At 43.4% G+C, this 72,089-nt stretch overlaps 1 long non-coding RNA gene and 5 other non-coding genes across 14 annotated transcripts; 2 read left to right on the top strand and 4 right to left on the bottom strand.

Moving 5' to 3' along the window:
• Positions 1 to 6,506: 6,506 nt before the first annotated feature.
• On the bottom strand, positions 6,507 to 6,578 carry trnad-guc (transfer RNA aspartic acid (anticodon GUC)). Its single transcript has one exon. It is a non-coding gene; the product is annotated as a tRNA-Asp (tRNA).
• Positions 6,550 to 31,780, top strand: LOC144496968 (uncharacterized). 9 transcript variants are annotated; one of them, XR_013498480.1, is made up of 7 exons: positions 6,550 to 6,793; positions 10,989 to 11,116; positions 12,288 to 12,398; positions 20,054 to 20,142; positions 23,902 to 24,069; positions 25,891 to 26,006; positions 31,105 to 31,774. It is a non-coding gene; the product is annotated as an uncharacterized LOC144496968 (long non-coding RNA). The 9 variants fall into 9 exon arrangements; XR_013498485.1 differs by lacking the exon at positions 23,902 to 24,069 and having other exon boundaries at positions 6,750 to 6,793; positions 31,362 to 31,780; XR_013498481.1 differs by lacking the exons at positions 6,550 to 6,793; positions 23,902 to 24,069 and adding an exon at positions 10,526 to 10,763 and having other exon boundaries at positions 31,105 to 31,780.
• Positions 7,730 to 7,801, bottom strand: trnae-cuc (transfer RNA glutamic acid (anticodon CUC)). Its single transcript has one exon. It is a non-coding gene; the product is annotated as a tRNA-Glu (tRNA).
• Positions 31,781 to 35,746: 3,966 nt separating the features above from the next.
• On the bottom strand, positions 35,747 to 35,818 carry trnae-cuc (transfer RNA glutamic acid (anticodon CUC)). Its single transcript has one exon. It is a non-coding gene; the product is annotated as a tRNA-Glu (tRNA).
• Positions 35,819 to 38,763: 2,945 nt separating this feature from the next.
• On the bottom strand, positions 38,764 to 38,837 carry trnan-guu (transfer RNA asparagine (anticodon GUU)). Its single transcript has one exon. It is a non-coding gene; the product is annotated as a tRNA-Asn (tRNA).
• Positions 38,838 to 50,425: 11,588 nt separating this feature from the next.
• Positions 50,426 to 50,497, top strand: trnad-guc (transfer RNA aspartic acid (anticodon GUC)). The gene has a single exon. It is a non-coding gene; the product is annotated as a tRNA-Asp (tRNA).
• Positions 50,498 to 72,089: the final 21,592 nt, after the last annotated feature.

A 72,089-nucleotide genomic window follows, 5' to 3' on the forward strand; every position in this document is an offset into this window, starting at 1 on the left:
GAGAGCCACACTCTTTATTGAATTCTCCCCCTTCTCTCTCCCCGCGTTCCATATTGAATTCTCCGCCCCCCCCCCTCACCCCCCCCCTTTACTGATTTTTCCCTTTTCTCTCTCCACGCCCTCTTTATTGAATTTTCCCCCTGAGCCCGCGCTCCTTATTGAATTCTCGCTCTTCTCTCTTCAGGATATTGATAGGCCGAGAGATCTGGGGCGTACATGTCCACTGATCACTAAAAGTGGCCACGCAAGTGGATAAGGTAGTCAAGAAGGCATATGGCATGCTTGCCTTCCTCGGTCGGGGCATTGAGTATGAAAATTCGCAGGTCATGCTGCAGCTATACAGAACCTTATTTAGGCCTGGTTTAGAATATTGTGTGCAATTCAAGTCGTCACACTACCAGAACGATGTGGATGCTTTAGAGAGGGTGCAAAAGAGGTTTACCAGGATGTTGCCTAGTCTGGAAGGTAGAGCTATGAGGAGAGGTTGGATAAGCTCGTATTGTTCTCTCTGGAACGTTGGGGGTTGAGGGGTGACCTGATAGAGGCTTACCAGATTATGAGTGGCATGGACAGAGTGGATAGGTAGCTGCTCTTTCCTAGGGCAGAAAAATAAACTACATGGGGACATAGGTTTAAGGTACGTGGGAAAACGTTTAGAGGAGATGGCGAGGCAAGTCTCCCAGCCTAGAGGAGAGTGCGAGGCAAGTTCTTTACACAGAGAATGGTGACTGTCTGGAACACGCTGCCCGCGGAGGCGGTGGGAGCAAGGACGATAGCGACTTTTCAGGGGCAACTAGACAAATACATGTATAGGATGTGAATAGAAGGATCCGGACCCGGTAAGTGCATACGATTTTAGTTTAGGCAGGCATTGTGATGGCGCAGGCTTGGAGGGACGAAGGGCTTGTTCCTGTGCTTTCATTTCCTTTGTTATTTGTTTTTTGTTAGTGAGGCCACAGTTAGAGTATTGTCCTGTTCTGATAACCTCTTTATAGGAAGGATGTGATTGCACTGGAGAGGGTGCAGAGGATTTTCACCAGGATGCAGTCCGGCGATGGGACACTTAAGTTATAATCCTGTTTCCCTTAGTTGAAGGGTCAGTCATGAGGGGATAGATGTTCAAGATGAGGGGCAGGGGGTTCCCGAGGATGTGATGGAAAACTTTTTTACCCTGCGGGTGATGACGGTCTGGAATGCGCTGCCTGGGAGGGTCGTAGAAGCGGATTGCCTCACATCGTTTAAACAAAAATACTTGGATGAGCAATAGGACGTCATAACATTCAAGGCTATGGGCCAAATGTTGGTTAATTGGATGGGAGTTCAGGTGTTTCTCGCGTGCCGAAGGACTTCTACTGCACTGTATGATTCTAGGATATTATGGATATTGATAATAAGAGTTCATTCACTGGTATAGCAGCTGACCTGTGAGGGAGTAGCGGCGCGGCAGAGCACTCGCTACACTCCCATCGTTATAGATCATAGAATCCTACAGCGCAGAAGAAGGCCATTCGGCCCATCGAGTCTGCACCGACCACGAACCCACTCAGGCTCTATCCCCATAATCCCATACATTTACCCTACCTAGTCCACTTGACCTTAAGGGCAATTTATCATGGCCAATCCACCTAACCCACACATCTTTGGACTGTGTGAGGAAACCAGAGCACCCGGAGGAAACCCATGCATCACGGGGAGAACCTCCAAACTCCACACAGACAATGACCCAAGCCACAAATTGAACTCGGGTCCCTGGCGCTGTGAGGCAGCAGTGCTAACCACTGTGCCATCGTGCCGCCCATGTTTATGTCGTGGGCAAATTATTTTATCCACTTTGAAACTCCATTAAGTAGGAAATAAAAGACCCTTAAATTAGTATCTACTGTGCATCAATTTAACGTAAGGGTCTTTAAACTAAATTTTTGGCGGGAGAGCTCAATCATGTGTGTTGGCGGCCTGTAGCATGTGGGAATTCGTGGACGCTCCCTGAATTTGTAGCAGAAAGTGGGAAGGTTGGGATGTCAACTGCACATGATTGGCGAGGTTGCGAGAGTTTGTACATGATTGAGTATTTCGAGCTTTCAGGGATGAATTCGTACTGGAGAGTGTGTAAAAAAGTGAAGGGCACTTACACAAATTGCTCAGAGCTGTTGCGACCTGGAACAGTCCGCCAGAAAACAGGCGGGAGGTAATTCAATAAATTTGGAAGGACGTATACAGGAACATGCAGGAAACAAAGATATGAAATGTCGATTACATTCAGCAGTGTGAGGTAACTTCGACGCAGAGAGAAAATGACACAACGGTTCAGTCTTGGAGCTGTTACCAGTGACATAGACATAGAGAAAGAGATGGAGGGAGGAAGAAAGAGCGAAAAGAAAAGGGGGAAAATGGAAAAAAATGTTTTCTCTGACTTGTTTCATTTGAGTGGATATCACAGAAACACAGAATACTACAATGCAGAAGAGGCCCTTCGGCTCATCGAATCCGCATTGACGCTTGACTTGCCTACCTAATCCCATTGCCAGAACTTGGCCAACAGTCTTGAATGTTACAGAACATTACAGCGCTGTACAGGCCCTTCGGCCCTCGATGTTGTGCCGACCAGTGGAACCAATCTAAAGCCCCTCTAATCTACACTATTCCAATATCATCCATATGTTTATCCAATAACCATTTGAATGCTCTTAATGTTGACGAGTCCACTACTGCTGCAGGCAGGGCATTCCACGCCCTTACTACTCTCTGAGTAAAAAACCTACCTCTAACATCTGTCCGATATCTCTCACCCCTCAATTTAAAACTATGTCCCCTCGTGCTAGCCATCACCATCCGAGGAAAAAGGCTCTCACTATCACCCTATCTAATCCTCTGATCATCTTGTATGTCTCTATTAAGTCACCTCTTAACCTTCTTCTCTCTAACGAAAACAACCTCAAGCCCCTCAGCCTTTCCTCATACGATTTTCCCAACATACCAGGCAACATCCTGGTAAATCTCCTCTGCACCCTTTCCAACACTTCCACATTTTTCCTATAATGCGGCGACCAGAACTGTACGCAATACTCCAAGTGCGGCCGCACCAGAGTTTTGTACAGTTGCAGCATGACCTCCTGGCTCCGAAACTCAATCCCTCTACCAATAAAAGCTAACACACCGTACGCCTTCTTAACAACCCTATCAACCTGGGTTGATTAAATTAAAGTTTAAATTGAACTTGGCGTGCCAAGTATTCATCCAGGTACTTTTTAAAGGATGTCTTGCCTCCACCACCTTCCCAGGCAGTGCATTCCAGACCTTCACCACCCTCTGGATAAAAAGGTTTTGCCTCAAATCCCCCGCTAAACCTTCCACCCCTCACTGAGCCTTCAACTAAGGGGAACTGCTATTCATCTATCCACCTCGTCCATGCCCCTCATAATCTTGAACACCTAAATCAGGTCGCCCCCTGTCTTCTCTGCTCCAGGAAAAACACTATTGTGCACTGTTTGAGAGCACATTTCCACTCCATCTGACGAAGGAGCAGCGCTCCGAAAGCTTATGGTATTTGCTACCAAATAAACCTGTTGGACTTTAACCCGGTGTTGTTAAAACTCTTACCAGGGAAAACAACCCATGCCTATCCAACCTTTCCTTATAAATTAAATGTTTCCTCCCAGGCAACATCCTGGTGAATCTCCTCTGTACCTCTTTCAGTACGATCAAGTCCGTCGTGTCATGTGGCGACCAGAACTGCACACCGTACTCCGGCTGTGACCTCAACAAAGTTCTATACAACTCCATCATCACCTCTCTGCTTTTGTAATCTGTACCCCAATTGATAAAGGCGAGTATGCCATATGCCTTTTTCATCACCTTTCTCACCTGCCTTTCTGCCGTCAGGGATCTATGGACAAACGCACCAAGGTCCCTTCATTCTTTGGAACTTCCCAGTGTCAGACCTTTCATAGTATTGTTCCTTGTCAAATTACTCTTTCCAAAATGTGTCACCTCACACTTCTCAGGGTTTATTTCCATGTGCCACTCATCCGCCCATGTGACCATCTCGTCTATATCTTCCTGCAACTCAAGACACTTAACTTCACTGTTAACCACCCGGCCAATCTTTGTGTCATTGGCAAAGTTCCTATCCTACCCCCCACATGGTCATCTATGTCATTTATATAAATGACGAACAATAGGGGGCCCAGCACTGATCCCTGTGGTATGCCACTGGCGTTTGGCCTCCAGTCACGAAAGCAACCGTCTGTCATCATCCTCTGTCTCCTACCGCTAAGCCAATTATGAATCCATCGTATCCTATCATCCTGTAACCATGTGCATTTGCCTTCTTAATAAATCTCTCACGTGGGACTTTGTCAAAGGCTTTGCCTTTCGTATATTTCATAAACACATAGAGGTGAATACTATTAAGAAATCACATTTCATCGCATGGACAGAGAGATTTTTCCCTCTATTGAATGGTAATTTCCAAAGGAATTAGGATACGGAGCAAAAAAGCGATATGACAAATATTATTTTACACAGTGAGTGGCTGCGGTGTGGTTAGTTTCTATAGTTTCATCGAACATGGTAAACGTTGGATTGACCAGCACTTTTATGACACATACATTATTATACAAAATGCTAATTAGGAACTCGAGTAAGCCAATTGGTCCAGCGAGCCTGCCCCACCAGTCAATATGACGGATCTTCTCGTTACTTCTAACACATTCCTAACTATCGATAACCTATTTTAGCTCTGTCTTAAAAACATTTAAATACTCTTTCCTCCTGCCTTTTGTGGAATAGAACTCCAGAGTTTTACCAACACCTGAGAGAGAGATTCTCTTCACATCTGCGTTAAATCAGTGGCCACTTATTTTAAAACAGTTCCCCTTAGTTCTAGATTATCGGACAAGAGAAAAGATTCTCTCTACATCCACGCTGTCAATTCGCCTTAGGTTATTTAATGTTTCGCTCAGGTTGCCTGTTACTCTTCTAAACTCTAATCATAGAATCATAGAATCCCTACAGTGCAGAAGGAGGCCATTCAGCCCATCGAGTCTACACCGAGAACAATCCCACACAGGCCCTATTCCCGTAACCCCATGCATTCATCGTAGCGAGTCCCTCTAACACTAAGGGGCAATTTAGCATGGCCAATCCACCTCACCTGCACACCTTTGGCGTGTTAGGTGGATTGGTAAACAAAACATAATCTCTGCAACGTTTCTTCAGAAGACAGTTGCCCATTCCTGGTATTCCTCCAGCAAAACTTCATGGAACTACTTCTGACACACTTACATTCCGCCTTCAGTAAGTAGACTACAGCTGTACACAATACCACAGATGTGGTGTCGCAACTGAACTGAATTCTAAACTACTTTCTTTTGTAACCGATACTCCTCACAATGAACGATAGCATTCTATTAGCTTTCCTAATAGGTTTAACTGTGCACCAGCCTTTTATGATTCATGCACTCGGACATCCAACCCCACTGTACCTCTGACAACTCTCAGCATTTAGAAAATAAGCCTCTTTTTTTTATTCTACCTGGCAAAAAAAGGATTACAGATTTGGCTACGTAACATGCCATTTGCCGAATTTTTGCCCTCTCACTGAACTATTCATGTCCTTTTGTAGACTACTTACATCCCCTTCACAATGTACTTTCCTACCTATCTCTAGGTGATCATCTTACTTATTCGTAAATATTTTTTCAGTCCCTTCATCCAAGCTATTGGTATGAATTGTAAAAGATTGAGTCTCCGAGGCGCACCACTGGTCACATCTGCCAACTAGAAAAGGCCCATTTATGCCAATTGTCTGTTTCCTTTAATGTAGCTAATCTTACTTCTCATGGAAAGGATGTCATCAGCAGTCGCCTTGAACCAATGCAGACCACGTAGTGTACGTACGCCCATAGTGCTGTTAGCAAGGAACTTCCTCGATGTTGACCCAAAACAGTGAGTCATCGGCGATAGAGTTCCAAATCAGGAGAGACTTGTGGCTTTCAGGGAATCTCGGAGGTGGTGGTATTCCCATTTATCCGTGTCCTTGTTCTTGGAATGCACTGCCTGAGAGTGTGCTGAGATTGCTTCAAATGAAGCTTTGAAAGAGGAATTGAAAAAGAAAGTTAGGGCAGCATTATATGGAGAAGGCAGCGGAATCAAATTTTGTGCTTGCTTATTCTGAGAGCTGGTGCTCATGGACAACCAGCATTCTTCTGCGCAGTAACAGTTCTGTAATTCAAGGTACGTAATCTTTTTTCAAATTTTGGAAAGAGAGCACGCAGCACGTTTTCTGGAATCGCATAGGGCGAAGCGCATCGGAGAATTGTAAGACCGCTTCATTATTAACCTAGGTTAGCTACAATGTTGATCCATTGAAATAATATTGATTTGCGCCCATGAAGACGTTCAAAAGTAGTGTCACATTTTTAAAAAACGCTTCTGTCTTGGTAAGTTTTTTGTCTGAAATTACAGAAACGCAGCAGTAAAATTTGACATATTAAAATTGCGTTGAACTCCCCGTCGGGGAATTGAACCCCGGTCTCCCGCGTGACAGGCGGGGATACTAACCACTATACTAACGAGGAAGTCATGCTTTGAACCGACGCGCGCATTGTACACATGCTGCAAACAATTTCAGAGCAACAACTGAGCTGTGACGGGCTCTTTTTTATATCTCCAATACGAAGAGTCATTTAATGGAGCAAAGGGCGGCATTATCAAACGAATAAACTTCTGGATTACCAGTAGCGCGAGTGACAGGGAAGCATGACATCAACGGGAATCATGTCGAGACTGAAAGGTGCGTTTGCCGTTCATTTTCAAGTGCATGTTATTGATGGTTCTGGAAGAAAGACGGCGTGTCTTGAAATTGGAAAATCTCAGCAGGTCTTTCTTCTCAGATGCGGTGAGGCCTGATGAGATCTTCCAGCATTTGCTTTATTTTTGTTTCAGATTCCAGCATCGGCAGTATTTTGCTTTTATCTCATGTCTCGAAATTTGTTTTTTTTCTGGAAACCGCTGGAAATCCCAAAGTGCTTCTCATCTGAATTTTTTTTCATATTTTCTTTTGAATTACCAGAGATAAAGTTGAAAATTTAGAAAAAAAACAAAATATCATACCCAATCAGACGTAAATATGGATGTTTATTTCTCCAGTTATTACTATTTCATTGGTAGTTTAATACAGATTCAGCAGTTGTCAATCTGTTACTTTTAATAAAAGCTGCCTCAGTTAAAATCTTATTCGGGCAGAGCTCTGTCACCCACTGGAAAATGAACCAAGCTTCCAAACCGCTTCCAAACTCTGGAAGTTGAAGCTTTTCTATTCTGTGTCGCCGATAATCATTTTAAGAATCTCAATAAAAACTGTATTGTCCATGGTTCTGTCACGGAGTCGAAAAAAATCAGGCTTCTAAGCCGTTTTTGAAACATCGAACGACATTTTCACATTTTGCAGCGCAAAATGAAGCCTTTCACCCCACCGAGAAGGGGCAGAATTTTCACCATTTCGCCATGTGCTTTTACACTGCCTCTGACCTGAGGTCAATAACATAGACGCTGGCAGCACTGAACGGTGATCAGCTTGACCTGACATCCCAAATACCTTTGGTAACTCAGCAAACATTTGAATTAGTGTGTAATGGACGGCTGGTTGTTAAATAAATAAGTGATAACTAAGTTATCCCGCCAGAGTTCGATGTCATTCTGATCGCTTGTTTGGAGAATAAAATATGCTTTCCCTGACCGGGAATCGAACCCGGGCCGCGGCGGTGAGAGCGCCGAATCCTAACCACTAGACCACCAGGGAATATAGGTTACAAGAACATAGAGTAAGAGTTTTAACAACACCAGGTTGTTAAATCTCTTACTGTATTTACCCCAGTCCAACAAGTTTCTGCTCCTGACAGATCTAGTTTCATGAATCTATTTATCTGCTCAACTGAATCTTCTTTAAATCGTAAACTTTGTTTTTTTATTTGTCAATAATTTCTCAATGCATTTATGCACACTACAAGCGCACACAACTGCATTGAAACATAAATGATGTGGAGATGCTGACGTTGGACTGGGGTAAACACAGTAAGAAGTCTCACAACACCAGGTTAAAGTCCAACAGGTTTACTTGCTAGCACAAGCCACTAGCTTGCAGAGCGCTGCCCCTTCATCAGTCAGAGTTTTAACAACGCCAGGTTAAAGTCCAACAGGTTTATTTGGTAGCAAATACCATTAGCTTTTGGAGCGCTGCTCCTTCGTCAGATGGAGTGGAAATGTGCTCTCAAACAGGGCACAGAGACACAAAATCAAGTTACAGAATACTGATTAGAATGCAAATCCCTACAGCGAACCAGACCTTAAAGATACAGACAATGTGGGTGGAGGGAGCATTAAGCACAGGTGAAAGAGATGTGTGTTGTCTCCAGACAGGACAGCCCACAAGTCCAGGAGGCAAGCTGTGGGGGTTACTGATAATGTGACATAAATGCAACATCCCGGTTTAGGCCATCCTCATGTGTGCGGAACCTGGCTATCAGTTTCTGCTCAGCGACTCTGCGCTGTCGTGTGTCATGAAGGCCGCCTTGGAGAACGATCAGAGGCTGAATGCCCGTGACTGCTGAAGTGCTCCCCCACAGGAAGAGAACAGTCTTGCCTGGTGATTGTCGAGCGGTGTTCATTCACCCGTTGTCGTAGCGTCTGCATGGTTTCCCCAATGTACGGTTGTTTGAAGGCAAGAAGTGGGTTGTGGGGATGGCCTTGGCGAGATGTTCGTCTTCATCAATGACATGTTGAAGGCTCCGGAGGAGATGCCGTAGCTTCTCCGCTCCGGGGAAGTACTGGACGACGAAGGGTACTCTGTCCACCGTGTCCCGTGTTTGTCTTCTGAGGAGGTCGGTGCGGTTTTTCGCTGTGGTGCATCGGAACTGTTGATCGATGAGTCGAGTGCCATATCTTGTTCTTATGAGGGCATCTTTCAGCGTCTGGAGGTGCCTGTTGCGATCCTCCTCATCTGAGCAGATCCTGTGTATACGGAGGGCTTGTCTGTAGGGGATGGCTTCTTTAACGTGTTTAGGGTGGAAGCTGGAGAAGTGGAGCATCGTGAGGTTATCCGTGGGCTTGCGGTACAGTGAGGTGCTGAGGTGACCGTCCTTAATGGAGATGCGTGTGTCCAAGAATGCAACCGATTCCAGAGAGTAGTCCATGGTGAGTCTGATGGTGGGATGGAACTTGTTGATGTCATCATATAGTTGTTTCAGTGATTGCTCACCATGACTCCAAAGGAAGAAAATGTCATCAATGTATCTAGTGTATAGCATCGGTTGAAGGTCCTGTGCAGTGAAGAAGTCTTGTTCGAACCTGTGCATGAAGATGTTGGCATATTGAGGTGCAAATTTGGTCCCCATGGCTGTTCCATGTGTCTGGATGAAGGCAAGAAGTGGCCTTCAAACAAGTGCCTTCAAACAACCGCACAACCTCAAACAGACCATTGTCCGCAGCAAACTACCCAGCCTTCAGGAGAACAGTGACCACGACACCACACAACCCTGCCACAGCAACCACTGCAAGACATGCCGGATCATCGACACGGATGCCATCATCTCATGTGAGAACACCGTCCACCAGGTACACGGTACATACTCTTGCAAACGGCCTACGTTGTCGACCTGATGCGCTGCAGGATAGGATGTCCTGAGGCATGGTACATTGGGGAAACCATGCAGATGCTGCGACAGCAGATGAATGAACACTGCTCGACAATCACCAGGCAAGACTGTTCTCTTCCTGTTGGGGAGAACTTCAGCAGTCACGGGGATTCGGCCTCTGATATTCGGGTAAGCGTTTTCCAAGGCGGCCTTCACGACACACGACGGCGCAGAGTCGCTGAGCAGAAACTGATAGGCAAGTTCCGCACACCTGAGGACGGCCTCAACCGGGATATTGGGTTCATGTCACACTATCTGTAATTCCCACAGCTTGCCTGGACTTGCAGAGTCTCACTGGCTGTCCTGTCTGGAGAAAATACACATCTCTTTAACCTGTCTTGATGCTCTCTCCACTCACATTGTTTGTAACTTTAAGACTCGATTAGTTGTAAGTATTCGCATTCCAACCATTATTCTGTAAATTGAGTTTGTGTGTTTATATGCCCTGTTTGTGAACAGAATTCCCACTCACCTGAAGAAGGAGCTTAAGGCTCCGAAACTTGTGACTTTTGCTACCAAATAAACCTGTTGGACTTTAACCTGGTGTTGTAAAACTTCTTACTATTATTATTTTGCACCAGATCTTTCTTTTAATGATTGTCTATAACGATGTTATGATATTTGATTATGATTCGACATCTGCTGGCATTCTGCTTTTCTTAGTTAGTAAATCTACGTACCGACCAACAGATCGACCAACCTTGGTGTACGTGCACAAAAATATACCTTAAAATCTCAATCTCGAAACTGTCATATCCAAAAATATCACTCATCCCTGCTGATAGAGCACGGGATTGCGTGTTTGCGCGTGGGGAGGAGGGCGTCGGCATTGCAGGAAAGACCAGTTAAGTCAACTAGATCAGCCATTATCCTATCAATAGCGAGACCGCAAGAAGAGCAAAATGGCCAAAACATGCCCTCAAGTCTTCTGATCCCAGATTTCTGTGTCGAATTTGCTGTTCCTAACACGACTCCCATACTGCTCAATTCAATCTAAACGATTTTTAAAAAACTTAACTCCAAGCATTTTGCACATGCCAAGGTCGAGAAGATCAAAAACCTCCGATGGCGGTAGGTAGGCCAACACCGAACTTAAAAATTCTGTGCTATTTTATATTTTGATGTATTTTTTCTACAAATTGCTCGGTTTATTTGGGTAATTGTATTTACATATAATATTTTCGATGTTTCTCCTTTATTTCGGAATATTGTAGATTCTGCGTTTGCATTATATAGTTCAAGCTTCTGTGCGGAGCCCGCAGCTCGTTTGATTGACATGTTTTTCTCTCCCCGCAGAGGCTTCCCACCACGTGACCCGTCAGTGATTCACAGGGTAACGTGCTGACCTCACTGTGCTGTCGGCCGTACGCTGCTGTTTGAAAGCAGCGTTAAGGAAGGAATAAGCTGGGCTGTGATTCAAAGTCGTGAGTACAGAGGAGGTTTGCAGGGTTATTGCTCGCGGGTGCTGGGTGTCCCGTGACTGTGGACGGGTTTAAAGCCTACAGTAAGAGGACTAACTGGTGGCCGGCAGTCGCCGGGACCTCTGGGCCTGGGACTGGCGCCAAGGTGGCTGCGGAAGCGGTCGCTCCTCGGGGTTCAGGTCCAGGCGGCGGCGGTGACCCCATATGACCTCTGGCTTTGTGAGGTCACAATGGTTAATGGCGGTGACGTGAGCGCTGGCAGCAGGAGCCCTGGAGCAGGAGGAGGACGTTCAACCCATTGAACTTGTTTTACCAGCCACTGCGGATCATAGGAATTGCCCTTAAAAGCCACACACAATCCTTCCTGCACTGCCGCTGGGTCAAAATCCTGGAACTCCCTACCTAAGTGCGCAGTGGGTGTAATCACACCAGAGGGACTGCAGAGATTCAAGAAGGCAGCTCACCACTTCCTCAAGGGAAATTCGCGATGAGCAATAGATCCTGGCCCAGTCAGTGATGCCCACATCTTGCTAATTATTATTTTTAAATGGCCAAAGTTTGATTCAACTATCCACCAGCTTTTGTGTCCTTTCCATTAATCCCCATGGTTGGTATACTTATCCTGATTTCAAATTCAGGAGGAGAGGATGGGATGATGAGTTACATGGGACTTCGTGCCATGGGTTCCCTGCAAATTTTTACTCTGGCTATTCTGAATGTGCTCTCTGTCATGACTGACTTCCTGCCTCTCTGCCACTTTGCTGTCAACTAAGTCTAAGCTTGGTGCTCAAAGTTACATGGTACTGTACACTGGCACAGCACACACTCAGGACATTTGGCCCATTGTATCTGTGATGACTCTCTGCGTGATCACATTAATCACATTCTCCTGCTTTATCCCTGGAGCCCTTAAATATTCATCCAATATCCCATGAAAGTGGCCATTAAATCTCCTTCCACTGCTAATTTCAGGCAGTGGACTGTACATTATAAGTAGTTTTGAAAATCAAACTCATATCCTTCCTTAATAAATTATCTACTTTGCTTTTGATCTGCAAATTGATTTTGGCAAATGGAGAATTTGGTAATTGTCAATTCATGCATGGCAAAATGTGAGCATTAATAATGTCCTTCCTCCATCATAAGACCTTTCTCTCTCTCTCCTGTTTTTCAGTGTTTCTCACTTGTCGCTGTGATCTGACAGACAGAATCTGTGAACTCAACTGCTGCTGTGACCCCGAACACACACCAAAGTCTTCTTCCCTTCATTCAGCGGGCAGTGAATGTTAGTGTGTAACTACGTTAGCTCCAAGTTTGTTAACACCTTAATTTTAGTGTTCTCATCCTCATATTCTCATTCCTTCATGCACTTGCAACTCCCATATTTCTGCAAACTCCTCAAGCTTTACAACCTCCATAAAGTCTCTGCACTCCTCCAGTTTTGTCTTCCTTCGAATCTTCAGTTCCTTATATTCCACCCTTTGTGGTGTTTTCAGCTACCTGTCTGCTAATCACTTTGATTTCCTCCCTAATTTTCTCCGGGCTTAAAATATTCATACAACCTACCACTTCATCTAGTATTTAGGTCACCTGTTTTCATAGTAATTGCAGAGATTTACAGCATGGAATGTGGCCATTGTGTCTATTTAGTTTGCACTGGCTAACATGCTTTATCTGCCTTTCTGGCTTATGGCATGTAGCATTAGGGGTCATTGACATTCCCTGAGGAAATCTACAAAATTAAGAACCAAATTTGGTGCACAACTATTGAAGTAAACAATAGTCAAGACTTCACCTTATAACTACTTTAATAATAAACTAAACTCAACTTAAACTTGTATCAATAGGAAATTACAATGAATATCTCAAGTTACATGTTAAATAACATATTTAAATCTCAGACAGTACATGCAGCATATTTGGCAACCAAAGTCAGCTATAATGTCTTTTAGGGCTCTGATCTTTCTCAGGAATTGTTCCAACTCCTTTCCTCCCAGGAATTATCTACTTATTCTCATCTGAGATCAGATTCCCTCAATCCTGATTTCATAGTTACAGTGTATAATAAAATAGCACATTTCTCCAGAAACATTTCAGCTCTGCTCACATCACTCTTGTTTGGATAGATCCCCCAGAATCGCCTTTATGTGATACAACATTATGAACTGTATGACTGATTCTCGTCATTCAATTACCTTAAAGCAATGGAAACAACGACTGCAATCTTATATTTTCCTCTGCCAACTTGTATGTCCTTTTTTCAACTGCACCACCACCTATTTGTCCTGAAAACCTGCTCATGTGGACCCTGCTCTGTGACATTTGGGATCACATGAGAAGAGTGGAAGTACTTGCGTGCGGATGTTCAGAGTTCTGAGATGCCTGAACATCCAGCAGCCTAACCTCCGTGAACTGAAGGCATCTGCATGCTGTTTCTTCCCATCTGAAGGGGATTGTCTCTTCATGGCTGTTAGCCTCCCAGTGCCTGCAGCCCATCAGCACCATTTACTCTGACTCCTAGAATTGCAGGTTCCATCACAGTGCCTGCACATCAGAACCTTGCACTTTTAAAATGCCATGAGGGTTGCAGTGAGAAGACTGAAGATGCACGAGGTGAATTGGTTCCTCAGAAAGGCATGATGGTCCGAATGGCCTCCTACTGTGCTGTAAAATTCTATGATTCGACAATTAGTTCTTGGTCAGAAAGTAACGGGTCTTAGAGGATCTCCATTCCATGCTGAATCTTGGGCATTAACCTTTTTCAATGGGAAAAGAGGTCAGAGAGGGTCTCGGAAAAGGCCGAGTATTGGGACTGGATAGTAGAGGAAGATTTGATTTGATTTATTATTGTCACATGTATTAACATACAGTGAAAAATATTGTTTCTTCCATGCTATACAGACAAACATATCGTTCATAGAGAAGGAAATGAGAGAGTGCAGTATGTAGTTTTACAGTCATAGCTGGGGTGTAGAGAAAGATCAACTTAATGCAAGGTAAGTCCATTCAAAAGTCTGACAGCAGTGGGGAAGAAGCTGTTCTTGAATCGGTTGATACATGACCTCACACTTTTGTATCTTTTTCCTGAAGGAAGAAGGTGGAAGAGAGAATGTCTGGGGTGTGGGGTCCTTAATTATGCTGACTGCTTTGCCGAGGCAGCGGGAAGTGTAGACAGAGTCAATGGATGGGAGGCTGGTTTGTGTGATGGATTGGGCTACATTCACTACCTTTTGTAGTTCTTTGCAGTCTTGGGCAGAGCAAGAGCCGTACCAAGCTGTGACACAACCAGAAAAATGCTTTCTATGGTGCATCTTTAAAAGTTGGTGAGAGTCGTAGCTGACATGCCAAATTTCCTTAGTCGTCTGAGAAAGTAGAGGCGTTGGTTGGCTTTCTTAACTATAGTGTCGGCATGGGAGGACCAGGACAGGTTGTTGGTGATCTGGACACCCAAAGTCTTGAAATTCTCGACCCTTTCTACTTCATCCCCATTGATGTAGACAGGGGCATGTTCTCCTTTACGCTTCCTGAAGTCAATGACAATCTCCTTCATTTTGTTGACATTGAGAGTGAGATTACCGTTGTTGCACCAGTTCACCAGATTCTCTATCTCATGAAGAACATGGGGGAACTGAGGAACAATGACATGGGTTTTCAAAAGAAAGTGCAATCTAGGGGTGTGTGATGATCGGCAAAGCGTAAAATCAGTAAGAGGACATTGACCTCAATGGGCCTTTCCTGCCAGTCACTTAATCCAAGGCTCAACTTCGTTTACCTATCTTTGCTCCACATCCATTCCTATCTAATTAAATATCTATGTAATGTTTGAGAGCTTCAATTGTCCCTGATCTTCACATTAAGAGGTGGAATTCCAGATTTCAACACTTTGTTTTCAGCCTTCATCAAGATAAAATCCAAAATTCCATTACCCTCAGCTTTATTTATAGAGCCCTGTGTTGTGTTGAAGTTTATATACAGAAGCCCTGTGTTGTGTTGGGGTTTATTTACAGGGGGCTCTGTGTTATGTCAGGGTTCTGTGAGACAGGCTCTGATTTGCATTGTGTTTGTTTGATTGACAAGGATCCACATGGTGTTGCTGATGTATGGCTATGAGATATGGCATGTCAGTTCATGACAGCACTGGAACACTACACCCGGGTTGGGAGGGAACACTCCAGCTTCAAGAAGGTGCACATGGTTTGGGAGATGGCCAGACCATGGGCACAGGTAATCCAACAGGACTGTGCCCAGGACAAAGCTTGTGACCAGTGGAGGAAAGATTTCCTTGAGAAGGACTACTTCAAATAGCTGAAGAAATATCATGTGTCTGGAGACTGAGAACTGAGACCAAGTGAGTAGTTGGAGAACTGGATATTTGGTGATTGAGTGTGAGTCAGTAAGACTCAGTGAATGAAATTTTGGGTGTGCTATGGGTCAGGAAAGAAGGGAACTGAATGTAAGAACATAAGAACGAGGAGCAGGAGGAGGCCATCTGGCCCCTCGAGCCTCCTCCACCATTAAATAAGATCATGACTGATCTTTTCATGGGCTCAGCTCAACTTACCCACCCGCTCACCATAGCCCATAATTCCTTTACTGTTCAAAAATCTTTCTATCTTTGCCTTAAAAACATTCAAAGGGGTAGCCTCAACTTCTTCATTGGGCAGGGAATTCCACAGATTCACAATCTTCTGGGTGAAGAAGTTCTTCCTGAACTCAGTCCTAAATCTGCTCCTCCTTATTTTGAGGCTATGCCCCCTAGTTCTAGTTTCACCCATCAGTGGAAACAACCTCGCTGCCTCTATCTTATCTAGTCCCTTCATGATCTTGCAATAAGAACCCCCTCATTCTTCTGAATTTCAATCCGTATAGTTCCAGTCTATTCAGTCTCTCCTCATAAGCCAACCCTCTCAACTCCAGAATCAACCTAGTGAATCTCCTCTGAACCCCCTCCAGTGCCAGTGTATCCTTTATCAAGTAAGGATATTAAAACTGTACACAGTACTATAGGTGTGGCCTCACCAGCACCTTGTACAGCTGCACCATAACCTCCCCGTTTTTAAACACCATCCTCTAGCAATGAAAGACACAATTCTGTTTGCCTTAATTACCTGCTGCACCTGTAAACCAACTTTTTATGACTCATGCACAAGGGCACTCGGGTCCCTCTGCACAGCAGCATGCTGCAATTTTTTACCATTTAAATAATAGTCAATTTTGCTGTTAATCCTACCAAAATGGATGACCTAACATTTACCAGCATTGTACTCCATCTGCCAGACACTTGCCCTCTCACTTAGACTATCTATATCCCTTTGCAGACTTTCAGTGTCCTCTGCACACTTTGCTCTACAACTCATCTTAGTGTCATCTGTGAACTTGGGCACACTAAACTCGGTCCCCAACTCCAAATCATCTCTGTAAATTGTAAACAATTGTTGTCCCAACACTGATCCCTGGGGCACATCATGGGTCACTGATCACCAACCAGAAAAACGCCCATTTACCTCCACTCTTTGCTTTCTGTAAGTTAACCAATCCTCTATCCAAGCTAATACATTACCTGTAACACCGTGCACCTTTTCCTGATGCAACAGTCTTTACCCCCACTCTTTGTGTTCTGTTAATGTTTATTTATTAGTTACAAGTAAGGCTCAGATTAACATTACAATGAAGTTACTGTGAAATTCCCCTAGTCGCTTCACTCCAGCGCCTGTTTGGGTCAATGCACCAAACCAGCACATCTTTTGGACTGTGGGAGGCACCCGGAGGAGACCCACGCAGACACGGGGAGAACATGCAAACTCCACACAAACAGTGACCCAAGCTGGGAATCGAACCCGAGTCCCTGGCGCTGTGAGGTAGCATTGCTAACCACTGTGCCACCGTGACAGTTAACCAATCCTCTATCCATGCTAATATGTTACCCGGAACACCATGCACTTTCGTCTTATGCAGCAGTCTTTGGTGTGACACCTTGTTGAATGCCTTCTGAAAATGCAGATACACATATCCACTGGTTCTCCATTGTGCACCATGCTTGTAATGTCCTCAAAGAATTCCAGTAAATTAGTTGAACATGACCTGCCATCCATGACCCCATGCTGCGCCTTCCCAATGGGACAATTACAATCCAGGTGTCTCACTATTTCTTCCTTGATGATAGATTCAAGCATTTTTCCCACTACAGAAGTTAAGCAAACCAGCCTCTAGTTACCCAACTTTTGTCTACCTCCTTTTTTAAGCAGTGTAGTCACATTTGCTGCCTTCAAATCTGTTGGGACCAGCCCAGATTCCAGGGAATTTGTTAAATTACCACTAGTGTATTTGCTGTTTCCCTTGCCATCTCTTTTGGTATGCTGGGATGCATTCCTTGAGTCCCGATAGCTTGGCCAACACTACTTCTTTAGTGATAATGATGGTTTCTCGGTCCTCACCTGCCATAGCCATCTTGTCATTAATTTTTGGCATGCTATTTGTGTCTTCCAGTGTGAAGACTGACCCAAAATACCTGTTCAATGCCATGGCCATTTCCTCATTTCCCATTTTTAAATACCCTTTTCATCCTTTAAAGGACCAGTGTTTACCTTCGGCACTCTTTTTCATTTTATATATTTTTAAAAAAACTTTTGCTGTCTGTTTTTACTCTAGTTTACTCTCATAATCCAGCTTACTTTTCTTTATAGCTTTTTTTGTGACTTTCTATTGACCTTTAAATTCTTCCCAATCCTTGAGTTTCTCACGAATCTTTGCCACTTTGTATTCCTTTTCTTTCAATCTGATACTCTCCTTTATTTCCTGAGATATCCATGGCTGATTATCCCTTTTTCTACATTCCTTCCTTATCATTGGGATATAGTTTTGCTGAGTACTGTGAAAAATCAATTTGAAAATCCTCCACTGTTCCTCAATTGTCCCACCATAAAGGTTTTGCTCCTATTCTACCTTGGTCAACTCTTCCCTCATCCCATTGTCGTCTCCTTTGCTTAAGCACAAGACACTGGTATTAGATTTTGTCTTCTCATGCTTCATCTGTATTTTAAGTCCAACCATACTGTGATCACTCCTTCTGAGAGGATTCCTAACTGTGAGATCATTAATTATTCATGTCTCATTATATACGACTAGATCTAGGATAGCTTGCTCCCTTGTAGGTGCCGTTACATACTTCTCAAGGAAACTATCATGGACGCATTCTATGAACTCCTCAAGGTTTCCTTGAATGACCTGGTTTGACTAATTGACAGGTAGATTAAAATCCCGCATGATAATTGCCGTACCATTTTTACATGCATCAGTTACTTCTTTGATTATTACTCACCCCACCATAATATTATTTGGCGGCCTATAGATTATGCCAATGAGTGACTTTTTTTCCTGACTGTATCTAATTTCCACCCAAATGGATTCAACCTTCTTCTCCATAGGACCTATATCATCTCTCACTACCGCCCTGATGTCATTCTTAAATATCAGAGCTACACTACTTCCCTTAACTTCCTGTCTGTCCTTCTGAATAGTCTGGTAACTCTGGACATTTAACTTCCAGTCGTGACCACCATGCAACTATGTGTCTCTAATGCCCACTAAATCATACATATTTGCAATGATTTGTGCTCTCAACTCATCTATCTTGTTTCGACTGCCACGGAGCATCCTGGTAAAGTTCGCTTATATGAGTTTTTGTATGTCTTTTTTTAAAATTCCTAACACCTTCATTAATAACAGGAATAGGGCCTGGGTGGGATTGTGGTCAGTGCAGACTCGATGGGCCAAATGACCACCTTCTGCACTGTAGGGATTCTATGATTCTAACATAAATTGAGTTCTCCTTCCTTTTACTTTTTTTTTCCTAACTTTTGATGTAGTTGAAAATTATTCCTCAAATTCTAACCTGCTGCTTTGCTTTACATTAACCATTATACTTTCTGTAGTTTGAAACCTCCCTTCCCGCCCACTTGCTCAAGTCAGTGAGTAATGGGGGGTGCCGACAGCGAATGATGTGGGGGGGAAAAAAGAGTGGATGGGTTACTGTGAGGAACTGAGAGTCAATGAGTGAGGCGAGGGGAGTACGGAGGGTCTGTGGGTTGGAGGAACTGAGAAAATGATGAGAGAACAGACTGAATCAATTAAGGTGTGGGATGGGGTGGAAACAGGACTGAGAGTCTCTTGTTTAACCCTGGGTTTGAAGGGGTATGTACCTTTTCCTGGGGTCAGTTTTTTATCCCCAGTTTAATCCCCTGTTGGAGGGATTGAATGAGCTGTATCTCAGAGATCGTATGGAGCTTCAACAAAAATGGCTTTACTCAACATGCATGAGAGAGAGTACTCGAAAATGTAATTCGATCTTGCTTCTGAACTACTTTTCAGATAAAGCTCGGCACAACATCGTGGGCCGAAGGGCCTGTTCTGTGCTGTACTGTTCTATGTTCTATGTTCTATGTACTCTGCTAATCATGGGTTCTTAAACATTCTTATACTTTCTCATGTCACAATGAGTTTTTGATTATGTCATTATCTTGTTAGTTTAAACTTGTTAAAGTTCTGTTTTTATCAAATTGTGTGCTGATTGATTATCTTGTGTGCTTTTATCTTTAATTGTTGTTTTGCACATAGCTTGTCTACCTTGATGTAATATCAAAGCACTGCAGATACCTTAGAGCATTCAAATTTCAACTGTGTATGGCAATTGTTACCATCTCCCCGATACTTGATTACTTTTCCAGAGGCACAGTGAATCCTATGTGTCCTCTCTGGATATTTTGGGGTCATGGTCTGGACTCTTTGTTGCTGTAATCTCCGAAGGGTATCACCTGAGGTATGATTGTCTCGTGCTGTCTGGGTGGAAGTTACTTGTAATTTGTCATGTGTCTACCTGTGAGTTTGTATACTACAGCCATGCTGCCTATTTAACGCTTTCTGTTCTGTCCTATCTTGCTGCAGCCCAAGCTACTTGGGAGCCCTCCTACAAATCCCTGAAGTCAGAGTCTAATACCAGTTTGAAGGAGTATGTACCATTTCCTCTGTTTGGGGTATGTACCATTCCCTATGTTCAGGATCTAATCCCCAGTTTGAAAGAGTATGTATCATTCCTTAGGGTCAGGGTCCCACCCCCAGTTTAAAGGGATATGTAACATTGCCTAGGGTCAGGGTCTAACTTCCAGTTTACAGGAATGTGTAGATTTCCCTGTCTCAGACTGACTTGACTCTGATCTGTTTTACTCTCTCTCAGTAACTCCTCAAATGTTTCTAACTGAGGACAGAGGATCAGTACAAGGGAGGTCATGCCTCACAAATTTGGTTGAGTTTTTTTGAGGAGGTGACAAAAATGATTGACGAGGGAAGGGCCGTGGATGTCGTCTATATGGATTTTAGGAAAGTGTTTGACAAGGTCCCTCATGGCAGGCTGGTGCAAAAGGTTAAATCTCACGAGATAAAAGGTGAGCTAGTTAGATGGATGGAGAACTGGCTTAGCCATAGAAGTGGAGATGCCGGCATTGGACTGGGGTAAGCACAGTAAGAAGTCTCACAACACCAGGTTAAAGTCCAACAGGTTTATTTGGTAGCAAATACCATGACTCATTTGCAAATACCATCACTCATTTGCTACCAAATAAACCTGTTGGACTTTAACCTGGTGTTGTGAGACTTCTTACTTAGCCATAGAAGACAGAGGGTAGCAGTGGAGGGGTCTTTTTCCGGTTGGTGGTCTGTGACTAGTGGTGTTCCGCAGGGCTCTGTACTGGGACCTCTGCTGTTTGTGATATATATATAAATGATTTCGAAGAAGATGTAGCTGGTGTGATCAGTAAGTTTGCGGATGACACAAAGATTGCTGGAGTTGCGGATAGCGATGAACATTGTCAGAGAATACAGCAGAATATTGATAGGCTGGAACATTGGGCGGAGAAATAGCAGATGGAATTTAATCCAGATAAATGGGACGTGATGCATTTTGGTAGATCTAATGTAAGCGGGAGCTATACAATAATGGCAGAACCATCAGGAGTATAGACACACAGAGGGACCTGGGTGTACAAGTCCACAGATCCCTAAAGGTGGCAGCACAGGTGGAGAGGGTGGTGAAGAAGGCATATGGCATGCTTGCCTTTATTGGATGGGGCATAGAATATAAAAGTTGGCATATGATGTTGCAGCTGTATAGAACGTTGGTGAGGCCACATTTGTAATATTGCATCCAATTCTGGTCGCCACACTACCAGAAGGACGTGGAGGGTTTGGAGAGAGTACAGAGAAGGTTTACCAGGATGTTGACTGGTATGGAGGGTCTTAGCTATGAGGAGAGATTGGGTAAACTGGGGTTGTTCTCCCTGGAAAGACGGAGGACGAGGGGCGACCTAATAGAGGTGTATAAAATTATGAAGGGCATAGATAGGGTGAACAGTGGGAAGCTTTTTCCCAGGTCAGAGGCGACGAACACAAGTGGTCACGGGTTCAAGGTGAGGGGGGGCAAGCTTCAACACAGATGTCAGGGGGACGTATTTTACACAGAGGGTGGTGCGGACCTGGAATCCACTGCCATGCAAGGTGATTGAGGCGGACACGCTGGGATCGTTTAAGACTTATCTAGATCATCACATAGAAACTTCGAAAAACTACAGCACAAAACAGGCCCTTCGGCCCCACAAGTTGTGCCGAACATATACCTACGTTCTCGGCCTACCTATAACCCTCCATCCTATTAAGTCCCATGTACTCATCCAGGACTCTCTTAAAAGACCCTATCAAGTTTGCCTCCACCACCACTGACGGCAGCCGATTCCACTCGCCCACCACCCTCTGTGTGAAAAACTTCCCCCTAACATTTGCCCTCTACCTACCCCCCAGCATCTTAATCCTGTGTCCTCTCGTAGCAGCCATTTCCACCCTGGGAAAAAGCCTCTGAGAGTCCACCCGATCGATGCCTCTCAACATCTTATATACCTCTATTAGGTCTCCTCTCATCCTACGTCTCTCCAAGGAGAAAAGACCGAGCTCCCTCAGCCTATCCTCATAAGGCATGCCACTCAATCCAGGGAACATCCTTGTAAATCGCCTCTGCACCCTTTCAATCTTTTCCACATCCTTCCTGTAATGAGGCGACCAGAACTGAGCACAGTACTCCAAATGGGGTCTGACGAGGGTCTTATATAGCTGCATCATTATCCCTGGACTCCTAAACTCAATCCCTCGATTGATGAAGGCCAGCACACCAAATGCCTTCTTAACCACCTCCTCCACCTGCGGGGCCGATTTTAGAGTCCTATGGACCCGGACCCCAAGCTCCTTCTGATCCTCGACAGTAATAAGAGTCTTTCCCTTAATATTGTACTCCATCATCCCATTTGAGCTGCCGAAATGGACCACTATGCATTTATCTGGGTTGAAGTCCATCTGCCACTTCTCCGCCCAGTCTTGCATCCTATCTATGTCCCTCTGTAACTTCTGACATCCCTCCAGACTATCCACAACCCCACCAACCTTCATGTCGTCAGCAAACTTACCAACCCATCCCTCCACTTCCTCATCCAGGTCATTTATGAAAATGACAAACAGCAAGGGCCCCAGAACAGATCCCTGGGGCACACCACTGGTGACCGACCTCCATTTAGAACAAGACCCATCTATATACACTCTCTGCCTTCTTTGGGCAAGCCAGTTCTGGATCCACAGGGCAGCAGCACCTTGGATCCCATGCCCTCTCACTTTTTCTAGAAGCCTTGCATGGGGGACCTTATCGAACGCCGTGCTAAAATCCATATTACCACATCTACCGCTTTCCCTTCGTCAATGTGTTTAGTCACATTTTCGAAGAACTCCACCAGGCTCGTAAGGCACGATCTGCCTTTGACAAAGCCATGCTGAGTATTCTTGAGCATACTAAACCTCTCTAAATGCTCATAAATCTTGTCCCTCAGGATCTTCTCCATCAGCTTACCAACCACTGAGGTTAGACTCACCGGTCGGTAATTTCCTGGGCTATCCCTATTCCCCTTCTTGAAAATAGGAACCACATCCGCAATCCTCCAATCCTCCGGCACCTCTCCCGTCTCCATCGACAACGCAAAGATCATCGCCAGAGGCTCTGCAATCTCTTCCCTCGTCTCCCACAGTAACCTGGGGTACATCCCATCCGGACCCGGTGACTTATCTATCTTGATGCCATTCAAAGATTCCAGCACAACCTCTGTGTTAAAGTCCACATACTCGATCTTTTCAGTCCACTGCAAGCCCGCAGTACATCCACCCAGGTCCTTCTCTTCTGTGAAAACCGAGGCAAAATACTCATTAAGCACCTCTCCCATTTCTACTGATTCCATACAGATTTTCCCGCCTTCATCTTTTATAGGCCCTATTCCTTCACGTCTCATCCTTTTACTCTTCACATATTTATAGAACGCCTTAGGGTTTTCCTGAATCCTACCTGCCAAGGCCTTCTCGTGACCCCTTCTGGCTCTCCTAATTTCCTCCTTTAGTCCCTTCCTACAAGCCGTATACTCATCTAGATCCCTATCTTCGCCAAGCTCTCTGAACCTTTTGTACGCTTTTCTTTTCTTCTCGACTAAGTTCCGCACAGCTTTTGTGCACCACGGTTCCTTTAACCTACCAACTCCTCCCTGGGAGACTGGGAATAGAGGGATACAAAAGAATGGTCTAGTTGGGCACATGAGCAGCGCAGGCGTGGAGGGCCGAAGGGCCTGTTCCTGTGCTGTATTGTTCTTTGTTCTTTTTTCTTAAAGCAACCAACACTCACCCCGTTGCTGGATTTTACCCTTTTATATTGAACTTAGCCTCCAGGGAAATGTTGAGCATGTTGGCACATTTTCCACTGGCATCTTACGAAAACATAATGGCACTACCTGCTCAGGAGATGGACTTGGGTACAGTTTAAGGACAGATCCATCTACTCCTGTTGGTACAAGCACAGCAGCAAGCAACTAGTGAAGACCAGAGCTCGGGTAAGAGGAACAGTGACTGTCTTCTTCTGCAAAAAAGAAGAATTGATTACAAATATCTATTTAAAGATATTTGTAATCAATTCTTCTTTTTTGCTTTCCAAACATCAGTAATTGTCTTCCATATTTCTGCAATTTGCTTGAACATTTGCTCCTCTATCTCCTTGCCATTATTTGGTGGCCTACACTAACACCAAGCATTCACATTTTTCATCACTTTGCCTTCAACAACCAAGGGCCTAACCACTGGGATTGCTCCCCTTAGCTTCTCAGCTGTCTACCTCACTTTACTCCTTTAAAATACCTCTTAAATCCCATTTCTGTCAGAACACTTTTGGCCAACCGCTTGCCTATCTTTGTATGACTTTGTCTCATACTTGGTTTCATCATGCCTCAATTAAACTTTTTAAAAAACATTCCTAGGACATGGGCTTCCCTGGCTGGCCAGCTTATATTGCCCATCTCTAGTTGCCCTTGAGGAGGTAGTAGTGAACTGCCTATTGGAATCGCAGCAGTCCATATGCTGTATGTTCTCCCACAATGCTGTTAGACAAGCAATTCCAGGATTTTGACCCAGTACCTGTGAAGGGACAGCAATATATTTCTGAGTCAGAATGGAGGGTGTCATGGAAGCGAAGTTTTAGATGGTGGTCTTCCCATGTATCTGCTTCCCTTGTCCGACAGATGGAAGTGGTTGTGAGTTTGGAGCGTGCTTTCTCAGGATCTTTGGTGAATTTCTCCAGTGCATCTTGTAGATGGTACACACTGCTACTACTGAGTGGAGTGGTGAATGGAGTGGATGTTTGCGGATGTGGTGCCAATCGATCAGGCTGCTTTCTACTGGATTGTGTCAAGCTTCTTGTGTCAAGCGGCACGGTAGCACAGTGGTTAGCACTGCTGCTTCACAGCTCCAGGATCCCGGGTTCGATTCCCGGCTCGGGTCACTGTCTGTGTGGAGTTTGCACATTCTCCTCGTGTCTGCGTGGGTTTCCTCCGGGTGCTCCGGTTTCCTCCCACAGTCCAAAAATGTGCGGGTTAGGTTGATTGGCCAGGTTAAAAATTGCCCCTTAGAGTCCTGGGATGCATAGGTTAGAGGGATTAGCGGGTAAATATGTGGGGGTAGGGCCTGGGTGGGATTGTGGTCGGTGCAGACTCGATGGGCCGAATGGCCTCCTTCTGCAGTGTAGGGTTTCTATGATTTCTTTGATGATTTCTTAAGTGTTGTTGGCACTGCACTCATCCAAGTAAGTGGAGAGCATTCCATCACTCTCCTGGCTTGTGCATTGTGAATAGTGGACAGGCCTGCTCTTGTCGCCACTGTGTTTATGTGTCTCCTTGGGATACTTTATTTAATAAAGGCAGTGTACACCAGGCAGTGTAATGGCTCTTCTATTGTTCCTTAAAAATAGCCAATTAATTTATGTCTAAATCCTCCAGATCATCTTTTCTTTCCAGTACATTGACAGAATATTTTATACATACTGTCACCAACATTCCTTTCCTGAGCAAACTTCTACCTCCCATCACTCTGTTTCCATTAATCTATTCTGAGACTGGACTGGGGATTAACTGTTTCTGTGGGTGACCAGAAATGATTTTGGAATAATGTATTATTCCAAAATCTTCAGATGGGCAATGACTTGCATCTATTTAGCTCTTTTTAATGTCAACATCCAAGGATGATTCAACTACAAAATGCTTTGATCAAACTGCGCATTGCATTACGGACTCTAATCAAATTCAATCTTGCATCCATTTTGGTACAATTCCTTTGGAATGAACAGCAACTCTGGTTATTCATTTATCTCCTTATTTCTCCCACAGAGAGGACACTCCAAGTTACTCCTGCATCTCCGGAGGGAACAGATTGTGGTTTGATTGCAATTGATCCTCGCATCACTTTGATTGTTCTTGGTGCAGTTCTGTGGAAGAAGAGAGAGGTAAGAATTGAGAACATAGACTGCCGCTACCAGTTACGAACAGCTTAAATTGTTGCAGCACTCACCATTGTACCACAGAAAAGTTACAGCACAGAATACCATCGACAATGACATCCCGAGGACACACAGGTGCCCTTTCTAAATCCCACATGGCCCATATCCTTGTAGCTTACAGCATTTAAGGTGCAGATTCGGATACCTTTTGAAGAATTTAAGGCTTCTGCCTCCAGCACTATCACCATCTGTTCGAACTATCTTTTAACCCATTTGCCCTTCTTTTTTCCCCAAGACGACGTCTAGAATTGCATCCCTCTTGTCGGGTTTGTCACTAATTGGTTGAAAAAACTTTCCTGGGCACACTGCAAAAATTCTTCTCCCTTAGTGTCCCTTATATCGCTTGAATCCCAGTTTTTATAGGAGTAGGTAAAGTGTCGTCCGATTATTGCCCTGTTCTTCTTGCAGGCAGAAATTTGTCTACATATTGGAGGGATGGGTTGCTAAGTTTGCTGATGACACAAAGGTTGGTGGTGTTGTGGATAGTTTGGAGGGATGTCAGAAGCTGCAACGTGACATAGATAGGATGCAAGACTGGGTGGAGAAGTGGCAGGTGGACTTCAACCCAGATCAAGGTGTAGTGGTCCGTTTTGGCAGGTCAAATGGGATGAAGGAGTATAATATCAAGGGTAAGACTCTTAACAGTGTAGAGGATCAGAAGGACCTTGGGGTCCGGGTCCATAGGACTCTTAAATCGGCCTCGCAGGTAGAGGAGATGGTTAAGAAGGCGTATGGTGTGCTCACCTTCATCAATCGAAGGATTGAGTTTAGGAGTTGGGAGATAATGATGCAGCTTTAGAAGACCCTCATCAGACCCCACTTAGAGTACTGTGCTCAGCTCTCGTCGCCTCATTACAGGAGGGATGTGGAAATTATTGAAAGGGTGCAGAGAAGATTTACAAGGATGTTGCCTGGATTTGGTGCCATGCCTTATAGGATAGGTTGAGGGAGCTCAGTCTTTTCTCCTTGGAGAGACGAAGGATGAGAGGTGACCTGATAGAGGTGTACAAGATGTTGAGAGGTATAGATCGGGTGGATTCTCGGAGGCTTTTTCCCAGGGCTGAAATGGTTGCTACGAGAGGACACAGGTTTAAGCTGCTGGGGAGTAGGTACAGAGGAGATGTCAGGGGTAAGTTTTTCACTCAGAGGGTGGTGTGTGAGTGGAATCGGCTGCCGTCAGTGCTGGTGGAGACAAACTCGATAGGGTCTTTTAAGAGACTTCTGGATGAGTACATGGGACTTAATAGGATTGAGGGTTATAGGTAAGCCTAGGTGGGTAGGGACATGACTGGCACAACTTGTGGGCCGAAGGGCCTATTTGTGCTGTAGTTTTTCTATGTTCTATGTTCTATTTGTTCTTGTTTCTCCCTTTCACTATTTGGGGGTCTGCAGTATACTCCCAGTAATTATGTTGAGCCTCTCAGTTGAAGTCCAGCAATAAAAGGTAATGCAAGTCCAGCTTCTTTGCAATCACACTTTATTCTCTTTTACAACTCCACATGCACACCACCAACACCCACTGTCACCTGTGACCTCTTTATCTATCCCAGTGACTTCTATTAAATGATTAACATCCAATTTAGGGCTTAAGTAGAAGGTGATTGTTAACCCTTTCTAAACAGTGTGACTGCCCCTTTTTTATTTCTAAGCTCAACCAATAGAGCCTTGTTTGTTGACTCTTTCAGTATGTCATCCCACCCCACAATGGGAATTAATTCTTTAACCATTAGTGCTACTCCACCGCCTTTTTTAAATCTCCCAATCTATCTGAAGACTCTATAACCAGGAATATTGAATTGGCAATTTTGTACCTCATTTAACCAGGTTTTAGTTAGAGCAATGACATCCTGCTGACGTGTCAACCTGTGCCCTTAACTCATCTACCTTTTTTGTAATGCCCCTCACATTGAAATATAAACAGTTTTTAACACTGTCAATTTCCCTTGCTGCACTGGTTAAACTTTCCTTCTCCTGTAATGCAAAGTTTATCACTACATCTTCTACATCACGAGCTAATATTCTAAATCCATTTTCCTGATCTGTAAATTACCTATCTGATCATACTCCTGGGATACAATCCCCTTTATATGCTAGTTTACTCCCCAGCAGAACTAGCAAAGGTCCCACAAGGACAAACAACAGACTCGCCAGTCGTATGAGAGGGAGGGGAGTGAGGTGCAGTAGGAAAAGAAGGAGAGTTTAGCAGCAGCTGAACTCTCACCAAACCCTGGTTATCAACAGCAATTACTGCATGCTTAAAGTATCGAATGGGACTTTTGCTAAGTTTCATTGCTATCTTGCTGCTGCTTCACTTCAGATTTATGCAGTTTTCTCACTCATTGAAAACTGATTGGCAATCTGTGGAGGACACAAGCCTCAGTGGTAAAGTGAATAACATAAGGAGCAGGAGGAGATCATCTGAAATTCGAGCCTACTCTGCTATTCAATGTGACCATGGCTAATCTTCTGCCTGAGTTCCACTTTCCTGCCTCCTTCCAATGTCCCCTTATTCTATGTGATCAAAAACCTGTTAATCTCATCCTTGAGTATATTCAACGATGAGGAATACACAACCGAGATTCCTAAATGAATGTCTACTTTCTCTGAGCATGTGCCTTTGTGCCGAGGTTCCCCAGCCAGGGGAAACTACCATTAAGTGCCTACCCTGATAGACATCTCTCAGAATCATGTATGCTTGAACAGGATCACTTCTCATTCTCAAATACCCCAGAGAGCTTAGAACAAATTTGCTAACCATCTTATTATAAGACAACCATCTCATGCTTGGAACTAATCTAGAGTACTTTCAATGCATCACCTCCAAGCCAAGGTTTTTTCATTCTTCAGTGATGGAGACCAAAGCTGTGCAAATTATTTCATATGTGTTCTCATCAAAGCAATTGTCCTTTATTATTTTACTCTATTCCTCCTGCGATAAAGGCCAGTATGCCATTTATCTTTCTCATGGATTGCTGGACCTGCATGTTAACATTGTTTCACTTGTATAAGCACACTGAGGTCCCTCTGAATATCATTGTTTACATGTTTCATGCCGCTTAAATAGTACTATGCTTTTCTATTCTCACAACCAAACTGAATAACCTCACACTTCTTCAAATTCCCTTCTGCCTGCCATCTTATATCCAGTGACATAATCTTTCTCAACACTTTTGAGCCTCAGTGTCCTCCTCGCAGTTTACGTTTCCACCTAGCTTTGTGGAGCAAACTTGGATTCACCACTCTCATACTCTGTCCAAGTTAACAGTATGGATTGTGCATAGCTCGGATTCTAACAACAATCATTGTGGGTCTACAATAGTTACAGCCTGCTGACATAAATTCTGTTTATCCCTAAGCTTTGTTCACTCTCTGTTAACCCATCCTCTATTCATGCTAATACATTTCCTCAAATTCATTGGTCTTTATCTTGCATATTTATGGCCAAGAATGGAAGGCCATTCAGCATATCAGTTCCATGCCAGCACCCTGACTGAGTCAGTTCCATTCCCCCAATCTGGAGTCATTTCTCTGCAAGTTTATTTCCTTAACTGCCCGTCAAGTGTCCTTTTGAAATCGTCGTTTCTGTTTCCACAATTGTTGAGGGTGAAAATTTCCAAGCCATTGCCACTCACTGCTTGAAAACATTCCTCCCCTCATTCCACCTGCATCTCTTGCCCAATATCGTAAATCTGTACCGAAATCCTTGCATCACTAGCCAATGGGGAGAAATTGTTCCTTGTCTACCTGATCCAAGCCAATCATTATCTTGTGCACCTCTATTAATTCTTCCCTTGATCTCCTTTGCTCCATGTCGAACATCACCAGACTTTCCAACATCATTTTGAAGGTGGAACCCCCTCAACCACCCATCCCTGCCATTCCTGGAACCATTCTGAACCTTCTCAGTGAACTTCACGTTTTTCCTGAAGACCAGAACTGGACACAAGATGCTGGTTGTATCCTAACCAGAGCTTTATACAGATCCCACAGCAACTGTTTCAGAATCCTTGGAGTAGGGTATCAGGTCCCGGGCACTTGTCCAATTTTAGATCCTCCAATTTCCCGACTGATATTAATCATCTGAAGTTACTCAAGTTTATTATCTCTTGGTTTCTCTCTATTGATATGTAATTTCTTCTAATATATAAGAACAATGTATTTCTTCAATGTTTCCTCATTCTCTGTGACAGTTTAGCCTGTTTCTGCCTCAAGAGGACGAATGTTTATTTCAGCTACCCTATTTCTGTTTGTATTTTTGAAGAAATACATTATTTCAATTGTGTTACATTATTATATGAAATATGTTCCTGGAATATTGTCATATTCGTTTTCCCATTTTATCAATTTTTCTTTGGTTACCTTTTGCTGTTTTCTAAGGTACCTTCTTTTTAACATGATAAGTCTTTTACATTCGTATACTTATCTTACCCAATAAGCCTGGGATCAACTTTGTTTCTGATTTTTGTTGGAACATTTTTGCCACTGTTTATTGCCAGGTCTTTTGGTCTATTTACCCTTTTAATTGTAGCCAGTTCTCCCCTCAAAGCAAGGTATTTGATAACTTGAAAATTATTGCTTGGATTGAGTACGTAACTTTCAAACTTAAAATGGATGTTAATTGTATTATGATCAGATTTTCCTAGCAGATCTTTTACTGTGAGATTAGAACTTAACTCTCTTGATTGGTACAATTTTAGATATAAAGTAATGTCATCCTTATTTTGTTTCACAACTAGTTGTGCCAGGAAACTGCAATGAAAGCATTTTACAAACTAATCTGCCAGATGACCTTTGCCACTTGAACGGGTCAACCAAAAGGCAGAATAACATTTCCTTAAATTATATTTCCTTCATTACAACCTTGAATTATTTATTTTTTAATGCTCTGTCTATCGGTGTAGCTACAGTTTGAGGGGCTGTAAATTCTGCACACCAGTATGTTCTGACTCTTGCTGTTCCACCCTACCCAATTCTACTGTCCCTGTTGTATTCAAAGCTCAGAGATCGAAACATAAACATTGTTGTTTTCTCTCTTCCTCCACAGATGCTGCCAGACTTGCTGAATATTTGAGATAGTATTTTGGTCACACACAACTTGAGTATTGCTGAAAAAGAATACTGTCAAAGCTTTTCATCTGACACTCTTCATGAAAATTCACATGAATACCAAACTGCAAAGCACACAACAATTTATACTGCATGAGAAGAGACATAATGATGTATTTCAGAAAGACAGACAACAGAGAAAATAAGTATCCCTGATAACAAGGGATGACATAAGAGCTTTTGTTTTTATTTCAGATTTCCAAGTTTTGGCTATCTGGTAGATGGATGATGTTATGGAGGTGGAAACTGACTGCAGACATGAGCTAAAATTACTGAAGTAAAATGCTGCTGACAAAACCTTGGGGCAGCCACCAGAAAAACTAAATGGGGAAAGACCGGTATCTATACTTCATTACAATAGCATACTGAGGAGCTGGAGCCCCTGTAAAACCCTGGGCCTTTATGCTTCAGGGAATGTTTGAAATGACAGTTAAATGTTAGTATGACCTGTAAATATTTCAACTATGAATTGTAAGTGTGTTGAGACAACTCAATTTTCCTTGCAATGTATGAAAAGAAATGAATTTGCATTGCTCTTTGCACAACAGTTCAAATATGACAATTATTTATTTTTACAAATTTAATGAATAAAGTGCATTTTGAGCCACAAATTGAAAAATCTCAGCATAGAAAATGATTATTAACTTTCACAGGAAGATGAAAATTTTTTTCTACATTATCCAACAACCCAATTGAAAGAAAAGCAGAACAAGTGTCTCCAACCCTGAGGGTATATTTTCTTCACTGACGTGCACTTCAGAAATGGGAATAGGACCAGGAGAAGGGCATTCAGTTTTTTGTGTGTGATTTTGTCATTCAGTTCGTTGGTCAAGGTTGTCATTTTGGGAATATGCGAGAGGTATCGGGTACAAATCCAGCATGATTCCAGGCACATTTATTGCCATAAGCAATACAGGGAAGCTTCACAAGACTGATTCCTTGGATAGCAGGATTGTCATGTGGGAGACATTTGGTCAACAAGGCGTATTATATTGGAGTTTAGAAGAATGGCAGGGGATCGCATTGAAACATAGCAAATTTTGACAGGACTCAACGTACAGACGTTGTTACCTCTGCCTCTGGCCTTTGAACAAAGGGCACAGTCATAGGGTAGGGCACTTGGTCTGAGATGAGGAGAAACAACTTCACTCAGAGGGTAGTGAAACTGTGGAATTCTCTACCACAGATGGCTGTGGAGGCCAAATAACTGAATATATCTGGGAAGGAAGCCGACAGATTTCTATACCCAAAAATATTTATACACAATCTGAAGATATGGGTAGGCCACTTAGCACTGGGATGAGGAGAATCATCTTTACTCAGAGGTTGACAAACCTGTGGAGTTCTCTGCCATAGGAGGTGAAATCACTGAACATATCTGAGAATTAAACAGATTTCTAAACACTCAAAGGGGTAGAATACAAAGCAGACGACACGAAAATGGCTGGACTTGCAGATAGTGAGGAACATTGTCAGAGGCTACAGAAGGATATAGATGGGCTGGAAATTTGGGCAAAGAAATGGCAGATGGAGTTCAATCCAGATAAATGTGAAGTGATGCATTTTGGTAGAACTAACGCAGGGGGGAGCTATACGATAAATGGCAGAACCATAAAGGGTGTAGATACACAGAGGGACCTGGGTGTGCAAGTCCATAGATCCTTGAAGGTGACGGAAAAGGTGGAGAAGGTAGTGAATAAGGCATATGGCATGCTTGCCTTTATAGGACGGGGCATAGAGTATAAAAGTTGGGGTCTGATGTTGCAGTTGTATAGAGCATTGGTTCGGCCGCATTTAGAATACTGCACCCAGTTCTGGTTGCCACACTACCAGAAGGACGTGGAGGCTTTAGAGAGAGTGCAGAGGAGGTTTGCCAGGATGTTGCCTGGTATGGAAGGGCTTAGTTATGAGGAGAGATTGGGTAAACTGGGGTTGTTCTCACTGGAAAGACGGAGGATGAGGGGTGACCTAATAGAGGAGTATAAAATTATGAAAGGCATAATGAACGGTGGGAAGCTTTCTCCCAGGTCAGTGGTGACGTTCACGAGGGGTCATAGGTTCAAGGTGAGGGGGGGAAGGTTTAACACGGATATCAGAAGGACGTATTTAACACAGAGGGTGGTGGGGGCCTGGAATGCGCTGCCGGGCAAGGTGGTGGAGGCGGACACACTGGGAACGTTTAAGACTTATCTAGATAGCCACATGAGCGGAGTGGGAATGGAGGGATACAAAAGAATAGTCTAGTTTGGACCAGGAAGCGGCGCGGGCTTGGAGGGCTGAAGGGCCTGTTCCTGTGCCGTATTGTTCTTTGTTCTTTGTTCACAGGAGCATGAAACTGAGATAGAAGAAGAACCATGAGTATGTTGAATGGTGGAGCAGTTTCACACGACTTAATGACCTATTCCTGCTCCCATTTTATATGTATCTAGGTTTCAACAAGATCCTGGCTAATCTGATGGCGTTCTTACCTCTACTCTTACCTGCCTCCAATTACTTTTCACTCAGTTATCAATCAATAATCTATGTAATAATCTTGGATATAACAACGACCCAGTCACCTCGACCCTATGGGGGAATATAATTCCAAAGGTTAACAATGTCTGATATGCCTCCTGAACTCTGGCATGAATGGGAGACCGCTTATGTTTAAACCAGATTACCCTATGATGGGAAACATCCTCACACCATCTAACCTGCCAAGCCATCCCAAACTTCATATTTCAATAAGATCCTTTCCATCTTATCTAGAACAATTATTTGTCGCTTTAGTTTGGCAAGCTGAATCATGGCATCCACGGTATGGTCAGTGGTTCAATGCTAATTCAAGAGAAAATTCTTTTTTTCCTCGTTACATATCTTTATCATACATCTTTTTCTTGTGTCGTCTGACTGCCATAAAACATTCCCAAACATTGTCAGCTCTCGTATTATCCAGTAAGGTTCCATGCAGTTATTTTATGAATATTAATTGCAAATTAAAGGAGAAAAAACTCATCTAAATTTCCATCATGTGTCATCCCCCGAATCATCCAAATAGCGTGTCCAATCAATTCGAACCATATGCATATATTTGTATAGGTATTGGGTGCAACAGAACTAATGATAAATTATTATCTACATGTTTATATTCAGCTATTACCCTGTCTGTCTATCAATTATCGAACTCGAACATGGTATTTATGTGGTTGTGGTAAAGGTTGTATTGTTGTAGGGCAACAATTATGAGAAAGTACAAACAGTTTAGTGATGTTTTTTGTTGCAAACAAATTCTTCTGTGTGCTGATTGAAAATTAAAATGTCTGGCTATCTGTCCCCAGCTATGCTAGTCCCTGCATACAGGTGTCTAGCTTTACTATTGATGTCCATACTATCACTACAACTTCCGGAGTGCACCAGACCAATTTCGCTTGTCAGAGCTGAATTATTTTGAATGTGGCTATGAACGTCTCACCATGGAAAAGTAATTTTGTGATTCAGTGTTGTGACAACACGAAGCCCTCCAAGCAAAACTTGCTGCAGTCACACAATTTGATTTGATTTATTAATGTCACATATTAACATACAGTGAAAAGTATTGTTTCTTGCGTGCTATACAGACAAAGCATACCGTTCATAGAGAAGAAAACGAGAAATTGCAGAATGTAGTGTTACAATCATAGCTAGAGTGTAGAGAAAGATCAACTTAATGCAAGGTAAGCCCATTCTAAAGTCTGACAGCAGCAGGGAAGAAGCTGTTCTTGAGTCAGTTGGTACGTGACCTCAGACTTTTGTATCTTTTTCCCGATGGAAGAAGGTTGAAGAGAGAATGTCCAGGGTGCGTGGGGTCCTTAATTATGCTGGCTGCTTTGCCGAGGCAGCGGGATGTGTAGAAAGAGTCAATGGATGGGAGGCTGGTTTGCGTGATGGATTGGGTTACATTCATGACCATTTGTAGTTTATTGCGGTCTTGGGCAGAGCAGGAGCCATACCAAGCTGTGACAAAACGAGAAAGAATGCTTTCTATGATGCATCTGTAAAAGTTGGTGACAGGCGTAGCTGACATGCCAAATTTCCTTCGTCTTTTGGGAAAGTAGAGGCAATTGGATCCTCGCGAGAGTGAACTGATTCGGTATACTCACGGATGAAAATTCAAAAGTTTCGACAAGAGTTTATCGATTTTGTAATGGATATTTACCTTGTCACTTGAGTGGTTCCAAATGGTGAGATATTTGTAAAAATGAGTGAGCGTATTTTTAGCCTCTTCCTTAACAGCTTCTCCAACGTGGGGCCAGATTTTCAGATGTTTATCTCCTATAAGTTTTAACAGTCCTTGTGTCAAATCAATATCTTTTTTAACGGACTCTGAAATGTAAATGTTTCACTCTCTACAGGTGCTGCCATATATGCTGAATTTCTCCAGCAGCTTCTGTTCTGATTCTTGCAGATACCAGCTTCATCTGACATGCGAAACATCCCGGATAACATCGTAAATATTCACTTCAGTGTGGTTCAAAACACAGTTCGCTTAAAAATGATTTAAAAATGAGCAGGGTTGCTCTGATAGTTCACCCGTGGGAATGTTCGCCTGCACAAAAACAACGTTCCCTGACCGGGAATCGAACCCGGGCCGCGGCGGTGAGAGCGCCGAATCCTAACCACTAGACCACCAGGGAGAACTGAAGTAATCGGTAGCTAGTGTGGACCAGATGAACTGATTACATCTCGAAAAAAGTAAATCGGTAGCTGTGTGCACATCAGGAGACGTTTCGTGATTTCCAACAATCACATAATCACTTGATGCATGAAAAATCGGTCAGATGCTTCTTCCTTAACAGTTTCTCCGAACTGAGGACAGAGTTTTAGCTGTTTTACTTCTGTAAATTTTAACACTTCTCGTGACGAATCATTTGCTTTTTCAACGGACTTCGAAATGCAGCCGTTTCTCTCTCCACAGGTGCTACCATATTTGCTGAGATTCTCCAGTACCTTCTGTTCTGATTATAGCATTACCAGTTTCATCTGACATGCGAAATGTCCTGGAACGCATAATAACTATTTATTTGTGTGCTTCAAAACACTGTTTGCTTAATCAAGATTAGAATAAGCAGGCCGACTTTCAGGGTTTCTTTGCCAGTTCATCCGTGGAAATGCAGCATGCTCATGTGTATAAAAACAACGTTCTCAAACCGGGAATCAAACCCGGGCCGCGGTGGTGAGCGCGGTGAATCCAAAGCACGCGACCATCAGAGTCAAACAGCAGCTCAATCACGTGGACCAGGAGAACTGACTAAATCTTTAAGAAGTCAATAGGCAGCTGTATACACTTAAGGAGACGTTTCGTGGTTTCCAACAATTACATAATCATTTGGTGAATGAAAAACGTTCAGATGTATGAAAACTCACTTTCGCTTTTGTGCCTGAACACTCGTTTTTACGCACCATATGTCTGCCTTTGGGTATGTGTCTCTGTTTTATGTGTCCCTCTGTGTACATGTTTCGACACATCTGCCTGTGTATTGAACTGTCCATGTTCATGTTTCTGCGCCTCACATGTTCGGCGTTTTTAGGTATCGGTTTTTTAACACTCCCATTCTCTCCCGATCATCGCATCTGATTACTCTGGGCATAAAGGAATCATCCCAGCTTTCCTTTTTGTGAATCCGCACGTGTTTTTCCGTATGATATGTCGGCCTTTGGTATCTGTCTGTATGTCAATATGCCTGCACTTATGCCTGTCTATTTAGCTGTTTATATTTCTGCATCTCCCATATTCTGCAGTTTTCGGAGGCCAATTTTAACCCTCGCATTCTCCCGATCGCAGTGACATGGACATATGAATTGCAAGCTCACACTCAAACGTGGCCGACGGAATGTTAAACAGATTGACTGCAAATAAACGTTTTCAAAGCTTTAGTGAAACCAAAAGAAAGTGATTCCGATCCTGGCAGAGGAAACTATTATCGAATATCCCCAAATCATGTCATATGGGAGTTAGAGTTGTGATCTTGACAACGACAATGCGAAGATAGCAAGCCATGTTTTTACGAGAGTACGTGTCGTTTTAATGTCTTCCCTGGAAAGGTGAGGCAAATGCCATTTAGAGTCCGAACTTTATTGATTCATCCTCTCAAACTGCAGGGTGCATTCTATCATAATACAAACCCGATTTTCCCAGTCCACCTTCATAATGAAGCCACCCATGAACACTGTAACATTATGTTTCTTACACAACTTCCTGTCTCCTGCTGTAGTTTGTGCCCCACGTCCTGACCACTGCTTGAAGGCCTGTACATAACATTCATTAAGGACTTTTTACCTTTCACCTCCCCTCACCAGTCCCGACACACATGCACACCATAGGTTACATACAGCCCACCTGTTGTTGATCTGTGCATCGAGACAGATGCATAAATCAACAACAGATCTTGCAACAGTTTATTGGAATCACAGTAAGAAGCCTCACAAAACCAGTTAAAGCTTTCGGAGCGCTCCTCCTTCATCAGGTGGAATGCGAGTCTTTACAGGTAATCAAATCTTTACATGTTGAGACAATGCGAGTGGAGAGAGGGATAATCACAGGTTAAAGAGGTGTGAATTGTCTCAAGCCAGGGCAGTTAGTAGGATTTTGCAAGCTCGGGCCAAATGTTGGGGCTTACACGGAGTGTGACATGATCTCAATATCCCGGTTGAGACAGTCCTCATGTGTGCGGTGCTTGGCTATTAGTTTCTGCTCAGCGATTTTGTGTTGTCATGTGCCTTGAAGGCCGTCTTGGAGAACACTTACCCAAAGATCGGAAGCTGATGCTCTTGACTGCTGAAGTGTTCTCGTGATGTGGAGATGCCCGCGTTGGACTGGGGTAAACACAGTAAGAGTTTTAACAACATCAGGTTAAACATCAGGTGAGAGCAGATTTCCACTCCATCTGACGAAGGAGCAGCGCTCCGAAAGCTAATGGTATTTGCTACCAAATAAACCTGTTGGACTTTAACCTGGAAGTGTTCTCGGACAGGAAGTGAACACTCCTACCTGGTGATTGTCGAGAGGTGTCCGTTCATCTGTTGTCATAGCGTCTGCATGGTCTCGCCGATGCACCATGCCTCAGGACATCCTTTCCTGCAGCTTATGAGGTAGACAACGTTGGCTGAGTCGCATGAGAATCCACCATGTAACTGTTGGATGGTGTTCTCACGTGTGATGATGGCTCCGTGCAGATGATCTGGCACGTCTTGCAGAAGTTACTGTGGCAGGGTTGTGTGCTGTTTCGCTGAAGGCTGGGTAGTTTGCTGCTAGACTCGCCTAATGAAGGAACAGCGCTCCGAAAGCTCGTGATACCAAATAAACCTGTTGGAGTTAATCCTGGTGTTGTGAGACTTCCTACTGTGCCCACTCCAGTCCAACGCCGGCATCTCCACATATTGGAATCACATGCCTGAATAACATTTTAACCGATGGGATTCAGGAGGAATTTTTAAATTATTTACTTTAAATGATTCTTCGTAATGAAATTAGGTGCGAGATTACTGTACAGTAGCAGAGTACACGGGATAGTTTCCAGAGACAATGTACATAAATCAAAGCTTCACAGCCCGGTAGACTTTCGGGCTCAGTCCAAAAATTCGTCCCTGCGTGGGCTCGAACCACCAACCTTTCGGTTAACAGCCGAACGCGCTAACCGATTGCGCCACAGAGACTTGGAGAACTTCTCCAGTAATGTGCAAATAAAAGTTTGCATAAAGACAGATCCTCTCGACTGCAGATCTCGACTTCAACATACTACCACTCTCTACAGTACTCTCACCTGTAGATACATTCACTCTGCCGAATTTCTCCTCGAACCACGGCTGTGTCCGTTGAACACTTTATGTCCTCGTCTGTCACCACATATTCGGGCATGTGAAATACTGACGATAATTGAAAGCTTATCCTGGCCTGAACCATTCAATTTACTTTTCTCCAAATTACCTGCCTTGCACGACAAGTATTTGCAAGTCCCTTTTTTCGATTTATCGCAAATATTCGGAATGCTGTTAAGCCAATAATATGGTGTACCTGCTCATGCGCACAAATAAATTCACAAAATTCACCAAGCTTGAAACTGACATTTCTGATTTGTTTCCGATCAGTTTTTTCGACAGTCAAGTGGCAGCACTTTTTCAAGTAAAATTTGCTTTGCTTCATGTTTGCGAATGAGAAATTTCTGACCTGCAGGAGAGAACAGAGCGGTGATCATGAGTGACTTCACGATGCAAGTGGACTGGGAAAATCTGGTTGGTATTATGAAAGTATGCACCCTGCAGTTTGAGGGGGAGAATCTGCAATTTGACATGCAGGAGAGAACAGACCATGACCCACCAACAAACATCAAGCCACTGTTTGCAGGACTGTCAATGCTGATCTGGAGATCTTCCCTCCACAGCCGCCAACCTCATAGCCTCCCAGCCCCAGACAACTCGCTTCTACCTCCTTCCCAAAATCCACAAACAGGGCTGCCCTGGTAGACCCATGGTGTCACCCTTTTCCTGCCCCATTGAACTCATTTCCTCCTACCTTGACTCCATTTTCTCTCCTCTTGTCCAGGCCCTTCTCACCTAGATCCGTGATGCCTCTGATGCCCTATGTCATATCAATGACTTCCAGTTCCCTGGCCCAAACCGCCTCCTCTTCACCATGGAAGTCCAATTACTCTACATCTCCATTCCCTACCAGGATGGCCTCAAAGCTCTTTGCTTCTTCTTCGAAAAGAGGTTTGAACAATTCCTGTCCAACACCACTCTCCTCCATCTGGCTGAACTGGCTCTCTCACTCAACAATTTCTCCTCTAACACGTCTCACTTCCTACAAATGAAAGGTGTGGCTATGGGCATCCACATAAGTCCCAGTGATGCCTGTCTCTTTATGGGTTACGAGGAGCATTCCCTGTTCCAGTCCTAATCTGGCCCCCTCCCACAACACCTTTATCGGTCCATCAATGACTATTTCTGTGCCAGTTCATGCTCTCGTCTGGACCTCGAAAAAAATTCAAATTTGATTCTAATTTCCACCCCTCTATCATCTTTACATGGTGATTCCCTGACATTTCTCTTCCCTTCCTTGACCTTTCTGTCTACATTTCTAGTGATGAACTGTCTACTCGTATCCATTACAAACCGACTGACTCCCACAACTATCTTCACTACTGCTCTTCACATCCCACATCTTGTAAGGTCTCTATCCCATTCTCTCAATTTTATTGCCTCTGCCGCATTTGTTCTGCTAAAGTCACTTTCCAAAATAGCACTCCTGACATAGAAACATAGAAACATAGAAAAACTACAGCACAAACAGGCCCTTCAGCCCCACAAGTTGTGCTGAACATATCCCTACCTTCTAGGCCTACCTATAACCCTCCATCCTATTAAGTCCCATGTACTCATCCAGGAGTCTCTTAAAAGTCCGTATTGAGTTTGCCTCCACCACCACTGACGGCAGCCGATTCCACGCGTCCACCACCCTCTGTGTGAAAAACTTCCCCCTAACATTTCCCCTGTACCTACCCCCCAGCACCTTAAACCTGTGTCCTCTCGTAGCAGCCATTTCCACCCTGGGAAAAAGCCTCCGAGAGTCCACCGATCTATGCCTCTCAACATCTCATATACCTCTATTAGGTCTCCTCTCATCCTACGTCTCTCCAAGGAGAATAGACCGAGCTCCCTCAGCCTATCCTCATAAGGCATACCACTCAATCCAGGCAACATCCTTGTAAATCTCCTCTGCACCCTTTCAATCATTTCCACATCCTTCCTGTAATGAGGCGACCGGAACTGAGCACAGCACTCCAAGTGGGGTCTGACGAGGGTCTTATATAGCTGCATCATTATCCCAGGACTCCTAAACTCAATCCCTCAATCCTAACATTTCTTCCTTCTTCCTTAATCGTGGTTTTCGACCCACTGTGGTTGACAGGGCTCTCAACCGCATCCAGCACATCCTCCAGGCCAGTGCATTCACCCCCTCCACTCTCTCCTAGCACAAGGACATGTCCCCAATTGTCCTCACTTTTCACCAAACCAGTTGCTGCATTCAAAGGGCCATCCTCTGCCATTTCCGCCAACTCCAGCATGACACCACTACGCTACACATTTCCCCTCACTCCCGTGTCAGCATTCTGTGGGGACCGTACATTCTGGCACACCCTGGACTACTCCTCCTTCACACCCAACACCTCACCCCCTGCCAAGGGCACCTTCTCAAGCAACCACAGAAGGTGCAAAACCTGCCCCTTTACCTCTTCCCTGCTCACCGTCCCGGGTCATAAACCCCCTTTTCAGTTGAAACAACGCTTCACATGCACATCATCCTATCTGTTCTATTGTACGTGCTGCTTCCAATTTGGTCTACTCTACATTGGAGAGGCTAAATGTAGACTGGGAGATCATTTTTCTGAACACTTTCCGTCCATCCGCAAGCAGGACCATAAACTCCCTCTTGTCTCTTCAACACACCACCCTGTTCTCTTGTCCACGCATCCGCCTGTTGCAATTTTTTAAGGAACCTCAACACAAAATGGAGGAACAGCACCTCATTTTCCGATTGGGCTCTTCAGAGCCTTCCAGCTGAATATTGGTTTCAGGGACGTAAGCACAAGAACTCTCCCCTTCTCCATCAACTCATTTCCATTTATTTTATTTCATTTTGTTTCATCCTATTCATTCATTTTATCATCCTTCTTCCTCACCTCCATTTTTCAAGTTTCCATTCGAGCTCTCCATCTTGCTCCCCCCTCCCACTCCCCACTCCCCACCCCAAAACCTCTGAGACGGACAGCCACTTTCCTTAGGCAGTCCTTTTACAATCTACACCTCTGTCCTGCCATTCATGCATTCTAATCACTTAATGGGCACTTTGTAGCACGTTCTCAGCTGTCTGTATCCTCAATTACGTTCCCTTTGCCTCATTATCACCCCCCTCCCCATCATCAATCTATAAATGTCCGCTGATTCTCTTTGTTCTGAGCTCTGACAAGGGGTCAACTGGACTCGAAACTTTGGCCCTATTCACTCCCGTCAGATGCTGTCAGACCTGCTCACATTTTGTTTGAGAACAGAGACGGGTTTATTACATTTGGAGACAAGGTCAAAATAGTTTACTGGGTATTTATTGTCGGTGTTCAAAATGATGGTGAAGTGTGGGTGTAGCACCTCGATCTGAGAAATCAAGAGAGAATGTTTTAACTGACGATGCCAAAGTGGGACTAGAAAAAGCACACATGTTCTCAGGCGAGTGACCGACAATTTGGGACAGAGATGATGAGGCATTCATTCAGATAGTGGCGAACCTGTGGAATTCGTTACCACAGATGTTGGAATGACTGAATATACTTGAGAAGGAAACATATAGATTTCTAAATCTCTAAGGGGCAGACTACAACGCTACATGGTGCAGAGTTAGAAGATAGGCCATGATTATATTGAATGGCGGACCAGTTTCAAAGATCTAAATTATCTACTCCTGCTTCAATTTTTTATGTCTCTGAGATTTCAATAATAGCCTTTCCATATATTTGGAACAATTATTTAGAGCCATAGAGTCGTACAGCAATACAGCAAGGAAACAGGCCCTTTGGCCCAACCAGTCCATGTTGACCATGGCACTATTTCAGCCAGCCCCAGTTGTCTATGTTTGGCACATATCCCTCTACTTTGCCATCCATGCATTTATCCGGGAAACAGGCCCTTTGGCCCAACCAGTCCATGCCGAATATGGTGCCATTTCAGCAAGTCCCCGTTGCCTGTATTTGGCTCATATCCCTCTTATCCTTTGCCATCCATACATTTATCCAAATGCTTTATAAATGCTGCAATTGAACCTGACTCAACCACTTTTTCTGCCAGATCATTCCATACATGCACCACTCTCTGCGTGAAGAAGTTGCCCCTCAGGTCCCATTTTAAGATTTCCGCTCTCACCTTAAAACTATGACCTCTAGTTTTCAATTCCCGTTCCCTGGGGAGAAGACTGTGTATTCATCCTATCTATGCCCATCATGATTTTATACGCCTCAATAAGGTCACCTTTATTCTCCGACGTTGCAAGGAATAAAGCCTGGCCAACTGCTCCCTACAATGTGGGCACACTAGTCCAGGCAAAATCATCGTAAATTTTTGCACTCTTTCCAGTTTATTAATGTCTTTCCTCTAACACGATGACCAAAACTATGTATAATACTCCAAGTGCGGTCTGACCAACGATTTATACAACTGTAACATAATGTACTAACTGCCATACTCAATGCCCTGACTGATGAAGGCCAATGTGCTGCACGCCTTCTGTATCTGACTGTCGATGGAATTCAAACACGGCATTTATGTGGCTGTGGCAAGGTGTTATTGGTGGCGGGTAACTATGACGAAAAAGTTGAAGCAATTTAGTGAGTGTTTTTGTTACCTGTACCTAATTCCATTTGCTCGCTGATGAAAATCGGAATCTCTGGATATCTTTCTCCAGCTGTGCTAATCCCTGGATACTGGTGTTCCGCTGTGCTCTCACTGTGCATACCGATCCATCGATGCGACTTGCTGCGTGTCCCTGACCAGTTTCGCTTGTTAGAGCTGAACGATGTCCAATGTGGCCATGAACGCCTCACCATGAAAAAGCGATTTTGAGAATCTGTGTCTGTGACAGCACGAAGCCCGCTTTTCAAACAATGCACGTCACAGTCGCACAATTGGATGCTCGCGAGAGTGAACTGATTCGTATATTCACGGATGAACATTTAAATGTTCCTTCAGGTATAACAATTTTCCCTTGTCACTGCGTGATTGTGAATGGGGAAATGTATGTAAACCTGAGTGAATATATTTTTAGCTTCTTCCTTAACAGTTTCTCCGATCTGAGGCCAGGGCTTTCATGCGTATCTCCTGCAGGAGTTACCAGTTCTTGTTAAGTATTACTCGTTTTTTCAATCGTGAATACGGACTCCGAAATGCAACTGTTTCTCTCTCTCCTGGTGCTGCCAGAGATGCTGAGTTTCTCCAGCACCTTCTGTACGGATTATAGCAGTCACCAGCTTCATCTGACATTCGACATTTCCCGGATCTCATAGGAAATATTTACTTCAGTGTGCTTGAAACTGCTGTTTGTTTAAAAATGATGAAAATCAGCAGGCCTACTTTCAGGGTTTCTTTGACAGCTCATCCGTGGAAAAGTGGAGTGCTTGCGTGCATAAAAGTTCCCTGACCGGGAATCGAACTCGGGCCGCGGCGAAAGCGCCGAATCCTAACCACTAGACCACCAGGGAGAACTGACTGTGGACTTGAAGCACTGACTGAAACTTTAAAAAAGTAAATAGACATCTGAATGCACATAAGTAGACGTTTCGTAGTTCCCAACAATTACGTAATCATCTGAGAAATGACATGCATGAAACCTTACTAGCTTTCATTTTCGTGCCTGAACACGTGTTTGTATGCACGAAATGCCTGCCTTTGTGTATGTGCCCCTGTCTTATGCATCCCTCTGCGTGTACATGTTTCGACATGAAGTGGAGATGCCGGCGTTGGACTGGGGTGGGCACAATAAGAAGTTTCACAACACCAGCTTAAAGTCCACCAGGTTTATTTGAAATCACAGTCTTTCGGAGCTCTGCTCATGAGGAGACACTCACCTGAGGAAGGGGCAGCGTGAAAGCTCGTGATTCCAAATAAATCTGTTGGACTTTAACCTGATGTTTCGACACGTATGCCTATTTATTGAACTATCCATGTTAATGTTTTTGCATCTCATATGTTTTGCATTTTTAGGTATCGGTTTTTAACACTTCCATTCTCTTCTTATCACCGCATTTGATTACTCTGGGCGTAAAGGAATCATTCCAGCTTTCCCTTTTGTGAATTTGCACGTGTTTTTTTCTGCCTGCCTTTGGGTATATGCCTCTGTATCTGTCTGTGTGTCAGTGTATCTGCACTTATGCCTGTCTATTTAGCTGTTTATGATTCTGCACCTCCCATGTTCTGCACTTTTCGGAATCTGGTTTTATCCCTCCCATTCTCCCGATCGCAGCGAGATGGACATATGAATTGCAAGCTTTAAGTCAAACGCGGGACACAGAACGTTAAACAGATTGACAACAAATACATGTTTTCAAAGCTTTACTGAAAAAAAAACGCGATTCCCATCCTGAGGAAGGCAGATAACGAGTTCCTTACCAGTCTATTATTGAATATCCCCAAATCTTATGGGACGAGAGTTGGAGTTGTGATCCCCACCAGCGACGATGCGAAGATAACAAGCCACATCTTTACAAGGTTACGTCTCGTCTTATTCTCTTCCCTGGAAACGTGGGGCAAATACCATTTCGTATTCAGAACTTTAATAATTCGAAGCAATTTGGAAAACTGATCCCTGTTATTTGGCTGTTGCCGAACTGCGGACGAATGAGATTTTAATTGAACAACTGATTCAAAGTTCAAACACTTTAACGTCTGTTGAATCCGCATCAAACAAATGACATATTTACATAGAATCATAGAATCCAACAGTGCAGAAGGAGGCCTTTTGGCCCATCGAGTGTGCGCCGACCACAATTCCAACCGGGCCCTATCCCCACAGCCTCATGCATTTACCCTAGCTAGTCGCCCTGACACTAAGGTGCAATTAAGCATGGTCAATCCATCTAACCCGCACATCTTTGGACTTTTGTGGATCCGTGAATTACAGAGATAGAACTTAGTTTTTTCATACTGAGATCTAATTCTTTGCATAGTACTTTGACTGCTGAGTCCACAGTAATTCTATCTCTATCCTGATTTCCACGTCATACGTATTTATTTGGCTGTGAAATCATTTGGGAGGTACCAAGGTGGAGAAAGGTAAACACAATTGAAAGGTAAACACAATAGAAAACCACAATTGAGGAAGAAGGAAGACATATCAGCAGCGCTTTTTGGAAAATGGCATCATCAGAACAGATATGGCGGAGGCGAATCAACTGAGAGAACGGGACGGAGTCCTTGCAGGATTTGGATTGTGAAGAGTTGCAGTCAAGGTAGTTGCAGAAATCGGTCAGCCTGTAATAGATACTAATTGCCAGTTTATTAACAGAAATAGAGACAAAGGAAGGGAAGAGAAGTGTCAAGGATGGTCCAGGGCACAAGGCGATGGAATAAGAATCTGTCACTGTCCCTCTTTTCTCAGCATTTAATTTGAACATTTAATTAATTTCCTTTGGAAGTATTCATTTTTCTGAGGGCCGACAGAATTTCATATTTAGTCAGTGGTCAGGGCTGCAGTTTGTGATTGTCCAGTTTTGCAGTTGTATGGAGTCGGCATGGAGTGCTGGATGAATCTTAGTCATTGACTTTCAACAATAGATACGAGGAATTGCTACCTTTGTGGGAGAGGAAAGTGGTTACAGGATGAATGAGACAACAGTCAATGCGTCAATGTTCAAGGCGCTGTGCAATTTCGCAACGGAAGAAGAAATCTAACAGTGATAGTGTTCTGTATTGTCGAGGGACAGATGCTATTCAACGCACACACGATCTGGATCTATGAACATTCTGATATCTGCCCCGTTTCAGGGGTAAGTGCTTCGACTCGCCGACATAGTGGAACTGGTTGCAGAGAGTGGAGAATGAAGTTTCTTTGGCTGCAAGAGATGCTTTTATTACGAGAGTTGTGAGTAAGCGTCAAAACGATTTTGATGGAAATACATGTCAAGGTGCATTAGTGTGGAGTATTGACCGAGTGCTGAAACTGATGAATTTCTGATAAAATTACTGAACGGCTATGTACCATCAAATTGGTCCATCTTGCTATTATTTTGCCTTCAATAAGGCCACCAGTCCGACCGATAGCCAGCAAATAAGTGCAGTTTTCCAAAGTGCGATGACATAGACCAGAAGACCGGAAGGTAATGGAGCAGAATAAGGCCATTCGGCCCAACGAGTCTGCTCCGTTTTTCGATCATGGCTCAAATATTTCTCAACCCCATTCACTCACCTTTTGCCCGTAACCTTTGATCCCCTTACCAATCAAGAGCCTATCTATATCTGTCTCAAATACACGGAATTACGGGCCCTCTATAGCCTTCTGCAGCAATGATTTCACAGATTCACCACCCTCCAGCTGCATAAACGCCTCCTTCTTTCGGTTCCAAAGGGTCGTCCCTTTACTCTGAGGCTGTGTCCTCGGATCCTAATATCTCTCACTGTTGGAAACATCTTCTCCACGTCCATTCTATCAGGGTCTGTCAGTATTCTGTAAATTTCAATGAGCTTTAAGGTTTATTAATTAGTGTTACAAGTAGGCTTACATTGACATTGCAATGACGTGACATTTCTGTGAAAATCCCAGAGTCACCACACTCCAGCGCCTGTTCAGGTACACTGAGGGAGAATTCAGCATGGCCAGTGCACCTGATCACCAACTCTTTCCGATTATGGGAGGAACCCAGAGCACCCGAAGGAAATCTATGCAGACAGGGAGAACGTGCAAATTCGACACAGGCATTGACCAAAACTGGCGATCGAACCTGGGTCCCTGACACTGTGAGGCAGCAGGACTAACAGTTGTGCCACCGTGATCGCCTGTCATGCTGCCAAGCCTTTCTTTCCCATGATCATTCTCGTAAACCTCCTCTGGACCGTCTCCAGTGCCAGCACTTCCTTTTTTAGACACGGAGCCCAAAATTGCTCACAATACTCCAATCGTGTTCTGACCAGTGTTTTATAAAGCAGGTTCCTGTCTTTGCACTCTAGTCCTCTCTAAATGAATGCTCTCGTTACATTTGCCTTCCTCACTGCCAAACGAACCTGCGAAAGTGCAAAGAAATCCGAACTAGCCCTCCCAAGTCCCATCGTACTTTCTATTTCTGAACTCTCCCCATTTAGAAAACAGTCTACATGTATATTTTTCCCACAAAAGTGCATACATTCACACTTCCCAACGTTATATTCCATCTGCCACTTCTTTGTCCACTCTTCTAAGCTGCCTAAGAACTTCTGCAGCCGTCACAACACCTGCAATTGCTTGTCCCTCCACTTATCTTTGTGCTATCTGCACACATAGCCACAATGCCCCCAATTCCTTCACTTGGATCATTGATGTAAAACGTGAAAAGTTGTTGTCACAAAATTCACCTCCTGCGGAAATTCACCTGTCGCCAGCGGCATCCTGAAAAGCACCACTTTATTCCCAGCCTCTGCCACTTGTCAGTCAGCCAAGCTTAAATCCAGGCCAGTAAACTGCATGTAGCACGATGGTTTCCGACCTTATTCAGCAGCCTCCAGCGTGACTCCTTATCAAAGTCTTCCTGGAAAGCCAAATAGGCAATGTCCACTCGCTCTCCTTTGTGTAACTGACTGGTTACCTGCTCAAATAATCCTAAACATTCCTCCTGTTGACGGAACTATGCTCTCTTCGCCCAATTTGCGGTGCACTTCCAAGTACTCTGAAATCTCACCCTGAATAATAGACTCTAAAGTTTTACCAACCACCGAGGCCTGTTATTTCCTGTCTTTTGCCTTCCTCCCTTCCTGAACTATACCAGCGATCTTCCAGTCCTTCGCGACTCTCCCTGCCTCCAGTGGTACCGGAAAGATCACCACTAATGCCTACACAATCTCACTGGCTTACTACGTCAGAACTCTACGTTGTAGTCCACCTGCTTCGGGTGATTTAGCCGCCTTCAGACCTTTCAGCTTCCCTAGCACATACTCCTTAGTAACGAACATCGCACTCACTTCTGCCCCCTGACGCACCTGATTTTCTGGGATAGTCATGATGTCTTCCAACAGGAAGATTGATGCAAAGTAGCTTTTCAGCTCCTCCACATTTTTCTCGCATTACCACAACTCCAGCGTCATGTTCTAGCGGTACACTGTCGACTCTTGCCTTTCTCTTAGCCTTCATATATCTAAAAAAAAAACTTTTTCATATCAGTGGCTAATTTACCCTTGGCTTTAACCATCTCTCCCCGGTTGCATTTTTAGTTCGCCTCTGTTGGCTTTTAAAAGCTTCCGAGTCACTTGGATTCCCACTAACCTTTACCACACTGTCGGATTTTCCTTTTGCTTTTAAGCTGTCCCTGACTTCCTTTGTCAGTCATAGTTTCCTCGTATGCCTTTTAGTAAGCTTCTTCTTCTTTGGGATGAAATTATGTTGTGTCTCCAGGGTCTGAACACATGTTTCTATGCACGATTTATTTGTCTTTGCGTGTGCGTCTCTGTTCTTTGTGTCGCTCTGTGTGTACATGCTTCGGTACATATGCCTGTCTGTTTAGCTGATTATGTTTATGTTTCTTCGCCTCACGTATTTGCATTTTAGGTATCGTTTCTTATCACTCCCATTTTCTACTGATCATTGCATCTTGTTACCCTGGACATAATTGAATCATCTCAGCTTTCCATTTGTGCTCCCGCGCATGATTTTATGTATGGTATGTCTGCGTTTGGTTACAGGCCTCTGTATTTGTCTGTGTGTCAATGTGTCTGCACTGATGCAGACCTATTTAGCTGCTTATGTTTCTTTCATTGAAACCTAGTCGATAAAACGTTAAACAGAATGCAATCAAATAAGTGATTCCAAAATTGTGCTGAAACGGGAAACGCAATTTGCACTCTCAATTGACAGCGAACGAGTTCATTATCAGTAGATTAATGAATATCCCCAACAGATAAGAGACGGGATGAGGAGTTATGATCCCGACAACAATGATGTGAAGATAGCAAGTCACATTTTGACGCGATTATATGTCATTTTAAGGTCTTCCCTCGAAACGTGAGGCAAATACCATTTAGTGTTCAGAACTTTATTGATTGCAGATCATTTTCAAATCTAATTCATGTTACTTCTCTGTTGTTGAGCGGCAGACGAGAGATTTTAACTGAACAGCTGTTTCAAAGTTAACACTATAATGTCAGATGAATTCGCATCAAAATATAAAGAGTTATTTACACTTAAAAATTAATATTTCATATTTAGGTGTAACTGTTTACATGACAGTTTAACTGCTAAATCTGCAATATATCTACCTCTGTCGTGCATTCTCCGTCAGAAGTACTGACGTGGCTGCAAAATCACTTGGGACCTCTGGACGTGTTATACGTTTCTTTATTGTCAATTAGCAAATAGATGGCTTTGTGAAATCTCAACACGATTCAGTCTTCATCTATCTTTTCCTCTGTGTGTTTGTATTTCAATCTGTGCCTGTAACTTTTGAATCTTCCCTTTTTGCGTGGTTCATTGATCTGACACCCTTCATTGAAGTGTTAAGCTGAGTTACAACGGAGCTGCCGTCAGTTCCTCGTTAGTATAGTGGTTAGTATCCCCGCCTGTCACGCGGGAGACCGGGGTTCAATTCCCCGACGGGGAGACTCTTTTCCTTTCTTAACAGCTGCAATTGAGTTCGGAGTCTGGTGTTCACTTTAAAACAACTGCCACAAAGCACAGTGGGTTGAAAATCTACAAAGGGTTTCTTTCAGGCAAATGTGGAAATTCATCAATACGAATTTCACGAACAACCATGTCAAAGGACAATCAGCCTGTTGTCACGGCCGAATGCTTATCGTGATGCAATGAAAATCAATGGAGATTCAATGCACTGATGGGAAGACTGCCTCTTTTCGCAGCAATTAGTATGAGCATGCCATTAAGTGCTTTTGGAATTAATATTGACTAAGTGGAATAGAATGCCACACTTTCAAAAAAAGTGAGTCATTTTCCTCAATCTCGCTCGGCTTGCATTTCAGCAAATTTCCATTTGAAATTTAAAAAAGATCAAAACCAAAGATAATATTTCTTTATGTCTCAGTTAGAGTCACAGAACCTGACAGCACAGAAAGCGGTCATTCCACCCATCTAGGACGTTTCCATCCTAATCCCATTTACAAACAGTTGATTAGTAGCCAAATACGCTGACTTAATCTTTCTCTTCCTTTTTGTGGCCTCTGTGTTTTCCTCGTGTCTTGCATTCCCTGTTGTTTTGCACCATCAAAAAACTTCGATTCACACTCTCAAAATCTTCGGCCAAGTCATTAGTATGGATTGCAAACAGCTCAGGTAATAGCACTGATCCTTGAGGGATTCTAATAGTTACAGCTTACTGACAGAAAAATTCTATTTATCCCTGTGCTTTGTTTACTCTCCGTGAACCCATCCTCTATTCATGCTAATTCATTGCCCCAAAATGAATGAGCCCTTATCTTGCATATTTATGGCCAAGAAGGGAAGGCCATTCAGCATAGCAGTTCCATGCCCTCACCTCCGCCCCCAAGAAGTCATTACTATCCCCCAATCTAGCTTCATATGTGAGCAAGTTTATTTTCTTTAACAGTTTATCCTATTTCCTTTTGAAATCATTGAATTCGATTTCACAACTGTGTGAGTGGAAGTGTCCAAGCCATTACAAATCTATGCTTCAAAACATTCTGCACCTCATTCTCTCTGCATCTCTTGCCCAAAATCTTAAATCTACATCTCAGTCCAATAGTCGATGGGAAGAGTTTGCTCCTTGTCTACCTGATCCAAGCCAATCATTATCTAATACACCTCTATTAAAACTTCCCTGATCTCATTTGCTCCATGGAGAACACCACTAGTCTTTCCAAACTAATCTTGAAAGTGGACTCCACGCATGTCCCACCCACTCATTTCTGCCATTCCTGCAAAAGGTTTGAACACTCTCAATGAACTTCACGTTTTTCCAAAAGCCCAGAATTGGACTAAAAATTTGACTAGGGCATAAGCGAAGATTTATATAGGTTTTGCAGCAACCTTTGTGAGAATCCTTGGATGAAGGATATCAAGTCCTGAGGATTTGCTCGAAATTCGTTCCTTCAATATTCCAACTGACAGCAATCATCTTAATCTACTCATGTTTATTCTCCCTGGGTTTCTCTCTACTTGTGGTGTGCAATTCGTGTTCTCTAATTTGAAAAAAAAAACACAAGAGCAAGGAAAATTCCATACTGCTGCGCTGGTCAAGCAATGCAGCTAGGCGGCAAATATGAGGAAGAGGCCAAAACTTGGTTTCCCACCTCCACAATTTTGCTGGCCGCATTCTGACAGTAAGATCAGCCTCACGACCGGGAAGGGTGTGATGTTGATTGCAATACTAGTGGCACGCTTAGCAGCCCTTGGGTAATTGGCGAACGCCAGACAGTACCCATGGTGCAGTGCCAGCCTGGCAGCTGTGACATTGCAGTGCCCGCCTGGCAAACCCTTGGCATCATCGCAGTGCCAGCCTGGCACTCTGGCAGTGCCCACTGGACACCCTGGCACTGCTCATATTGCACAATGACACTGCCCACCAGGCACCAGACATTGCCAAGTGGGAAGGGTCAATGGGTCGGGGCATGAGGCGTCGGGATCGGAAGGAGCAGAGGCAATGGAGGAATGCAGGGCAGATGTCTATGAGAGAGGTATGCAGGAGAGCAGCAAAGGATTCTTGCCACTGTTTGTTGCCAGATCGTTTGGTCTCTTTACCCTATCAATTGTAGCCAGCTCTCCCCTGATGCCTAGGTATTTGATAACTTGAAAATTCTTGGTTGGATTGGGCATGTAACTTGCAAACATAATGTGAATATCAGTTGTATTATGAGCCGTTTTTAGAATCATGAAGTCATAGATATGTATAGCACAGAAAAGGCCCCAAATTCGCACTAATCCTATTTTCCAGCACTTGTCCCATATCCTTGAATGTTATGATGTTTCAGGTGCTCATCCAAATATTTTTTAAGGTTGATAAGGTTTCCAGATTCTATTCCCTTTCGAGGCAGTGCATTCCAGACTCTCATCACTCTCTCAGTGAATTTTGCTTTCTCAAATCCCCACTGAATCTCCTGCATCTTAACATAAAACTATGTCCCTTTTGACTGATCCCTCAACCAAGGGGAACAGCTGCTCCCTCCTCACTCTATCCATTCCCCTCATACTCTTATACACCTCAATCATGTTTCCATTAGCCTTCTCTGCTCGAAAGAACACAAACCACGCCTATCCATTTTTGTCCTCAGCCTGAGTGTCTCTGAGTGAGTGTGTGTGTGGGTGAGTGTGAGAGACTGAGCGAGTGTGTGGGGGTTCGTGTGAGAGGTTGAGTGGGCGTGTGAGGGTGAGTGTGAGAGTTTGAGTGAGTATGTGAGGGTGAGTATGAGATACTGAGTGAGTGTGTGGGGGTGAGTGTGAGAGACTGTTTGAGTGTGTGGCGGTGTGCGGGAGAGGCAGAGTGAGTGTGTGAGACACTGAGTGAGTATGTGGGGGTGAGTAAAAGTCTGTGAGTGGATCTTTTGCTCTGAACACGCTCGCTTTGCACATCCTTCGTTAATTTCACAATCTGTTCGGCCTGGAAACCGCAGTGAAAGAATTTCACAAGCTAACCTGCGACGGGGGTTGGGGACTGATGGGTGGGGCATGGATCTGGGTTCGGGGCCTGCATTTGAAGTTCGTCAACTTCGTCAACCGGTGGTCGAGGCTGGCGATCAGGGATTCAGGGGCAGCAATGGGGTAGTGGTCCGTGGCCGGGAGGGAGGGAGGTGGGAGGAGCGGATGGTGGTTGGCAGATCTCCCAGTATGCTGTATAGACTGTGTACATATAATACCGGGTGATCGGGTCGCCTGCACAATGGCGCCCCCAGCAACCTGCAGTCTGCTTCTTGGCGTGAATAGTCTACGCCACTCTTCCGGCTGGCGGTATTGAACAGAGTGCCGTAAATTATTGCCACAGAGCTTGGCGGAAAGTCGGGAGAGAAAACCTCCCGTTTTCCTGCCATGTGACTCGAGATATTATCTGAGGAATTTCCGCACAATATATTTTTCAATGCTCTGCTGTTTACTCGTTCCTTATGAACATTTTCAATGCCTCTGCCTCGAAGCGGCTAACGTTTTTTTAGCCACTCTTTTCATGTTTGTACGTTTACAAAACCCCCACTCACTCAAACTCTCACACTCACCCTCACACGCCCACTCAACCTCTCACACGAACCCCCACACACTCGCTCAGTCTCTCACACTCACCCACACACACACTCACTCAGAGACACTCAGGCTGAGGACAAAAATGGATAGGCGTGGTTTGTGTTCTTTCGAGCAGAGAAGGCTAATGGAAACATGATTGAGGTGTATAAGAGTATGAGGGGAATGGATAGATTTTCAATTGTATTGCATTAATATTTGAAATATATTCCTGACTAATTTATTTTCATGTTCGTTTTCCCATTTTATAACACTTTTGCTGAATTTTTGCTGTTTTCTAATATACTTTATTCGTTGTAACATTATACGTCTTTTATAATAATATATTTAATATAATAAAACCAGGATCGATTTTATTTTCGATTGTTTGTTTTCTGACTGCAATGGACTTTTGTCGGAAAAAATTTGCCACTTTTTACTGCCAGACCTTTTGGTCTTTTTAGTCTATCTATTGTACGCCTCCCCTCAAAGCGAGGTATTTGATAACTTTAAGATTCTTGCTTGGATAAAGTATGTTACTTTCAAACGTAATATGGATGTCAATTGCATTATGGTAATTTTTTCCCATCAGACCTTTTGCACTGAGATTATGGCTTAACCCTCCTTCTTTGCACAGTTCTAGATTAAAAATTAACATCATCCATAGTTTGTTTCACAACTCGTTGTGTCAGGATACTCAATGAAAGCATTTCACAAACCAATCTGCCAGACCATATTATCGTTGATTGGTCCAACCGAAATGAAGAATAACATTTCCTGCAATTATATTGCCTTTTTTTACAACTTTGGGTTACTTATTTCGTAATGTTCTGTCCAGTGGTATAGCTAATGGTGGGGTCTGTAAACAATCCCGCCGGCATGTTCTGGCGCTTGCTGTTCCACCCTAACAGTTCCACATTTCCTGGAATATAACTGTGTTCTAATGGAAGTTCAGAGACCAAACCATAAACTACGTTTTTTCTCTCCACGATTGCTGTCAGACCGGCAGAGAATTTTGCTCCGTGGACAATGGCTAGTAAACTGTTGGACACAAAGCATCTACCTGGCCCCGCAGGCTGATATTGCAAAGGTTCTCTCTCCATACTCTTGAACTCTCGAATAAAATTGCGGCTATCAGCCACGCCCTGAATAAAAGACAGTTCTTGCAAACAACAACCCCACCTTCAACATTCATTGTCTCTATTCTAAACACTCTGACGTGGAGACATGTCTCTGTTGTCCCACTGTCGCAAACTCAACACACTGGAACTCCATCACTGACTGCACTGCGGAATGTGGCTGCACGGGATCTGACGTGATTCAGGAAAGCTGTCCAACACGGCTTTTCAAGGGCGATAAGAGATGGATAATAAATGCTGGTGGAGCCAGTGACAAGCACATTACATGAATGAAGAGAACAACCGTACTGATGAAACTAAAATGTTGTCAGTTAAGTGTCCGGAAGCCTGAAAATGTGGTCTTTCGTCCACAATCCAAATTTCTTCCCCTAACTATCGCCATTGTCCCTCTGCCGAGAAATCTCTGACTATGTGGAGGGCCATACATGTTGAAATCCCGGTGTCATGTTTCATGAGAAATTTCCGAGCATATATTTTTCCATTTCAACAACGATAATATTGCTTTATTGAACCCCTGCTTGAGGTGCTCTGCTGATAAACCGTTCACCCATAAGTTGTCACTTGCTGACCACATTTGGAATATTGTGAGCAATTTTGCACCTCGTATCCAAGGAAGGATGTGCTCGCCGTGGAGACGGTCTTGGGGTGGTTCATGAGAATGATCCCTGCAATGAAAAGCTTGATGTAAAATGAGCCTTTGAGAACTCTGGGTCTGTACTTTAGAAGGATAGTTGGAGAAATTTATAGTAGCTTAGAAAAATGTTAAATGATCTGGGAATTGAGACAATAAACAACTATTAGCACTGAGCAAAATTACTCGAAATCAATCTTACAAGGACACTGTGAATATAAAGATTTAAACATTGTTAGATTTAAACATATATTTCTGATTTAAACCTGTATTTTGGATTTCTAAAAACGAAGTTAGTGCATGTAAAAGAAATCTGTACACTTTAGCCAAAAGCAGGTTACCGCTAAGTCTAATGAGATAGGCTTCATATTGAGATGAACCACACTCTTTAGAAAAATGAAAACACAGAATGTGCAAATTCTTATCAGCAAAATCTACTATCAGTAAGGCTCTCAGAGCCACTTTCTGAATTGGGTTGTTCATACCATAAGACCATAAGACATAGGAGCAGAATTAGGGCACTCAGCCCATCGAGTCTGCTCCGCCATTCAATTATGGCTGATTTATTTTTCTCATCCCCATTCTCCTGCCTTTTTCCCAAATCCCCGGATCCCCTTATTAATCAATAACTTATCTATCTCTGTCTTAAAGACACTCAATGACCTGCCCTCCACAGCCTTCTGCGGCAAGGAGTTCCACAGATTCACCATCTTTGGCTGATGAAATTCCTCCTCATCACTGTTTAAAAGGATCGTCCCTTTAGCCTGAGGTTGTGCTCTCTGGTTCTAGTTTTTCCTACTAGTAGAAACATCCTCTCCCCGTCCACTTTATCCAGGCCTCCCAATAGCCTCTAAGTTTCAAAATGATCCCCCTCATCCTTCTAAACTCCAACGAGTACAGACCCAGAGTCCTCAACCGTTCCTCACACTACAAGCATACGACAAGCATCTGGACACACTGTCCAGATAAAGCAGGTCTTCTCAGACGTAAGAATGTAAATCTGTCTGGTTCAGCCATTGACGTAAGCAAGAGCTGGTGAGAATATTAACTTTGACCTTTGTAATTAATTGTCAGGTGTTGCTAGGAATAGGGGGGAGGAAGCATCCGAATTCTACGGACCAATGAAATCTCATGATGTCAGAGGGTAAAATGGAATTGGCTAAAGTATATGACAACAATGATTGATTTGGATTCAAAATGATTGGTTCGTAACAATCGGAAGGGGAAAATGTAAATTTGAGAACGTATAATTGATCTGTCCAATGCATTGTAACTTCAGAGTGGTATTGGAATGCTCAAAGCCTTCTCTTGTAGTAAGGCATTGGACTGCCAAATGCCCATTCTTTGCATTGGCTGTGAGTCTTTGCATAGGCTGAAGTCTTTGCTGATACCTAGCCTCCAGAGAACGTCGCAACAATGATGAAGGGGGTCTCATTGAAACATACAGAATTCAGAAAGCAATGGATAGAGTGGACGTGGGAAAAACGTTTCCATGCCTGGGCGAGACTCGGATGAGGGACAATTTCCTCAGTCAGAGGGTGGTCGATCTCTAGAACTCAGTGCCACGCTGTGGAGGACACATCATTGGATCGATTTAAGACAGAGGTAGATAGGTTCTTGATTGGTAATGGGATTAAAGGTTACAAGGAAAAAGGTGGGAGATGGTATTGAGAGGCCTATCAGCCATCACTGAATGATGAGCAGATTCGATGGACTGAATGGCCAAATTCTGCTCCCATATATTATGGTCTTATGGAAATGAATATGCGCAGCCGCAATAATATGATGAGCCCCAACAGCGTAATTAAATTTACTGGTTTGTAAATTGGTGAGGTTGACAAGGGTTATTTTCACCATTTAAAGCAGTTGATATATTCATCAGGAAAAACCTACCCATCTTTACACAAAGGAAAGGTCTGAATTGTCCCGCTCCGTTCTGAATGTTCCGCTGCTTGTAAAATGCATGACAAAATGAATCTATTTTAATAATCAGCTGGTAAGCAGCATATCCTCCGTGTGTGTACGCATGAACTTCTAGCCAAGATGGGAAACTCAAAGACTTCCGACAGCAAAGACAGCAAACGGAATTTATCAATCACCCTAACAGAACCAGAAAATTCCCAAGTACTTGCAGACAAGTGTTACCAGTCTATATAACCTTGGAAACATAGAATCCCTACAGGGCAGAAAGCGGCCATTCAGCCCATCGAGTCTCCAGCGACTCTCCGAAAGAGCAGCCCACCTATGCGTCCCTCCACCCTATTCTAGTAATACTCCGCATTTACCATGGCTAATCTCCCCTACCTTCTACATATTTTGACATGAAGGGTCAATTTAAAATGGCCAATTGACCTAACCTGCACCTCTTAGGATTGTGGGGGAAAACCGGATCACCCAGGTGAAACACGGGAAGAACGTGCTCTCACGCGTGTGCTAACCAATATGCTAAACACTGTGTCACCCGATGAAGTAATACGTTTGATTCCCGAAAGTAACGAGACATGCAGATGAAGCTACTTTTTCTTTTGATCAGCGCCAGTTACAGAAACGTTCACTCTGTCCAAAACCAGCAAACAGCGGCAGCCGTGAGCACCACCTGCAGGATGCTGGGCAGGAACGCAAAACACGGTTTCTTATTTTGCACCTTCCAAATGCATGACAACGACAATCTCGTAGCATAACGGTACCGGATACCTGAGAGAACCACCACATGGAAGTTCCTCTCCAAGTTACTCAGCATTGTGACGTCGAGATACATTGACGTTCCCCAGCTGTCGGTGGATCAAAATCGAGGAGCTCTCTCCCTAAAACAGCTCTTTGCCGGCACATGCACCTCAAACACTGCAGCGGTGCAAGAAGACAGTTTATCCCCTATCAAGGGGAACTCGGAAAGAACGATAGGTGTTGGCCGAGCTGGCGAATTCCACATCCCGGAAATAGTTTTTAATAACATTTCTGAACGACCCCAATGCATGTTTATATTTCCCTAAGTAAGTTGACCTAACTACAGTCTCAACATTGTTGCCTTTTACGGTTTCAGAATTTTGTTATAAATGCTCGCAATGAACGATAGCATTCCATCAGTTTCCTAAAAAAAATACATGCAGTTGAAGTGCCATTTTTTATTTGTACGTCGATTTTCACCCAGTCTTGAATTTACATTGCCGAAGTTGCGTTCCCAATTTTCCACCTTCATGGGAGAATTCACCAACACTTAGCTTTGACCAATTTCAGGTTTCCCTTCTAACGAGAACTTCTGCAAAAGGAAGCTGAGCTTGTTCGGGTCGAGCACAGCAGGTGAAATTAATCATTAATTAGCATTGTTGTAATGGGGGAGGCTGGAATATTGACTTTGTGCTGTTTGATTAAACAAAATAATGTTAATGAATATATGTCAACACCATTAAAGTTGTCACAATGCTAACAATGATCTTGTCTTCAAAAATGTCATCAGTAGAGTAGCCGGAAATTCACTGTCGGTTCACACAGTGAGTAGGCGTGTGTAAGATCCATATATTGAAGTAATGGTGTCGCGCATTGATCAGTACGCGAGCCACTATTATTCACAATATACTCTACTGAATCGGGTGAAGGAGCCAAACAAACAAACAAAGAACAAAGAACAGTACAGCACAGGAAACAGGCCCTTCGGCCCTCCAAGCCTGTCCCGCTCCTTGGTCAAACTGGACCAATCGTTTGTATCCCTCCATTCCCAGGCTGCTCATGTGACAATCCAGGTAAATCTTAAACGATGTCAGCGTGCCTGCCTCCACCACCCTACTTGGCAGCGCATTCCAGGCCCCCACCACCCTGTGTAAAAAAAATCCCTCTAATATTTGAGTTGTTATACTTCGCCCCTCTCCCCTTGAGCCCGTGACACCTCGTGATCGTCACTTCTGATCTGGGAAAAAGCTTCCCACCGTTCACCCTATCTATCACCTTCATAATCTTGTACACCTCTATTAGATCTCCCCTCATTCTCCGTCTTTCCAGGGAGAACAACCCCAGTCTACCCAATCTCTCCTCATAGCTAAGATCCTCCATATCAGGCAACATCCTGGTAAACCTTCTCTGTACTCTCTCCAAAGCCTCCACGTCCTTCTGGTAGGGTGGCGACCAGAAGTGGACGCAGTATTCCAAATGTGGCCTAACCATCGTCTGTACAGCTGTATCATCAGACTCCAGCTTTTATACTCTATACCCCGTCCTATAAAGGCAAGCATACCATACGCCTTCGTCACCACCTTCTCCACCTGTGTTGCCACCTTCAAGGATTTGTGGACTTGCACACCTTGGTCCCTCTGTATTTCTATACTCTTGATGGCTCTGCCATTTATTGTATAACTCCTGCCTACATTATTTCTTCCAAAATGCATCACTTCGCATTTATCTGGATTAAATTCAATCTGCCACCTCTCCGCCCAATTTTCCATATGGGTGAAGGAGCCATATGTATTTTTTTCAGGTTTGCTGACGGCAGGAATGCTGGTGGCAATGAGTGTGTGAAGATCCTAAGATACTTCACACTAAATTAGACAAGTGAGTAATTGGGAAAATAAATGGCAGAAGCTGCATGATATGCATATTTTAGATTGATCCATCTCGGACCGTGAAGCAGGGATGCAAAGAATGTTTGAATTGAAATAGGTTGGGAAGTTTGGCCGCACGAAGTCACCTGGGTGACCTCGTACAGCAGTCACTGAAAGCACGCATGCATGTACAGCAGATATTTAGGATGGAAAATGTGAGAAGCTTGTCATTGCTTGGGACATTAGCGCAGGAGTACACGACCTTGGTGCGATCGTACCTGGAATGTTCTGAGCTGTTTGTGTTATTAAAAAAAAAGCTATAAAGCTATAGAGTGGGACTGCAGCAGAGGTCCATTCGCGGTCCACTGCTGGCATGACAGGATGGTCGTATGAAGAGTGATTGGTCTGACTGTGCCTGCATTCATTGGAAGTAGAAGAATGGAGGGAATCTAATTGAAACGTCTGCATGTCCATGTAGATTGAATGCAGCGATATTGTTTCAACTGGATGGGGCGTGGGATGGGATGTGGGTAATATCTCTCGTGCAATGGATCAAATTTTCGCTTTACGGAGTTCTTCATTTTCGACTGAGGTAAGGGAGAAACTTCGTCAGTCAAGAGGATGTTGAACCGGTGGGAATTTCGTCCACACGAGGTTGCTGAAGCCAAGCCACTGAAGGAAAACGATAGATGTCTTAATTTCAAAGGTGTCAGGGATATCTCGAGGGCACAAGAGTGTGGCGTTGATATAGAGGATCAGCCATGGTCGTATTTGGCTGTGCAGCAGAATGAAAGGGCCGAATGTACTTCGAATGCTCAGATTTGCTTTGTTTCCATCCTCCGCATTGAATCATTTCGAATCGGCGTCTTTCAGCAACACTGACTGAATATAGTTCTAATTGATTGTGTATATGTATATTCATGAATTTTATCTTGAATGATCATTCGTTAACTATTCGCATGCGAGGCTACTTAACTGAAGAAAAGGTAATTGAAACAAAACTTGACAGCACTCGGAACTAAGCAAAGCGCCCCGCGGGATAGAACCACTAATCTTTCGATTAGCAGCCGAACGCACTAACTGATTACGCCACAGAGACAACGGTGGAATCTGCCTCAAGGAACGGAAAATCTTTGGAGGACTGACCATTTTCCGTGCCTCGGTGTTCAACTCAAGCTGACCAAAGTCTCCTCCAAATTTCCAGTGCCCCAAATTGTTGGTAGTGCAAAAACAAAATTTTCACGATGCTTGAAATGTAATCTCCACCTGCGTCTTCCAATCTGCTTCGACCACTGATAGTGCCTCAGCTTACCAATAATTCCACCTTGGGCTTTACTTCGTAAGATGCAGCAACTGGAATCATTTCAATTCCCCATCAGCTATTTTCACCACCAAGTTCAGAATGAAGATGTAAGAAAAGAAAAAAATGGAGCGGTGGGAAAACACAAGAGACAGAGTTACGATATTTGGTGAAATCAAATAAATCCGGGGTCGGCGAGGTGGACTGACATTTCATTATTACTCAGAGTTGATGTGATCCGAAATGAGCTAAAGATTAACTGGCAAATTTAGTGTGCAATTGAAATATATGAATTGGAAATGGGGAACGTACAGCAAAGCGGTATTATACGGATCTTTCCAATAAACGTGCGGCACAGGTAGCATGATCAAATGGCCTCGTTCTTTAAGATGTATGCTTCTGTGTTTATGTCCAACCATTGAAAGCACTTCCTTGTATGCCGGTCGCGATTGTCGTAGTTAATACTTTCCCAATCAAAATCTCAATGTTGAGGTACTTGGTGTCAGTTATCTGCTCAGTCGCCAGAAGCACAAGAAAAAAATGTTGGAGTTAAGTTACGCCTTCAGTCCCATCCACTCAGCCCCGCAATATGCAAAACGATGCTATAGAATTCGAAATAAGTCAAATACACTTCAAGATAACAAAACAAAGGATAAGATCACGAACCCAAAGTTGGAGATGTATTGAAATACAGATCAGCAGTGATGTAGTTGAATAGCGGAACCATTTCAAATTGGGGGATGCTTTATTGCTTTGTTTACAGCAACGGCAACTTGTCATTCTATCGACAAAAGAGAAAACGCTGGAAAATCTCAGTAGGTCTGGCAGCACCTGTAAGGAGACAAAAGAGCTGACGTTTCGAGTCCAGATGGCCCTTTGTCAAAGCCCTTTGTCAGACCTGCTGAGATTTTCCAGCATTTTCTTTTTTGGTTTCAGATTCCGACCTGCTGAGATTTTCCAGCGCTTTCTCTTCGTTTCAGATTCCAGCATCCGCAGTTATTTGTTTTTATTGTCATTCTATCGCGCTGTTAAGCAGTGAAGCATTTCAAGACGATTCACAAACATGACTATAATCCACATGTGGCAGCCCAGAAGCTCAATTCCGGCGTACGGTCACTGTCTGTGTGGAGTTTGCACATTCTCCCCAGGTCAGCGTGGGTTGCCTCCTGGTGCTCCGGTTTTCTTCCGCACTCCAGGATATGTAGGTTAGGGTGTTTAGCCATGTTAAATTGACCCTAGTGTCAGGGGGATTAGCAGGGTAAATATGTGGCCTTACGGGAATAGGGCCTGGGTGAGATTGTGGTCAGTGCAGACGAGATGGACTGAATGGCCTTTTCTGCACTGCAGGGATTCTATGATTCTATGAATATGACCAAAAGTACGATTTTAATTGTTATTATTTCATGGAAAGAGTAACCTCCTTTCTGATTCTGGGCCTGTTGTCTATTTCCAAATGCCCTTGAAATGACATTGTTGAGCCTTCATATTTACGGATGCAGTCCAGTTGTGCGAGAAGACGCATACTGCTGCTCTGCGTTATGCTGATGTTTCAGCCAGGGGATGCGAGACAGCTTGTTTCGCATGGCTGAAGCTCATGACTTATCATGGAGAGGCTGTGCTCTTACAGGGGGAAATTTCGACATTCGTCTCCTTTTCTGCGTTAAAGCAGAAACGGAAAAAAATCTAGGGCAGAAATGCAGAAAGCATGCTTATTCTCTTTACGTTCACTGAAGATGCATCATATATATCATGTTAACACAGTAATTGGAGATTAAATGAGCAAACTAAAAAGATGTACCAGACATCTACAACAAAACCAGTTGATATACGTTGTCACTGGGTTCAAAGAAGCAGATGGAACTTATCGACATCTGTTTAAGTTGAACTGGAATACCATAAAACTGAGAGAAGGTAATATCTATATTGTTTGTGAGGGCAACACATTTCAGAAGATGATGGACAATTTAACAATTTTTCTCTGCAATTTGCAAATATTTTCTGAAATCAGAAACCTGACATCTCCAAATCCAGCGTCTGCAACTCCTGGAATATTCCAGTTTCGAGTACTAGTATTAGTGTCACTTTCCAGTTGTGCTGAACCCGACTATGGCTTGGAAGGTCTACTAGCCGCAGGTCACACAAAATATCGCAAGGTAAAATGTAGTATCTCTAGGTATCCTGGTCCAGCTGCTTATTCATGCCGAAGGGTACAGATTCCAAGGAATAACTCAGAGCTGTAAGATGCTGAATTTATGTTCTTCGGGAACGTAATTTTACCATGTATCTGGTTGTGAATGCTGGGATCATACCATACACTCAAATAAAACCCCTTTCACAAACATGGAATGTTAATGTGCGGAGATGGATGGATGGCAGTTCCATGCCAAATGCAGGCCAAATATTTTTTCCAAAGAAACAGGGGTTGAAATCGGAATCTCTTTCAGTAGTTAAAAAAAATACCAACAATTTTTTTTAAAAATGTGACCTTAACGGCTGTGAACGTTGGAATCGCCAGTCATAAACTAAGCAGTCACGAAAGCCACAAAGAGCATCTCCCTCACGGACCGATTTGCTGCGTTGTAAAACGGCAAGAGTGACGTTTCCACTGCAGTGCAGCCAGAGCAATGCTCACGGTACTATGGATCTCACAGCTGCACAAGGTAGGATGAGTTAGAGTGGAAGAACAATAATGTTAGGAGACACAAATGTGATGAGAAAAACAGAAAAATCAGAGGCCACATACGGGACTCCACAAATGTGTGTTCCCTCTTTGATACCAGGAAAAAGGGTGCCATTGAGCGGTTGGAGCCACGTGTTAGCGTGTATATGATTAGGGGATTTGGGCAAATGAATGTGTGGCTAAGGAGATGATGCAAGAGGGATGGCTTTAGTTTCCTGGATTACTGGTCAGTTTCTATGGCCGGTAGTACCTGAACATTTCGGATGGCTTGCACCTGAACAGGAATGGGGCCAATATTCTTGCGGGGATGCAAATTCTTTTGAGGGAGGTGAGGAAAGGTGAAACGGAATTACTTCTGGAGTGAAGGAATAGTAACGGGACAAATGCAACCAAATACTAAACAAGGACTCAATCAATGCAGCGTGAAGGGGAGTTATCTCAGCAGGCTCCTCAACTGTGGCAATATGGCTGGAAGATAAAAAGAAAAATATGGGGGGATCATCTTGCTGGGCGTTTACTAACTACCGCCAAATATTCATGAAGTAATAGAAGAAGATATACATGTAATCGTCAAGTGTCAGAGAACTGCAATTACAATCGTGTAACATTATTACGAGATTATAACTTCACTAATATTAATTGGGATAGACAAAGTACGAAAGCCTTAGACGGGGCAGAATTCTTAATGAGAAACAAAGAGAAATTTCTGAGCCAAATTTTAGAAAGTCCTTCAAGAGATGTGACAGTTAGGGGCCTAATTTTAGGGAATGAAGCCTGTCAAATTTTAAATGTGTCAATGGGGGAGGAATTTGGTAATAGTGACTATTACTTGGAAAGTTTTAAGATAGTTCCAGAATTGAATACAGGTCGAATGGAAGTGAAGATTTGAGTTGGAAGACGCCCAACATTGCATAAGCCGGACGAAGCAGATACTTAAAGGAAAATCCACACCAAAGCAGCGGACGCATTCAAAACAAGAAATAGGGAGAGTACAGGGTCAACGTGTTCCTCAGAAGCTAAATGATAGAATAAAAACGTTTAGAAAATCCTCGATGTCATATACATGACTGAATAAGGAAAAAAGTAGAATTATGGTAGGTACTCGCGCCTCAAAACATTGGATGCCCTGGAGCTGTTTAGAATGAGAAGGGGAGACTTCAAAAATGAATTAGGAGAACAAGGAGAGGGCATGAAAAAATACACTGTTGGCAATATAAATGCAACCCTGTGGTGTTTCTTAAGTAAAGGTCAAGAGGATAAACCGGGCAAGTGTCGGGCCCGTTTGGAATAAAATTGGCAATGTGTGTGAAACAGACAGATATACGTGAGGTAGAAAATAAGTATTTTGCATCTGTGCTCAAAATTCAGAAGAACGATGCAGATTTTTAAAGCAGTGAGGGGTACTATGATATAAGTGAACAGAGGGAAAGGAGGTGGTAGCCGTTTTAAATGTTGGTACATGTGGGTACATCGGCAGGCCCAGATGAGATGTAACATCGCCCTGCAGTGTGGGGCAAGCGAGGATATTGCAGGGGATCCGACGCTAATTTTTAGTCCTTTCTGGCAAAAGTGGATCTACCAGAATATTGGAGGACAGTACCATTATTCAGGAAGGAAGCATGGAAAAATTGGGGACTACGAGGCCATTGAATCTAACATCTGTGGTTTGGAATTTATGGGAAAATTGTGAGAGATGGGATTAATTTCCATTTGGAGAGTCAAAGATTATTCAAGAATGTGTATGATTTTGTCAGGAAAGGATTAATCAAGAAGAGTCTTTATCCGGGGTAGATAATGCCTAACATATTTAATTGAACTTTTCAAGGTGGTGACAACGTGTTTTGATGAGCGCTGTGCAGTTTTCGTTTAGTCCACATGGACTTCAATAAGATTTCGTTAATGTACCGCATGGGAGACAGATTCAGGGAAATTTGCTATTTTGGAAGCAATACTGGCTAACTGACATTACGAATAGAGTGATTGTCGAAGGTAGTTTGTTGAGACTGGAAGTCTGTGTACCGAAGTATATTGCAGGTATCGATGTTGGGTCCCTTGCTGTTTGTAGTATACATTAACGATCTGATCTTGAGATGAATGTGGGAGGAATGTCAGTATGTTCCCAGAGGTCACTGAAATTGTTGGTGTGCTAAATAATGAGGAGGAAAGCCTTCGATTACAGGACAATATAAAAGGGCTGGTCAGATGGGCAGAAGAATGGAAAAGGGAATTTCAAAAGTGTCGACTGATACATATCTGCAGCGGTAAAAATGCGAAATGACACAGTATATACGGTAGGGTGCTAGGAAGTTGAAAGGGGAAGTTGAAAGGACCAGAGGAATTTTGTGCTCCATTTTCAAGCTCTACTCAAGGTAGCAGGATCGGTAGACAATGTGAAGAAGCAGAGAAATGGGATAGATGTCTTTATAATTCGATGCTTAACCTCTTATGGAGGTTATGAGTATTGTGCAAGTTTTTTTTGCCATACTGTAGGATGGATGCAATTGTGCTCGAAGGGTGCAGAGCAGATTGACCAGAATGTTGCCGAGACTACAGCTTTTCAGCAATGAAGAAATATCAGTGATTTTCCGTCAACCGGAGAAGGTTGGGCGTGGACATGTTTAAGAAGTACAAAATTACGCTGGACATGGATAGGAATTGGAACAAATAGGAAGAAATTTGTCCCCTTGGTTTGGAAGTCAATACACGGGGAGATACTTTTTAAAGTAAGGGTTGAAGAATTAGCTGGGACCTGAGGAAAAAGCCTTTTCACACAGAGCGTAATTGTAGCTGGAACGCAATGCCGATAACAGTATTAGAGGCGGGAGCCTTCACAACATTTAACCAGCGTTTTGAGGAGCACCTGAAGCATCATTGCGTACACGGCTACGGATGAGGTGCTAGTATAGGGATTAGAATAGATTGGTATTTGATGGCAGGCACAGGAAAAAAAACGAGATGCTGAACGGCCAGTATATATTTCGATGGTTCTATCCTTCTATCTTCTATGGATTGTTAACACTCGTCTGAAAGATTTTGTGGTGCTTTTTTGTTCTGAAAATACATCTATAGGTTTTTTGACTGTGGGAAATCTTTGAGTGCGCCATCTGAGCTAAAAATTCATGCCCACGGTCACAGAGCGGAAAAGTTTCTCAGCAGCTGAAATGGAAATGCTCATGCACCCGTTTTACAAGCAACAGAACATTCAGAACCGAGAGGGTCAATTCAGACTCTTCTTCAGCTTAACGATTCGTAAAATTTCTTGATGAAGATACCTGTAGCTTTAAAAGCTGAAAATACATTCTACTTAATCTGCACGTTCTGACGCGAGAGAGGCTATGTTCTGTGTGTGGCAAGTTATTTACGCGCGTACTCCACCTGCCTGCACACCAGGGAATACAGTTTCATGTGTTGTGAATGATCCTATTATTGTTCATGATCAAGCTAGTAAGTGACAAAAAAATGGGTGAGGGCTTTAGCAGCAGATGACTTCAACAATAGTTTAGTTAAACAATCTTACGGAGGTTTAAATTGGTAAACACATCGTCGAACGATTGTCTTGAAGCAGAACTTAGGGATTGCAAAACGCCTAGATCTCCCCGATTCCGGATGTTGCCAGCACGGTGACATCCACAGTGTTGTTAGCGAGGGAATACCAGGTTTATGACTCAGCAACAGTAAAGGTAAATATATATTTCTTCAAGTCAGAATGTTGAGTAGAGAGAAGGGAATTTTTAAGGTGGGATGGCGGATGTTAAGGATGGTGATGTTATTTCTTTTATCTGGGGCATGGCTTTAATCCGGAAATTTTAAAACAGAGTTTAGTAGTATTGAGAGAGAACTGTTTACAGTAACAGCCAGTGTTGTGTGGTCAGCAGAATGCTAGCAATTGTCTACAGCGCAGAATGATTCGAATAATGGACCAAATGAGCTAAGTGAGGGCATGAGGTCTTATAAAATTCCTCAGCACCGTATGGGCACAAACCATTACATGCGTTGACTTTGAAAGGACACAGAGCTACAGAACGACCTGGATACCTGCACAGACTCATCCGGACACTAATTACTTTATAAACATAGTACTGCTCTGCAATATAGTTGATGGCATTGATAAGATGCTTACAAAGGTACAAATTCGTCTTGTGGGGTAGTCCAGATGATGGGGAGCAAAACTTTAATAATTAAAGCGAAACTATTCAAAGCATGTCTGGAAGTTCGTCTTCATACAAACGGAAATTGGCATCATTGTCTCTCAAAACTGCCCTTGAGACTGCGGGTGAATGAACTTTCGGAAGTTTTTTTATGATTCAAGGCTTCTAGACTTTTGCAGCCAATACCCATTATTGAAGAGCAGAAATGTTTCACTGAATGTTGGTACAGGCGCAGGCACTGGGTGTCCTGCTCCTGCTCTTGGTGAAGTCACCGCCCTTGGCCATTGAGACCTCATAAAGCCAAGCCTCACCACACCCCCGGGAGCTCCATTCGCAGCTGCTGTAGCTCCGGCCGTCCTCACTGCATTAGTTGGAAGCCCAGTGAACTGAATGCTGAAAACGTTCAACAGATCCAGCATATCTCTGAAGAGAGAGGTGTTTCGAGAAATTCCTTCTGCGCTCTGTCTGCCTCGCCCCTTCCCACCCTGCAGCACAGCGGTCGACTGCGCCATGATCATCTGTCCTGAGACAAATGCTGGACATGATGCAATGGTAACGCTGCTGCTTGACCGCGTGACTCCAAGGACACAGCCGTTGCAAAGAACTCTATGGGACGCAATGAGAGAGAGTTAGACAGAGAGAGAAACAAAGCTGTCAAAGAAGCCGCAGTCACTTTGCGGCGCACAGCTAGAATTGTTTAGAGATGCATTGTGTGCAATATCCTGCAATGTGAATGGAAACCATCAGAAAAAAGAAAAAAATGCAATAACCGTAATTTTTAAATAAAAAGCTACAAAAAAAGTGGAAGGACGAATACAACAATTGACAATGTAAACATTATTTTCTTATCATTCAAAGTTTCGCTTGCTGGGACAGTATTTATTGTTCATCCCTAATTTTAATTGAGACGGTGGTACGAAACTGCAAAATGCATAAAAAAACAACTGCCTGACGACGAAGGCCCTGCTGCCATTCTTCGTGGCTGAGGATGTACCTTACATTCGTTGTATAAATGAGCAAAATGCCTGTATTGTTATACTCAGGGACTGCTGCATGATGGGAAAGAAAAAGCAAAGCAGGCAGTGGGACTTAATTTCAGCATCACATTCGAGGTTTTTAAAAAATATATTCAAGAGAAGAAATGAATGTGTGACAACCTGGAAGTTCAGAGCGTAAAAATATGCTTCCTATTTTTCCACTGGCTGCTCGTGAGTTTATATCAGTGGACACACATCCCTTTGAACCTCCACGGTACTTCGAATCTCACTATCGAGGAAATTTGGCCATTTCTCATCTGCTGCCTACAGTATATGGTTTGGTGAAACTCTGCACATCTTTACTTACTGCCTTTGCATGTACAGGCATTGTCTTTCAATCCCGTGTTCTGCGCAAACACATCAATTTATTTCATTCTGTCTGATGGAATCCACGTGTTAATTCAATGGCAATTTTTCCAACCAGAATTGCAGAATGAATGCGACAAGCAATAGAAGAGGAAAGATTCTTCTTTCTCTGGACAAATGATTGCACTGCCATCGCGACATCAACATAGCTGTTACAGCTGCTGGATTACATCAACTCAAAATAAATGAATATTTCTCATTATTATTGTGACGTTGGCATTTGAATTTTGTGTACACCAGTGTAAAAACTCTGAATGAATATGTATCTCTGTTATCTATCATGCATTCTTGAGTATCGGCGTTGTTTATCAATATATTTTGGAATGATTGAGAAACAGAAATAAATAGGTAGGAAAATCAATACCGATCAAATGAACTTCATCCGAAATAAAGTATTAGAACAGACACAGGCAACTTGAAGAATGATTAATTACACAAACATGCAGCACCAGAAATACCGTTTTGAGAAATCTTTTCACCGCAGTACGCGTCGCAGTTTACTAACTGATGCAATCGTGCACGAATGGTTAAGGCGATGGGTTAGAAATCATTGAGGTCTCCCCGCGCACGTCCGAATCCTGCCCATTACGTGTCTAACATTTTTCACGGAATTCAAGTTTTGTATTCGATCATGCTTTACGTGGAATGATGTTCTAAACTTTTCAACAACACTGGTTATTTTTTTTTCATTCTTATTTGCAATTTTCACCAAGTTTATGGCGGAAATACAACAACAATCAGTCTTCTTTCTGACTGTCTTCCGCTTTGTCTCAGCAAGTTATGTTTAATTATCTACCTGTCTGCGAGCTCATATTCATGCATATCTGTGTATGAGTTTCTACTTGCACTTGTGTGCGAAACTTTTGGTCATGATCTTTGTAAGATACTCACCTTCAAATAAATTCCCAATTATCTTTTAAGATTATGCATGAAATTATATCCTGCCACATTTAAGGCTATCCCACCAACTTCAAGTGAAAATTGTGTCTCTGATCTCGTCCTCTATATCTTCTCTCAATTACTTTAATCCACTACTCTGAGTTATTGACGTGCACGCAGCAAGCAGGTGTTCGAAGTTTCTCCAAACTCCACTTCATCCTGAAAACCGCTTTTAATTTATCATCTAACTGTCCAAATTTGAAGTACAACAACCCGAACTTCGCAAAGAATTTCTCAGAACTGAATTACTTCATTCTTGACGGCCTCCTAGTGAGCGTCCGCTGTGCCCTGTACCGTGTCTGTGATGAAAGTGGTTAGCAGCCTTGTCCATGAGGCTTCTTAGGAAGGTTCGGTCATGCAGGGAATGTTCCCTCAAGTATATTTTTTCTCGATTAATAAACACGAATAATCAATATGATTTTCTCAATTAAAATTTGTGTAACTGGAAACCAAAATCTCAGTACTCATCTACAATTTCCAAAAATCACGCCTTTATCATTGGCTGACTTTTCAGATTAGTCTTCGCAAAGTTCATAGTTTCCGTTCCAACATCTTCGAATCTAATCTTATCTGTACTTAACGGGTTATTTCTTATTTGAATTTTACAGCCTCAACGCTTTGTGAGCGGATCTTTGCTTTCTCGGAAGGGCATTCTTTCTTTATCTCATCCTTTTTGTATGTCCACCTGTTGATTTCTCTGTTTCCCTGGTCCTTTATATGGATTGTTAGCCTCCCAAATCCAAATTACGGGCAGTGGAATTGGATTAGAAATGGAATCAGTTGGTGTTTGCAAAAATATAACGGGAATTTATATATCGTCTTTTATATCGCAGTTTTGGCGTCTCGGGATTGTTTTACAATGCACAATATTTGTGGAACAATGAAAACTATTGAGATAATTGCACAGTTTCAGCGTATTTTTTCTGGAGAGGTGAGTGTGTCTATGCACTGTTTCGCGACGTGTTTTTTTCAGTGTTTTTAGCAGTATCGACTGTAAGAGAGGAATGTATCGGCCAAAAAAACGAACGAGGTCAAATTCAGGCAAGCAACTGAGCAAAGAACAGATATGAACGTGAACAACTCGGTTTTACATCGGGATCATGAAATCAATTGGCAATGCATCACACGGTGACATAAACACAACAAAATGAGCAAACCTTAAATAACAAAGGACATCAGTAGGACACGAGAAGTAACAAGACTTTTCTAACCGGGAATCGAACCCGAATCACGGTGGTGAAAGCGCCG

This window comes from Mustelus asterias, chromosome 8 (assembly GCF_964213995.1).
Source record: "Mustelus asterias chromosome 8, sMusAst1.hap1.1, whole genome shotgun sequence".
Classification (NCBI taxonomy): Eukaryota; Metazoa; Chordata; class Chondrichthyes; order Carcharhiniformes; family Triakidae; genus Mustelus; species Mustelus asterias.